The sequence below is a fragment of the Blennius ocellaris genome (genome assembly GCF_963422515.1).
Source record: "Blennius ocellaris genome assembly, chromosome: 10".
NCBI lineage: Eukaryota > Metazoa > Chordata > Actinopteri > Blenniiformes > Blenniidae > Blennius > Blennius ocellaris.
In genome coordinates this window covers 20,150,913-20,216,390 of record NC_137659.1, presented here as the reverse complement: position 1 = coordinate 20,216,390, position 65,478 = coordinate 20,150,913, and the positions used below count along the sequence as shown (strand labels likewise).

At 40.6% G+C, this 65,478-nt stretch overlaps 5 protein-coding genes across 8 annotated transcripts in view; 2 read left to right on the top strand and 3 right to left on the bottom strand.

The window, feature by feature from the left end:
• Positions 1-27,045: 27,045 nt before the first annotated feature.
• Positions 27,046-32,458, bottom strand: irf4a (interferon regulatory factor 4a; the record flags this gene model as incomplete). The annotated part of the gene is made up of 8 exons (XM_080503981.1): positions 27,046-27,195; positions 28,080-28,192; positions 28,689-29,087; positions 29,426-29,500; positions 30,860-31,037; positions 31,126-31,211; positions 31,856-32,042; positions 32,261-32,458. The coding sequence occupies 8 exons, from the start codon at positions 32,456-32,458 to the stop codon at positions 27,046-27,048; spliced, it is 1,386 nt and encodes a 461-aa protein (XP_080360107.1).
• A 1,016-nt stretch (positions 32,459-33,474) lies between these two features.
• Positions 33,475-38,647, bottom strand: dusp22b (dual specificity phosphatase 22b). Of its 2 annotated transcripts, XM_080503864.1 has the most exons (7): positions 38,442-38,647; positions 37,874-37,907; positions 37,718-37,800; positions 36,971-37,020; positions 36,099-36,173; positions 34,012-34,183; positions 33,475-33,909 (listed from the first exon to the last, which is right to left on the bottom strand). In XM_080503864.1, exons 1-7 carry the CDS (start codon positions 38,460-38,462, stop codon positions 33,763-33,765), a joined length of 582 nt encoding a protein of 193 aa, XP_080359990.1. In that variant the 5' UTR covers positions 38,463-38,647; the 3' UTR covers positions 33,475-33,762. The 2 variants fall into 2 exon arrangements, with proteins under 2 accessions (XP_080359990.1, XP_080359991.1); XM_080503865.1 differs by lacking the exon at positions 36,099-36,173.
• Positions 38,648-41,125: 2,478 nt separating this feature from the next.
• ripk1l (receptor (TNFRSF)-interacting serine-threonine kinase 1, like) lies at positions 41,126-50,109 on the top strand. 3 transcript variants are annotated; one of them, XM_080503338.1, is made up of 11 exons: positions 41,126-41,194; positions 41,512-41,690; positions 44,588-44,744; positions 45,066-45,203; positions 45,314-45,542; positions 45,618-45,767; positions 46,396-46,472; positions 46,564-46,648; positions 46,749-47,339; positions 47,436-47,501; positions 48,736-50,109. In XM_080503338.1, exons 2-11 carry the CDS (start codon positions 41,530-41,532, stop codon positions 49,032-49,034), a joined length of 1,953 nt encoding a protein of 650 aa, XP_080359464.1. In that variant the 5' UTR covers positions 41,126-41,194; positions 41,512-41,529; the 3' UTR covers positions 49,035-50,109. The 3 variants fall into 3 exon arrangements, with proteins under 3 accessions (XP_080359464.1, XP_080359462.1, XP_080359463.1); XM_080503336.1 differs by having other exon boundaries at positions 47,436-47,585; XM_080503337.1 differs by lacking the exon at positions 41,126-41,194 and having other exon boundaries at positions 41,416-41,690; positions 47,436-47,585.
• Positions 50,110-51,066: 957 nt separating this feature from the next.
• On the bottom strand, positions 51,067-61,741 carry LOC308135045 (protein Niban 1-like). Its single transcript, XM_080502920.1, has 14 exons — positions 61,628-61,741; positions 59,249-59,379; positions 58,915-59,052; positions 58,701-58,818; positions 57,311-57,472; positions 55,885-56,000; positions 55,677-55,781; positions 54,718-54,880; positions 54,430-54,611; positions 53,750-53,893; positions 53,526-53,633; positions 53,252-53,359; positions 53,052-53,163; positions 51,067-52,803 (listed from the first exon to the last, which is right to left on the bottom strand). Exons 1-14 carry the CDS (start codon positions 61,680-61,682, stop codon positions 51,227-51,229), a joined length of 3,219 nt encoding a protein of 1,072 aa, XP_080359046.1. The 5' UTR covers positions 61,683-61,741; the 3' UTR covers positions 51,067-51,226.
• A 2,006-nt stretch (positions 61,742-63,747) lies between these two features.
• The window catches only part of LOC308135508 (olfactomedin-like protein 2B), a 6,998-nt gene continuing 5,267 nt past the window's right edge, over positions 63,748-65,478 (top strand). Inside the window, exons 1-2 of the mRNA XM_080503536.1 lie at positions 63,748-64,312; positions 65,374-65,478. The exon at positions 65,374-65,478 is cut by the window's right edge and continues 168 nt beyond it. Of these exons, the coding sequence (XP_080359662.1) occupies positions 64,016-64,312; positions 65,374-65,478 (402 nt within the window). The 5' untranslated portion in view covers positions 63,748-64,015. The remainder of the gene's footprint in view (positions 64,313-65,373) is intronic.

Sequence of the window (65,478 nt, the reverse complement as noted above, 5' to 3'; positions counted from 1 at the left end):
GATATTTAACTTAAATGGGCTTGCTGTGTATTTAGGTTTCAACCATTAACTACAAGATCTCTCTGGAGAGCCGAAAAATTATCATTCTGATTGCCCAAATCTACCCAAACCGGATAAACCCTCACAAGGTGGCATTACTCCTTCTACTAATATTATTTCACCTCACAAGTTCCTGTCCTGGGTGCAACTGAGCTCTTTGTGTCTTCTGGTTTGAGCCTTGCCCACATGAATCATGCACGGACCAGCGTTTTCAGCAACTCGTATTCAGCAGTCATTATCAGTAATGTTTATATAGACAACTGATTTATGTGGCTTTATCTAATGGTGCTGATCAGTGAGATGAGGAATGATTCATGAAAAGGGGTGGACCCGAGTCTGTCACGCACCTCGACAGGCTTTAGCTGATTGTTGTGTAAGTTTGTCCTTGGGAGATTCTTGAAAGCCTGATGGCTCAAGTTCAGTCAATCTTTAGGTGCAAAAAAAAAAAACTAACAAAAAAAAAAAAAACGATCTGAAAACAAACAATCAAAACAAAAAAACAAAAAACACACACAGTTGTTGCTATGGCCTTAGGTGAAACGGATTGAGAAATTAATTAACAGCCATGAGTTTGGCGAAACTCGCTTTTTACGTGATGTCTTTAAACGCTGTGTGTGTGGCAATAATCTCTCTGATCTCCAAACCTGGGAAAAGTACAAGCGAGCGAGGATCACATTTCAGTACAGTTTACATTCCCCTCATTGTAGACATACCACACACCAAGACTTCCCTCATAAGAGGAAAAGTCCACTCCTCTGGAGAAAACATTTCTGTGCGATAAAAACACAACTTTTGTAGATTTATCCTCATTTTCATTCGAGCCGTCGTCGTCACAAATTAGGTCCCTGTTAATGGAAGAACCAGCATCTTCTAACTCTTCTGTTTTTCATTATTTACTGAAAAATCGGCCATCATTAGGTGGGAAAAGGCTGAATTCAAAAAAATCTGAAATATGCTGTTTAACTTATGTGACTTCAGTCTGTCAGATGCTATTAGGCAAATCCAGGCTTAAAAAGGATGAGAGGCATCTGGAACGGCGACATTTTTTAAATGGCACTTACAATGACATCCACCGCCTGACAGTCACCTGTGGCTTGTTTAAAAGGTCACGTCGGCAGTCAAGAAGGTGTGGGAAGCTTCTTTCACCGAGTAACAAAAGTGACAGCTGTTTTTATTAGCCAGTGAATGACGCAATGAATATTCTGATGGAAACTCTCCCTTCTCACCGACTTCCCCCCTTTCTCTCTCTCAAAAATCTGTATCCACCCCCCTTTAACTTCTAAAAGTTTAGTGTGACCGCATTTTTGAAGTTTAATGAATTGGGGGGGAAATAAGAGACAGTGGCTGTTTGGGTTGCTCGCCTTTTCAGTGACGGTGCTGTTTAATTTAGGGATTTCTCATTTATTTTCATTTCAACAGTTGCGCACATACAGAAAAAGCTCTGCGATATAAAATGGTGTTGTGCTGCACAATCTGCAAGACTTTGTGTCACTTATCTTATCTTATCTTAAATTGATCTCAGGTATGTTGGCACAAATTCTTCAAACCATAACAAAAAAAATGAACATAAAACAACACATAAAACATAAAAGAAGCAAAAGGAAAGTTACGCAGTCACTTAAAAAAGAAGCGCTATCGTTAACAGGAAGTGGTAACGTTAAAGGTTAAGGCATGCGGTGCACCCATTGGCTGTATCAGACTTACATTGATTTTTAGTAAAAATGGACGTTTGTTCCCTTAGATGCACACGTGGAAAATGACCCCACGGGTTATTCTTCAACATCTTTAAATTGAAAAGTTGTAATATCTTCATATTCCAGGTATTCCTCAAAAAACATGTTTGTGACATGAGGCCATTCGCATTTTTATTTATTTTTTCATACATTTTAAGAAACTGCAGTTTTTGTATCACTACCCCACTCTTGCACAAGTGGGGTCAAAAATGAATTTTCTATGGAACTTAATTCTTAGCAACTCTGACAGTCCCACTTACACATCTGATGTCATTTCACACATCTAATAAAACTTTGACTGTCAATACTGTCCCACTTACACATGTGATGTCAGCAGTCTCACCACCCTGGAGGTCATTTTACCCAGCAACGTACATGTAAGTATTATCTCCATTTATGAACTTCCATGGACAAATTATGATGAGTGGTCAAATTAGTGATCAGATTAGTCTACTTTGTTGTTAGCTAGCAGTATTGTATTTAGGTAGGTAACACAGTATTGTGTTCGCTAACAGTAGCCAACTGTATTGTTAGCTGCATCTATATAATTTATAGTTTTCTGTGCATTCATTGTCCTTTCTAATGTTTTTTTTATATATCTAAAGTAACATGGCTGCTAGGAGACCAGTGAGGATCCCTGTGGACTTTGCCATACAAATGATCCAGGACAGATTGGATGAAGTGCCAATCAGAGGCATTGACTCAGAATGTGACATCTCAGATGTAGAGGACCCAGACTGTTGTCCCCCACTGAACAAGGCCAGTCAGACACAGAGGAGTCCTATGATGAGTCCTCTGAAGAAGAAATGGATATTGTGTCCAACAGAATGAGGTGCTAAGGCTCTTACTGGGCAGAGTTACCTCCCAGCCAGGCTAAAACACCACGGCACAATATTCCAAGTTGTCAGCCAGGGACTTTACCTGGGTTTAGTACTGACTCCCCAATAGATGCAAGGAAGCTGTTCATGTCTGATAATATAATAGAAGAGGTGCTGATGGAAGTGAGAAGAACTGGGATGTACCAGTCTGTATGTTTTTTAGGAGTCCTCTGCATAACCCATCCGTCCTGGATCAGTTGTATGACAAGGTCCACAGGGATCCTCGCTGGCCTCCTAGCAGTCAGGTTACTTTAGATAAACAAATAAAAAGATTAGAAAGGACAATGTTTGAAATGCACAGAAAACTATAAATCATACAACAATACTGTTGGCTACTGTTAGCGAACACAACACAGTGTTATCTACCTAAATACAATACTGTTAGCTAACAACAAAGTGCTAATCTGATCACACATTTGATCACTAATTTGATCACACATCATAATCTGTCAATGAAAAATAAATTCATAAATGGAGAAAATACTTACATGTACACTGCTGGGTAAAAATGACCCCCAGGGTGGTGAGACTGCTGACATCAGGTGTGTAAGTGGGACAGTATTGACAGTCAAAGTTGCATCAGATGTGAGAGATGACATCAGATTTGTAAGTAGGACTGTCAGAGTTGCTAAGAATGAAGTTTCATGGAAGATTTCATAGAAACTGCTTGGGGCCATTTTTGACCCCACTTGTGGAAGAGTGGGGTGGTGATACAAAAGCTGCAATTTCTTAAAATTTATGAAAAAATAAATAAAAATGCAAACGGCCTCATGTCACAAACATGTTTTATGAGGAATACCTGGAATATGAAGCTATTAGAACTCTATATTTTAAAGATTTTGAAGATAACAACCCAGTATATTGCCAAAACGCATTGATTTGAATTGGGGTCATTTTTGACCCCACTTGTGGAAGAGTGTAGGTATTGGTAGGTTGTGCATCCAAGGGTTAATGTGTGTGTGTTTATTAATTAGCTAGAAAACAATTTATGATTTTATATGATAAGAAACCACTTTTTTTAAATCACATTTCCCCTCCATAGTGCCGCCTGTGTTAAGGGAGTGGAATAGCGCATGCTGGGTTCATACCAGGGGGAAAAAATCAACTGAACTTTAGTTCATATTCTTCTAAATACAAGTGTATTTTACTAGTTTGCGGCATCATCTACTTTTTTTCAGTAAAATGAAAAATGTGTCTGTGTCCAGGTACTCAAAGGTGATTTGGCAGACGCACAAAGACTCATGCTATTTAAAGTAGAGAAAGGCGAGTGTTGGGCGAACCTTTTGTTAACCAAACTTATTGTCAGCATGTAATCTTCAGCATAAATCACAGTCCGTTGTGATGACTCACCAGCAGTCATTGCTAAACAGGGAACCTTGAGTTCTGAAGCGCTCCACAAGTGACTGGGTACACCTTTGTCGGGAAACTGGTAGTGGAACAACAGATGAAAGGATGTTTTCTTTGTTACACCCAGTATTTTTCTGGTCCAAGGAGGGAAGGTGGGTTATGGAGAGGTCAAAGGAGAGTTTAGGTGAATTGTGATTTCTATTTCCGTCTCATTTGAAGACCCATCTGTCTGTTTGGGGGTCTGCAGACTGGTGCTTGCCATAGACCCAGACTGTGATGTGACTGAAAAGGTAAATCCAGACAGATCTGGTAAAAAAAAAAAAAAAAAGAAAAGAAAAGAAAAGAAAGAAGAAGATGCAGTTTTGGTTTCAGACAGGGCAGTTGGCCTGTCTGCACCCTGTCTAAACTGCAAATAAACTTGCTCACCTGTGCACCTGTGGGTGTGTTGGTGTTAAAACGAGGTGTGGTAAGGCTCAGAGGTGACACACTATGAGTTTGCAGAAAGTTGAAGTGTTAGGAGTGCACAGTGCCCTTCCTCATAGACTGGTCGCTCATGCCCACACTCGGATTTCCATCTGTAACTGCTTTGACAAAAGGTTTTTTTTCTCTTGTTCACTGAACACCTGCAGCACAATCTATACGTGCATCTGCAAATGATTCCAAATTGTAATTATGTACACATTTTACATCTTTAAATAATCTCTTCATTGACGTTTCATGTGATTCCGCCTCAAACCAAACCACAAGATACACAAACCTGATGAGTAAGAAAAATCTCAGGTTTTGTAAAGGCCCGCTTGTTTCTTCAGCCTGCAGCAGAGCATCACTGGGTTATTCTGTCTTAAAGTGGCGGTGGCCTTTTTCTTAAATGTACAACATTCTAGTCTTCCCAGTAACAAATAATTATACAGCTTTTCAACAATTTCACATGGGTCTCGTTGGTCCAAAAATGTTGTATTCAAATCCAGCTTGTCCTTGATTTCTATCCATTTGAATATTGGATCATAGGAGCTGCATTCAGAATCTGCTGTGTTTGTGTGAGCTGGACTGGTTCCGCCCACACATGCCCATCTTGGAAGGAGGAGAAAGTACTTCCTGTTGTGGTGGCATGTGCCAGAGCAGAGCTGCCTGATTGTGGGAGGAGTCAAAAGGAGGGCCATTGAAAAAAGCCAGTCAGAGAAATGACAGACTCTCTCCACTTCTGGGGCGTCAGTCCCATTTATGGGGACGCATATTTCTATTGGAAAACCATTAGACAGTGAGTTTTGTATAATATTTAAAATGATTAAGATAACTGCTCGTCCTCTGAGGCTCCCTCAGCTGAGCTCTAACAGTTGATAATTATATGTTTAATCCATTCAGATGCATCCTTTTTTATTTTCTTTTTACTTCCACAACTGAAATGCATTGGGGTGTTGGTACAACTGTCTCTTGTGGGACAAGAAGGTTGTGTTCACGTTGGTTTATATGACATTGCATTCATAACACTTCTATGATCAGAGGCCAAGTGCTACTAATTTAAACTATACCTGTTTTGGTCCCGAATTGTTTTCCAGTTAAACTAGAATTGTACATTTACTCATTTGTATGTGCACTAAAGTAGTGGTTAACGCTCTTGTCTCACATTGGGAAAAGACCTGATTCAAGTGTAGGCTTAGGGGCCCTTCTGTTTTCTGGGTAATTGGGTTTCCTCTGACTGTCCAAAAAAAAATGCATTGAAGGTCAGTTGGTGATTATAAATTGCCAAAGAGTTGTAAACATGTGACTGAGTCACTCTCTGTGTTTTTTTTAAATTTCATTTTCAGGGTGTACCTGCCTGTGCACGTAGTCAAGTGGGATTGGTTATAGCTCACCAGGACATTCAGGGAAATCTCAGAAGCTTCAAATTCCTCATTATTTATGTGAACTAAATTAGCCACATACTCCATCAGAACACATGTAACCAGCAAACAAAGATCTCTTTAAAAGTAATGCATTGCTTGCTGCATCATTGTGATTTATGAGAACGTCTCCGTTTGAAAGTGTGAAGCCCATAAACACAATGCAGGGCCAGAGTAAAAGACTCAGGCACGATGAAAGCATTTCCCGTCCTCTGACCTCTCGTCATTCTCAACCCGACGTGTTGTGAACAGAGATCAAAACAAAGGCTTTGTAATCGGATCCTCATTCAGCATCAAACAGCCACTACCAACAAAACAACAAACAGTGAGGTAGTAGGGCACAAAAATAGTTGTGGAAAGGGTCACAGCACAATACCATTGTAATAAGGGAAAAAGACACGGGAGACTAACATGTTGTCTGCTTCTGAGGCTGGACACACCTCTTTGTATCTTATTCTCTTTTTTTCAATCAACTGATCCTTTACATAGGTTTGATCCATTTACAAAATGCTGCACACAGTAATACATAAAGGGTTTTTATTTGGACAAGAAATAAAGGGGATAAACTGTCCTGAACTACAAAAATGTTGATCTCTGAAACACTCGAACAATTGACACAGTCTATCAAGTTACAAAAGAGCCAGAAAGCAAGACTTGGAATAGCTGAAATTCCTCACTGCACAGATGTAAACTGCCTCAACTGAAGTTATATGGAGGACAAAAAAAAACAACTCAGACTCAAGTTAAAGACTTGATTCAAATGGCATTATATGCATGTATGTGTGAGGTATGTTTGTTCATTTCTGACTCATTTTGTCAGAAGACTATAAAATACCCTTTGCATGTGGCTGAATTCAATGTGCATGTGACTGGATGATTACAGTGGGAAAACCAGTGAGCACTCCCTGGGTGTAGGAGGTGGCGATGTCCATTCAAATACTGTAAACACACAGTGACTCACCATGACACATAAGGTCACCTTTAGAAAAACCTTTTGGTTGCTGTGTCTTCCCTTCGTAAGTAACTCATTTAGCTATTGTACGAATGGGTGTTGTTTTTGAACGTATGTTGCCAAAGAATTGGAAGAACAAGAACGGTCCAGCAGGTCATTGTTGACTCTATTGTGGCACTTTAATTATTACTATGTAATTTACACATTGCAAAGAAGTGACAACATCCGTTAAAAGTATTTATAATAACAGAGTTGATCCTTTTGCACATAATAAACCAAGGTGAGGCTTTTCAGCTCATTGCAGCCACACATTTCATACTCGATCAAACCAATGGAAAATCATTTTAAGGACCGATTTTAAGTAGATGCGTAAAAAGTGGTAAGAAGACACAAGTCTTCAGTTGATGATTTAAGTTTATTTGTAGTTTTGTCTTTTTCCCTTGTTTAATTTAGTAAAAAAAATATTTTTTAAACCATCAGGTACAAGTTCATCTCTAATCACACCAAACCCAACATATGCACATGCCACAGGCCCGATTGTCAATGCTTCAACGTGTGTCAGACATGACGTGTACCTGAGGTGAATCGCACGTGTTGTTTTGTGTATATGTGCTCAAGTGTGTGCACGTGTAATTATATTTTTATGTAAGCGCTGTAAATCAGAGCCGTCCCTCGGCATCCTGTGGCTCCGAGCAGAATAATCAAGTTGATTAAAGATGCACTAAAATGGACAGTCTATGCGTTTATAAATGTCACATATTACTTTTTTTTTAATTTTTTTTACCTCTGATCATCCATAGATAGCACTTACTGACTTTACATTTACTTTTAGTTTGTTTTTTGTTTTGTTTTTTGTCTGAGTCCTTCTCACTGTTAAAATGCTTTAAATGCCATTAACTCTGCTTTATCAAAAGATAGTTCTGAATCAAAGGTATTGCATAATATATAAATGACCAAAACATATCTAACCGAAGACAAAGACATGCAAGCAAAGATTAAGCTAAGATCTTCTTTTATTTCCCTCAACAATCATTTGTAACAAAGTCTGTCTCTGGCTCTCATTTCAGGCTTCTTGACTTCCCCTCCTCGTGTCTGATTGCTGCTCCCTGCCCTGATGTCTTTCACCTGTTCCTGACTGTGTGATCGTCTTCACCTGGTGACTTTGGTATATATTGGGCTTTACTTCTGTGTTCTGGTGGTCGGTCCATTCTGTCACATTTAGCTTGGGAGTGGTGAACTGAAAAGGCAGACGCTGAAGTTGAAAGCCAAGGTGTTCATTTCATTTTATTACAAAAGGCAGAACCAAATTTGTTTCTTTTGTCTGGACACACACACAAGCCACCCTATGAATTCACTGAGCCTCCATCTGGGGGCCTCCGAGAGGCTGCGAGGCCCAGAGCAGCTGCTCGACTCCCTCAGAGGGCCAGCTCTGGAAATGGAAATGTATTCACCTTCACCTCAAGAGATCAATCAACCAACACCCAGAAAGGACCTTGACTGACATTTAGCTTGAGCCTGCCACTCATGGCGCCTAAACATAAATTTATGCTTCCTTTTTGGTAAATCCCTGTACGTACAGATAGCTACTTAAACTCTGGAAAGGTTTATTTCACTGAAAACAATTAGTATAAGACAGCTTTGAATTAATTACTCTCTGTGCTGATCAAGAAAATAATGCAAGAAAATACTTTTGTTTTCAAAGTCTACAAGTTTACTTCATGAGTTGGTATAAATGTAAAGTTTTTACTGATATTTTGGAGTTATTCCCTTTTGTCAGTAATCTGATTGGCTTATTACAGTATGTTCATAACTAAAATTTTAACAACCTGTAAAAACTATACACGTGAAATAATTGTATTAATGTGGTGCACAATTTTAATGCCCTTTGAGGGTGCTACTCTATTATTAATTTTGTGACTCACCTAGGAAACAATACTCTCCAGATAAAAATGACACAAACACAAAAAAATTATTATGAAGTGTCACGCTCACCAAAATCACTACATATTTTTTTTTTGTGTAATTGTCTCGACAAAGTCTATTATCACTGTATTTCTACTTGAAGTGAAAGAAAATTCCCATTGCCACATCAAATACACTACTGGCAAACAATATGAGCAGGCATTTGCAAAGAATGTCAATAAACAAATATTTAAAAAAATCTCTGAATATGACTTAAAGTATCAGTTAAAGTCCAATTCATAAGTAAGTCATATTTTTCCAAGTAACATTTATCAATGTAAACTAAATTATTTATTTCATATCTATCTATATCTATATTCACATTACATCATAATTGGCCCAACTGAAAAAAATACCATGAAAGTTATAAACAAGAGATGCTTGGCAGTCCAATAAATATTTTTTCTCAGAGATTTAACAGAAATGATTCTACCAGCGTGTCAAATCGAAAATATAAAGGAGAGTTTGCAACATTTTCACGTAATTCTCACACAAGCAGCACTTCTATAAAGATTGGGCTCAATTTTCTAAGTGTGAATAGAAGGAAACGTTCTGCCATTGGCTTTAAAGAAATATAAGGGAATGTAAATAAAGGGTTAACTCTCAGCGCGATGAAATGAAAAGCGGCATTTCATGAGCTCTAGTGGATGCTTCAACACGGAATAGTATGCGACACACTCATATCATGCAGCAGGTTGTTTTTTCCTTCGCTCCACAAATGTGATGCACGTAATTGTGCAGCATCAGTGTCTACGTAATAACGACTCTTTGGAAACTTTAATCACCACTGTGCAGGAGCGCTGAATGACATTTTATCACTGTTTTTAAACAGTTAAAAACATGCTGCCAAGCAACCACTCGTGGCTCGACTAAAAAGACTCCGTGTTACCTTCTCATTATGACTTTGGCAAAAGGTGAGCGTATTGAACACACCCTCGGAGCATGCAAGGCTATATTTGTACCATGGTTACTATCTTTATGTACAAACTGTGGAAAGTGAAATTCTCTAATAAGGTCTCTTGTTTGGGAATGAATTCTCTCACTTGAGATTTGCATGAGAGGCAGCGAGGATAAATCCAACCTGGAACCAGTTGTGACAGGGGAGCACCTCCACAACAAAAGCAACACTGCTTGAAGTGGAGCTGTCAGTTGGGGCGAGGCCCAAAATCTAAAGAATAAGATGAGAGTCAGCGAGGCACAGTTATACAAACAGTCCTAAGATTCCTGAGTGTTATTCTTCAGGGGATTTTAAAGCTTACCTAATAAGCTAACTGATGAGTAAGACACAAAGTCATGACACAAACTGTGCCGATTGTAAACAGTAATGACTAATGTCTCAATGGAAGGGAGTTCTATGCTGTGGGATCGGTGTTGACATGGGTGACTGCTGTCTGGCACGCGATGTGGGATTAAGGACATAAACAAACCTGCGTCTGGCCTCCGCCCGAGCTTTGCATACCTAACTTTTCTGATACAGGAATGTTCCCACCTGGTCCAGATCAGGACCGGTTCTGTGTATGATCTTGTGAAAGGACTGTGAATTGCTTTTTTCTGACTGCCACTTTTAAAGAACTCAGTCAGCTGTATGAAATAAGCAGAGTTGGCAATGTCAAACTATTACCAGAAATTGCACTTTCGTGTTACAAACATGTTACGTTCCCCCATTGAAAACACAACTCAACCGCTGAGTGAAGATGAGAGAAAGTGTTTGTGGGAGAAAATATCAGGTCAACAAAACAAGATCTTGACTGTGCAGCTTTTGAAAAGGAAAGAACAAAAGGAAACACCTCACCTGGAAATCTACGAAAAGTCCAACTGGGACTAAAGTAGTGTTTTTAACATGAAACAATGTGCATGGTGGGAAATTAAAAGAGTACGCCTAATTTACCTAACCCCCAACCTTCTGTTTTGAACAAGAAAACCAAAGCTGCTTGGCTTCTGGCTGCTCTATCCAATCCTGATGGCGCTTTCGACCCCCACAGGTGGACCGGACAGCGATCAGCCATGAAGACACACCCAAACCTGGCAAGAGAGAGCAAGAGAAAGAAAGAAATTTAAAAAAACAACAAAAAAAACACACACCCATGCTTGGCATGTAACAACAAGTTATTCTAAAAGTAGTTCTATATTTACTTTGGACTTGACTCTGTAACTCTTGTGGTACTTTATTTGTCCCAGTTGAGATGCCAAATGAATGTGCACTGGGCTGTTATGCTGATGCGACACGTTCGCTGAAGCTGAGCTTAAGCTGAAGCTGAGTTTTTAAGTTAAAAGCAATAGTTCGAGGAAGTTTCTCGAAACCAGACGTAAGTGTTTCTTCTGTTCATAACGTTACAAGAGACCCCTGCTCAAAATAATGAGCTAAAACTAATGACAGATAGTATGGACTACATCAATATTTTGAGATTCGTCTTTTCTCTCCCTGTAAACGGTGACACATTTCACATCCTGAACTCAAAATGTTTTTTCACTATTCTGTCTCCAACAGAAGGACTTTTTTGGGGGGGAAATGTTGGGGAAAAAAAGGCTCAATATAGACGAGACAGGTTTCCCGGACTCAAACAGAGAGACACAACCACACATGCACACACTTGAAACTAGGGGGGGGAACGAGACTCACCCATTAACCGAACAAGTCCCGGGGTTGTGGGAGGAAGCCATAGTACCCATGAAAACAAATAGAGGCAAAGAGGAAACTTGCAAATTCAACACAGAAAGGCATGAATTCAAAACTGAACGGGAGGCGAGAGAGTTATTAACCACCAAACCATGCTGCTCTCTTCTTCTTTCCTATTCTCACACTTTGAAAGTGTTGGGCAAACCTAGTTTATCAGTTCAGATCACTTGATTGGGTCAACGCCTTAGTTAATCTTACATTTGTCACTATCAAGTAAATGAGGAGTCATTGCACTTTTTGATACAACGGTGGTAAAACAATCAACCTTTCCTTTTTATTGATGCTATGACGGAAATCGAACAAGTGACACATCCGAATTGGAGTCTTACGTAAAGCGTTGCGGGCCATAATCACCAGCGGTGACCTTGTTTACAAGAGACTAAACTACCAATGTTTGTACTTTGTGTCTGTGCTTCAGTAGATCTTTTGAGTTATCTATCCTGTCATTGAGTCTTGGTTATTTGATGACTCGTATCTTGCAATTGTAAGACAAATATCTCAATTTTTCATTGCAATAATAAAAATGGCTCATTATTTCTTGAAAACGCTACAGGTGAGCATTGAGAGTGAGAATCAAAGCTTCTACTGAGTCAAAACTAAGAGTAATGAAATTCGTTCAATGCAAAGGCTTTGTTTGGTGGGTAAAACTCCATCAAAAGCAATAGTCTTAAATGGAATTTAGAGTGTTTTATATAAAGTCCAGCCAAGCGGTTACATCTGGGGGGTTTTTTCATTGAAAAAAATTATTTCGTATCTGGCTCAAAACTGTCACGCAAGTTGAATAATGAGAGACTTTGCTAATGATTAAGCTGCTGTATTTGTGCTGACATAGTATGACAATAACAATAGTTATCTTGTGTGTGCGTACGTATATGAGCATATGACCCCTCACTTTATTAGTACAGCGTGATCCTATATCAATTAAGTTAAACATTAATTTCCCACTTTTTACTTTAGTTCTGGAGTATATTTCAGAATAGGTGCCTTTTCCCCTTTATTTCCGTAAAGACGTCAGTTACAATACATTGATTTTCTATCTTGTCTATTTTTGCTTAATTAAAAAAGCATGTTGTTGTTTATTACCTTCAAATACATACACGAGATATGACTTTCCAAATCCAAAGTATCACAAACAATCTTATATAATGAACCTGTGTTCTTGTAATAATCACAATGTTTGAGCCTTGCTTATATAAGCTGGTGTAATAAACCACTAGTTTTATGATGCTAAATGTTGTATTGCATTAGCTACTGTGGAAGTGTTTATAGATAAACAATGCCACAAGTATTTCTCAGAACAGCCAGCTCTTGAAAAAAGCTTTGGATGAGCGACGATCGGCTCTTTCAAACTTCACTTTTATCATCGGAAATGGTGGATACATTTCTATATATGAATATGTGTGTATATATATGATACGGCAACAGTTCTCTCTTGTGTCTGTGGTTGCTGTGTGGGTGTCACAGGGGTGGGCGGCAGCGTGAGCAGCTTCTTGTTAACTGTTTTTGCAGCTGAGAGCAGCAGAGAGGCCTTTCCACACCTCTTGACAGCTGTGTTCTGCTCAGTCACGCTATAGAGGCACAGCGGTAGACTCCACCCCTTACTACAGGGCCCTCTAGAGCTGGAGCCTCACTCACAGATGAAGTATTCACCACTTGGACAAATGACAACACGTTATGGCAAAAACCCTGCATGTGTTGTCAGTCAATCTCAGCGGAAAATGGGGTTTAACCTCGCTTACCTGCCTGATTGTTCTTTCAGATGAATTTGTAAATAATGCCTCGCAGGAAAACAAACACATAAAGTCGTAATCGAGACGCAATGTTCTTGTTGCATTTTCTTCTCGCCGTGCTGTGAATGTTGGCGACAATAAAAGTGTCAAGACATTGATGCATTAGTGATCAGCCCTGCATTTGTTGGTTTGATTAATGGCGTGCTACCTGGTCATACCCAAAGCTAACACCCACATGTCCTCACGTGGCGTCATGACTCGCATAATGAATGGCTATTACGGCATGCAGTCATTATGTGGGGTATTCTATTGCTTGTTTTCATAAGCCTGCTTGAAAACGCAAGCGGTAAAATGAAAGGAGAAACAAAACAGCAAGAAGTAGATTATAAACTGCACCTAAAAACTGTTGATTTAATATGAAAGGGAGACAAATATCGAAGTAATGTTACTTAACTGACACAAAAGTATCTGGGTGAACTTCCAAAGATGTACTTTACAGTACAGTAAGAGAGTTGTTTATAACTTAGGCATGTTTAATCTGGATTGTTCCAGCTCCAGGTAATAGGTTTCTTGATAAACAATATATGAGGTTTTTTTCATGCAAAGTGGGCACTTTCATGTCCGTCATAATTCCTTTATATTATGTTAAGACAGAAGTGATCAGGTAATGACTCTGCATAGGTTTCAAGTTTATTGACTTGGATTTAAAATGCTGTTTGCACTGAATTTTCTGGGGTTTTATCAGTGAGCCGCTTACATATAAACATAGAGTTTATTAGCTTTAAAAAAAAAAAAAAAAAAAGCAGTTTAATCAATAACCTCATGGTGGATTTTCACAGATTTCTGCCTTCACTGTTGACATCAATAAGATAACTCAAATAGTGATCATTAGAATAATAATTACATCATGAAAATTGTTTGAGACAAACTTTTATGGTGTAGGTTTTTTTTCCCCCCCCAGAATATGATTTAACTTTAAAGGCTTCTCTGGACATTTACTTTTTGTGTTGGGGATCATTACAATTGGAATTCATCATACATCAAACAAACGATATGATTTGAAATAAGACATAAGTGACAGCATGATGGAATGAGATTAACAGTTGTCAATCTCTCTCTTCCTCTCTTTCTCTGTCAAACACACACACACACACATGCACACACACCCTGATTTATTATTTGTATGCCTGTGAAACATGGTTTTGTGCTGCAGATCAATTTGACAGAGCCCATATGCAATGTTCACATCATTTATAAAATTGTTATTCTAATCAACAGTATTATATCTTTAAAATGAGTTGATCATTTGTTTTTAAATGTTCCAACAGTTTAACAAACCTCTGTACAATCTCCACTACATCGTATATTCTAAAACACAAAACAACTCATTGTTTGTGTGCAGCTGAAGCAGATGTAAGTTTGTGTGGTGCAATTTATTGGTGTCAGATGTGGCCAGGATGCTCATATTAATGATGAAACCTGAACACCTCCTTGTGAAATCTGTTCAGTTCAGTAAACATTTTAATAAAAGACTGCGAGGAAGATACGAGACAGCTCTGTGGGAAAGATAGGAAAACCATTTCAAAAAGGAATGAGCTTTCCGAGCTCGTCCGACTGGTAAGTGGTAGAGGAAGGAGTGCAGTCAGGAGCAGATAAGCTTTGTTTGTGCCACAGAGAAGCAGGCGGGCAACTCCTGGGAGGATCAAAGGTCTGGTTCTGTGTCCAGGCTGAAAAGACACAATGGCACCGCGGCCCAACGTTCATCTGCTCTTTCTCTTCTATTTGGTTATAAAAGCAGAATAAACCTCCAAAGTTTTGAGGATCTACTCTCACTTTCTGCTCCATATAGATATTCAAACTATCCCACTTCTTCCACCTGTGTAGTACCAATATTCAAGCAATTTTCCTAATATCAGTGGAGCACATTACAGAGGAAACCATAACCCCGTTTCACCAACGTATTGATGAAGACACACGTGTATAATGTCATGTAACAATGTTCACACAAGAGTGTTAAAAACATGCCCTCTGCTGGGCACGAAGGGAAGGACAGCGTGTGGGTTTGGGGCAGACAGAAGTCAGTGATTTCTCTCCAACCTGAGCGTGTCAAACTTTTTAAAAATCATAGCAGGATAACTGGGAAATAACGACATTTCTCAAAAGTGTCACTTTATTTTAAGAAGCATCATGAGAATTTCTACATTTGATTCAACATCATTGCATGAGTCTGAACATGTTGAAAGAAATTAAGGAAAATAAGAGCAATTTCAAGTGTTTTCCCTGATTTGCCAAGGTGAGAAATATGAACAACCATGGCTTGTATTTGCGTCTCCTATTTTGTCATTAGATTTTGTCGCATCGAAAAATTGTAATAAATTGACTTGTCATTGTGCTTCATATGATAAATCTCCTGAGAGACGTGATCTTTGATTCCAATGCTGAAGCCTCACTCAGGTCTCGTCTCGGTTCTCAGTGTTGCTAAGAAACTGTGCCATTCTCAATGAAGGAAACAGGAACAACAGTTCTTCGTATTAATGAAATAAAATAAAAATTGGATTTGGAATTTACTTTTTGCGAGGTCACCCTGCAGGCCAGATTAGATCATCTGAGAACATCTGGCTGGCCCGTTTCAGCCCACAGGCCATATGTTTGACACAACTGCTCTAAACTATGGGTGTCACACTTATTTCACTTTTGTAGTCACATATAGCTCAATTTGATTTTTTCATTGGTGTGACCAGCAAAATAATGTCTATAGGTTTGCTCTTTGTTCCAATGCAAAAAGCTGCAAGAACATAATATTATAAAAGTCTTTATTAAGCAAATTAAAAAACAAGTTCACATTTAATAAACAAATATTAAATTTCCACATTATTTTTGCAAAATACAGTCAAATGTCTGAAAACTCATCCTCCATTTGAGGCCCATACTTTCTCATTAATTTTTGTTGTGGTTGTTGTTGTTTGTATGCATTTAAAAATACAACAAACTCAGTTCAACTCAGTTTTGTTTATACAACACCAAACACAGCCGCCTCGTGGCACTTTTACAGAGAGAAACCCAACAATCCCACACGAGCATCGGCGACAGTACAGGGGAAAATCTCCCTGAGAAGAAACCAGACTCAGACGTGGTGGCTTTTCTGCTAAATGACTCAACTTTGTGCTACATTTGGTAAATCTGCTGAAAGATGTGAAACCCTGAAGCCCCGTCTACCACTGAGTTCCACCAGACCTCCGATGGCACAGGGATCATGCAGCCTTGAATACGTCTGTTTTCACTGATTCACTCTCACAGAAACTCTGACGCTTCACTTGCAATAGGGTCACCAGCATGGCTTCGCTGTTGTCTTGTAATAATTTGATCTGCTGTGAATCAAAAGCAATATTTACTATTAAAAGCGTTTAAGCTATGAGGTGTTTTAGGTTTTCTAATAGTAATTCGTAAGTAAGAGTAAAGGCCTATACTTTGAAAATAACAATATACCTGCTGTCAGATCAATAAACATACAGGCTCTCGTTGTGATTCAAATACTATAAATAGTGAATATGAGTCTGACAGCAATCAACCACTCCTTCCGTTTGAGCCGGTAGAGAAAAGAAACATAGAATTTCAAGGACTCAACCAAGATAAAGAAGTAGAATGTTTAATTGGAAGTGCATCCTGTGCAGGAATGTGGCTAAACAATATCTATTCATCTGGGAATGTCACAGTCCTGCAGCACATCCTGAATTTTAATTCACTTAGATTGTTTTTTCTAATAATTTTTTTTATTTTATGTGGTATGTTTGAAATCATGCAGGAAAAAATTGAAAACGTCTCCATTGAACACAGAATCAAAGCTGAAATCACATACATATACACATGCATATTTTTTGTTTAGTTGCCTTAAAATGGTACAATTATCTACTAATTATCCTATTTTCCTGCTTATATTTCATTATACAATTATGGTGATTACTCATAAAGGCCAAAAAAAGAAATTGTTTTATGTATTGAGTGATTTTGTTTTTCTTTTAATATTGAGTCTCATATTTTATACTGAAAGCATTCGTTGATAAATTCAAGTGTCGTCTTCTCTCTCAAGCACAATGTATGTTTTAATTGATCCCATCTTTGAGGAGCCTTGTCTGGACATCTTGCTGCATGTAGTCGCTCTGAGACTCCGTCACAACTCAGACAAGATTGGGTGAAGCAACATTACAACCTCAGTCCGGCAGACAAGAGCTCCATTCATTTTCTATTGACCGACTGGCTCATCGCTAATCTTTATTATCACACAGCAAATGAATATTTTCTGCCTAAATACACTGCGATGTTGTTCCCACTGATGTTCAGCAGCGCTGTTTAATCCGGCACCGGGGTGTTTCCCTGCTGTACCAGTCTGCGGCGTGTTGTTCTAACCTGGGTTGTTAAAACCACCGAGCTGCTGTTAGAAATACATTCCCCAGAGGGCTCGCAGAGGTCTTAACATTAAACCAGGACAGAAAGCTTTAAGTCTCATTTAATGGAAGGTCAATATTAGTGTGAAGTTTGCACTATGTCCTTTTTACACCTTCGAGAATGTAATTGTTGTGTGTAAAAATGACTCACTCTTATCAATGTGAAATCCAGTCATTGAAAAGCCTTGCAACTATTTTGGAAGGTAGTTGTGTTACTGTGTTAGTTACTGAAAATTATAAGTAATTAGAAACTGACACAAATGCATAGTTTATGCATTATCAGCACTTTGTGGTTCAGTCTGATGGATGGGACAATAATATATAGGATCTTTTCTGAGTCCATCAGGGAATTTCAAGCTTGGCAAATGTAACAACAGAAAAACATCACATCTGCACAAGCAGACAATATCTAGAAGCAGCCTGAAGGTTACAGAAATTGATCTAATGTGACAGGATGAACCAGCAGAGGATGAATGAGATGGAGAGCCGCAACGCTGACCCCCGTCCATTGTCTCATTCGAGAGACACGTTTGCATTCGTGAGCTGAGACTTCCCTCGTTGGGCAACATTAAACATTTCAGAGGGTTATTTGAGTTTTTAAATTGTGTGAAGAAGTTGAAGTCATAACATCTGACTTTCGGCATTTTTCCACCAGCATTTTCACTCGAGTGAAAAATGGTATCGCCGCCTCTGCAGAAACTGGTCCAAGCCATCCCCTGCAGCCGATCTGACCATGTAGAAAATAGGGGACAGAATTGTCTTCGAATACACATTTTATGAATCAGTTACTCTCACGAGATGTTGGTTGAATTTCTTTTTTGAGTGATGGCTCAGAGTTTTTAGTGGAGTTTTTGAAATGACTACCCAGTGTCTGTGAGTGTGTTTACATTGGGGTTCTGCAGCGCCGAGTCCAGGCAGGGGAGGATCTGCTGAGCCCTGTGTTTATACTGTCTGTTTCCTGCGTGGCTGTTTGGGAGCCTGTGAGGAAAGAGACGCTGCAGTCGGAGACCAATCAAACATAAACACAGAACAATGGACGATGAACGGAAGAGGATTTGCTCAGAAGACACTGTTTTGGGTAGCATTGGGAATCACGCGCCACAAAGCAGCGCCGAAGACTTCTAATTATGACAGAAGCATGTGTCTACACATCATTCTTGTGAAGTTAAAGTCGTTACACTACATTTAGTTTTATTTGGAAATAGTTGTTGAGCTTCTGTCTCATTCTCGCTCCATACCCGTTTGCTTTAGCATTAGCATCCGGAGAAACTGTTGTCTCAATAAACTCCTGGTTACTAATAGAGGAGAACCTCATGGATCCTGAACTGACTCTTAGCTAAGAATTTGGAGAAAACTCTGTAACTACGGACTACTAAATTAGAAACACAGCTTTAGCATGAGCATTACCTTGTTAATCCTGAACTCAGTCATTCTTGCAACAACATTAGAAATACACTCCACGGTGGTATAATAACATTAACATTATCCACAAAAACAAAGAGCTTTCTGCTCTTGAGAGAAAGTTGCAAGTTCACCGGTTTTGTTGCTATTTCTTCTTATTAACTCTGAAATGTGTTTCTTCCCAGAAAGCACTAAACTCTAGACATTAGACTTAATGAGTGAATCACTTGTTGGACTGACTGAATCTTTGTTAAAGCGGGGCTTGCACAGTTCAGTGCGGCACAATATCTGGTTTTGTGAAGCTCCTCTGCGTGTGAAGGAAAAACGATTACTCAGCAGCCTTCAGCGGCACTTTATCTAAATGAGCTTTGACTTTCCGGTTGAAGTACAGTTATTAAGAAATGTGCTCTCCATTACAACCATATTGGGAGTGAAAGTGACTTCCATGATGCAGTTCTTTGACTCTCTGGGGTAATTACACTAAGCTGTGTTTATGTTAACTAATAGGTCCAGTGATGTTTGCCGACTGACCATAGCTAAAGCAGTGGCCAGAGGGCATATTAACCCGGCTGTGTGAGGGCCCTGCAGTGCACATCAGACACAGGCATTATCAAATGAACCCCGGGGCTCTATCAAAGCACCATCTTCCCTCAGAAAAGACGTTTCCTATCAAAATAAGGTCCCAGCGGCCTGCCTTTCACAACTGGACTGCATCTCCTGGGTGGTCTCGGGGCTTAGCTGCATAATAACGGTGCCTAGCTGTTCCAAGAAGATGAGAAATACAGTGAGAATGCCTCATTTCAGCCTGATAGCAATCACCTTGCACATAACCCCGATAAGGCAAGCTGATATGGAGCTTGGCTTCTCAAAATGAAGCACCTGAAATGTTTGAGAGGCCGAGACACGAGGGCCAAACAGAATCTTCTGTATTACAGAGATTACAGTGATTTTATAGGTCTACATATCAAATCCTTTGCATTCGTTCCATGCCCATATCTGAGGTTTGTGGAAGCTGATGTGAGTTGGAAGTGAGCGCAGCAGATCTGGAGGAGGAACGTAGAAAACAGCCATAAGTGGAGCGCTGAACATTGTGTTTGCTGCCACTGTCCCATGTCTCTGACCTGGACCTGGATGTGGACTCGGCTCAGGAGCGGAGAATTGAGAGGGGAGGTGTGGTCTCTCTTCTTGTCTACCCCATTTCCTGCCTTCAACACAAGCTCTAATTGGAAATTTGGGTGGCCTTGTTTATTTACATGGTTGAAATGCAGCGAGGTTGTATTTATATTTTCATGGCGCGTTCTCAGCAGTGCTGCATTACAGTCTTCCCCCGAGATCTCTGTGGGAGATGGAGAAGAGGGTAGAGTTGTAGGATTGTCGCCCGGTGTGTGTGTGTGTGCGTGTGTGTGTGTGTGTGTGTGTGTGTGTGTGTGTGTGTGCGTGTGTGTGTGTGTGTGTGTGTGTGTGTGTGTGTGTGTGTGTGTGTGTGTGTGTGCGCGCGCACACGCTCAATAAGGAAGAGTGATAGAGGTTGTATGAGGTCTACTATGATCGAAGATGAATTTCTACTTAATCTGTCTGTAAAATCTGTTTGTATCTCTGCAAGCCTTACTTATTTCTATTACATTTTCGCGTAGGTTAAATCATAAGGTAGAAAACAATGAAATACAATCAATTGATTACACTCTGTCATAAAAACACTGTGTGTAATAATATCGTTGAAACAAAATGTGTTCAATTCTGAAGGCGATGCAATATAAAAGTTTGTCTTTCACAAACATATCCAGTCTTCATTCAAATTCACATGGCAGAGAGAAAAAATGCATTTTGTCTGTACTCAGCCAGATGAAAGGCTGCAAAAAGATCCATAAAGATGAGAAAAAGAAAGTGCATGAAATGTTGCAGCCAGGGCTTCTGTCTTATCATTAAAGCAGTGGAATAATGGCAACATATGAGCTATAGTTTCAGAAAATACACACGTAGGCCGCTTTATCTAAAGGTCATTTAGTTACTGTAAGTACACACGGACAGAAATGATCCTCAGATGAGTCGTGTCAGAGTGGTGGCAGCATGTGTTTATATTTTCAGACCAGGTCTGCTGAGTGGCCAAAGGCACGACTTTCTAGTCAAGCCGTGGCTACAGAGAGCCTGGACCTGACTCTGGAACGAGTAAACACATGAGCCGCACACACACACACACACACACACACACACACACACACACACACACACACACACACACACACACACACACACACACACACACACACACACACACACACACACACACACACACACACACACACACACACACACACACAGGGCTCTCTCCTTTGCCCTGCCCGTCAGCTGGAGACCACACACCCAGACCACACAGAGTCTGAGAACAGCTCGACTCACTCTCACGCAATAAGGCCTCGGAGCTGTCACTTTGACCACCTCTGTCAACACCGATAGTGTGTGTGTGTGTGTGTGTGTGTGTGTGTGTGTGTGTGTGTGTGTGTGTGTGTGTGTGTGTGTGTGTGTGTGTGTGTGTGTGTGTGTGTGTGTGTGTGTATCTGTCTGTCACTGGACGTACAAAACAAAAGTGTTTCTGTTTGGAGAAACAAAAGAAGGAGAACGTCACAGTCTTGTTCACGCATAAATGATCTTAACAGCAAATCAAAAAAGAAAAAAAACAATTAGCTCATAGGTTCATGAGTGGATGTATGCTTGTTATAGACGGAGGTCTGTACAGTTACATCTCTTGGAAATTACATGAGATCAAAAGCTTTCTTGACACCTTGATAGCTGTTGTCCAACTATAAAGGTTTGTGGTCATTATAGCTGATAATTCCACTTTCGCTTCCTCTGTTCAGACAACATGCAGCCAGCCATCACTCCCTGCTGGACATTTGGTCAAACTACACCTCACTTGTGTGCAAGCCATGTAAAGCAAAACCTGCTTTTTGGAGTTTAGAAAACCTGATTTTGCTGTTTGCTGAATCTATGAATAATATATACCGGTAAAGTAACATCCTTGATTTCTAGAGCTGCTGTAAGCTGGCAGCCAAGCCCTTCACATCAGTGCCAGCTCGTCCACCGTATTGTTCTGCTTATCAACTGTTATCTGTTTGCACTCAAGTCCAAAGTCATCTAACAATTGTTTCCCATCCCTTGGCTGCTCCTTATCCGACAACTGTTATTGCTTTCCTGCCATCATGAAGTGTTGGGTTCAGTGTATTGTTGTCTGATAAACACAGACATCTGAAAACTGCTCATACAGAGTAATTGTGCTGATAGAAGCAAGTGATGCCAGTGGTTCTCAGACCACACATTCATATAGCAATGGAGGCAGCTGCAATGCAAGGTAGTCAGTCCATCCATCAGGACCATATGAATTTCCTCAAGGGCACTTTGACATATTGGGATTGAAACAGCAATTGTAGTAGTAATAATAATAATAATAATAATAATAATAATGATGATGATGATGATGAATGGGCAGGATAACAAATAGTTATGCACTACCAAACCAGCAAACAGACAGAGTATTTGCTCCCGTCATGACGGTTTTGTAAAAACACATCCTCAATAATGCGTGGCTATGTGATGACAGCATGACTGTGTCAGTTTGAGGGGGTCTAAAATGGCAACAAGGGACACTGAGGTCAGCACCTTCCTAACCTCAGAGACAAGCAGGACTGGCCCGAGTCAGCAGGGGTTAAACAGGACTGTCATCAAATCCCAGGCAGGGGTCCGACCCCAAACACAGCAGGGGTCAATGACTGAGTTCAGTGTAGGAAAACCTTTCGCCTGATCACAGGTCAGGCTTAATGGTAAACTGTCCTTTATGCCGGCTGACACCTACAATTACTGCATGGACATTTTAATTGACAGGCTCTGTGTTTCAAGGCAGTGACTTTAGTTTATATTTCACCAAAGAGCAGAGAGCAATTGAAAAAGATTCCATTTTATCATTTAAATGCATGTTTTTATCAAAGAAATGTGTATTCAATATAAAATCAAAAATACGGATACGACTGTACATCAATTTTGCAAAGTCAAATCTATGACGATGATTCATAATAGTAGTAGTATTAATGTCCATACTGAAAGCTGTAAAAACCACACTCACATTTCAGAGAGAAATAAAAGATATACAAATTACAATTTCTCCGTATGCAGTCCTGATATCTTAAATTTTCTGGCTATTCAGAGATTTTATTTTATTTTTTAACTTTCTGGTTATACAGTCAGAAAGCCATTTTTGAGCAAAACCTGTTGTTTTTATTTCCGTTTTTTTTTTTTTGTTTCTTAAAAATGACAGTGAAAACTGCCAAGTTTTTATGCTCTGTCCTACCGATGCACATATATCTGGGCATAAATGATTTGATAAAAGTTCCTATGTATCATCTGAGTTAGAGACCATTGTCATTATTTATGTGGAGTAAGTTGACAGAATCCATTCTTGTGCATGTCGCCTGTGAGCAACAAGAACCAGCAGATGTCAGCAAAACATTTTCAAGCAAACCTTCACAATCCTAACAAGTCGCTCTACAACATACGTCTGAATAAAAGCTCTCATAAGATGCAGTAAACGTGAAATATGAAAACGTTTATTAACATAAAATGAGATTACATTCAGCAGTTTGTGTGACTTCAGCCAAGTTTTTAATCACAGCGTTGTTTTGCTGTTTGGGTAAAATAAAGTGAGGATGAATGCCGTCATATATGCAGTTCATTTTTCAAGACTAAGCTAACTGACATCTCGTTTCAGTAACATATTCTGTAAGTCTCTTAAGTAATGCTTCTATTTCTATTTTTATTGTCTTAGCACAGGGCCAGTGAGTGCTGGAGACGACCCCACCTGTCTATGGATGGTCAGCAGTTCACAGACAACCACTCGCACTCAAATTCACAACCATTTTTGAAAGTTGGAACCGGAAGCACATGTTTTTGGACCATGAGAATGAGGCCATGCATGCTCAGGGAGAACATGCACCACTCGTCTGCACAGACGACCCGGAGGATGTGAGGCGAGACGGACCAATCACTTCACCAGCTTGCAGCTCGATTCCTGCAACAGTGCTGATAACAGAACAGGCTCATGACGTGACGGATGTAAGCCGTGAGAGTTCTTTTTTAAACATTTTGTCTCACTGCCAGCCTCACCGGTCACACTCACCGCTGAGTCAACGTGGAAGCAACAGAGCTTTGGAGAAAGTTTTGCAGTTGATGTGATGTTCGTCAGGTTTCATTTTCTCTGTAAAACCCTTTCGGGACATGAGCTGAATTAAACTGTCTACTCGAGCTGAACGTGATGAGCGCTGAGCAAAACATTTGGACTAACGGCTAACATAGGCGGAAAAACTGAAGTCTGACTACAAATGATGTGGCTTCCTGCAGAGGGGGAAACACCATGGTAAATGTGTGAATGTGTGTGTATTTTTTCTTCTTTCCTCCCTCTTTGCTCTAAGCCAATATCAATCTTCTAATAATTTCTTTTTCAGATTTTCGAGGCTGAAAGGTGAAGTAAGAACAATTAATTCAAAACGAGTTTATTTGAAGAATAAATCAGATAAAAGGCAGTTTTATACATTAAACAGTTGACATTTTGTGATTTCCTCTGACTTGCTTTTACTGTAACTCGTGTCTGTGAGTCACATGTCTTTTATAGTCCCCAAATGTCAATGTTCCTGATAGCAGTGATATAGTGTGACACACGCACACACACACACACACACACACACACACACACACACACACACACACACACACACACACACATACGAGCAGGTGGAGAATTTACTTGATCGATTCTGAGTCACTGCAGAGAATCAGAGGCGCTTTGAGGGGAAAAAGGATTTTATGGTTCATGAAAAAAAAAAAAAAGAGGAAAAGTATTCTGGCCTGTGATTTTGGTCATAGTTTTGAAGCCAATGTGAAAGTGCTGTGGTTTACGTGTGAAGGAAGTAAAATGCAGACATTGAAACTCTGGACCACAGATTTTAAAAAACAAAACAAAACATGAGGGAGCCTTTATACTCCTCTCACTTTGGCATTAAGATTTAGGATCGAAACTGAAGAAATAAACCCATCATACTCTGCATCGTGCAACTCCTAAAATGCAGAAATGCATGATATTCATATTCAGGTAGATGAATCCTTGTACTCAGCATGCGGGCTAAATAAAGCATCTCGGGGATGGGAATAAGGGAAGTACTCCCAGTGTGAACTGGGAAACAACCCACAAAAGGTAGTTTTTCTTCCTGTTTGTGAGGCCACGAGTTTCAGGTGAAGAGGAACAGGTACATTTGCAAGTAACAGGATGAGTCTGATTTTCCAGTCAACATGTTTTAGTCCACTGCAGTCACACATGAACAACAAAATCCGTGACTGGGGCCCCATGTGACACACAGAGTGGTGATAAAACACTTTAAAAGAGGTGTGCGGTTAAAAACTAAATGTAGCAAAGTTTCTGATTCAACACGTTTAAGACATATAAAAGTAAACACATACAAGTTCTGAAATGTAAATAATTAACCCTTTTACAGTTGATCTCACCTATCTAGTTGGACCTTTACACTAGTGTTCCCTTACTCAGAGAACTGACTTCCAAAGATGATTTCACATTTATAAAACACTGAATAACCCAAAATACACTTGACCGATTATTTGGTTATGAACCATCCAGACTTCCAGATCAATCCTCCAATCACTGTTTTAAGAACTAAACATACAGAAGCTGCCTTTTATAATTGATGTGCAGCACTATATGTTATTCTTATATCTTTTACTCCTATTTTTATTTTATTTTATTTTTAATTATTAAAATCTGAACTCTTTCACTTTTTTTTGAATGTTTTGATTTGCTCTGTATTTTTGGGGGGGGTGTACACTTTGCAATTGTGCTGCAACATGATGGTAAACTAAAAATGTAAAGTTGTGAATGATCTCACCACAGAAAGGTTTAACAGCTTCATCATAAGTAGGTTTTTGTGTTCCATACAAATGATTTTAATTGGTAGTAACAGCCTAAATCCAACTGTTTGTTTTGTTTTGTTTTTGTCAGCACCACCTTTCTGGCATTTTATTACCTCTGTGTCAAGCTTGTGTGCTTAAATGTCAAATAAACAAATTCTGAATTCAAGAAAATGGTCAAATGTCTTACTTTTAAAATATCGTATCATAAATAGTATTTAAATATAGAAATTTGCAAATAATCACATTCACTTTTTATTTACATTTTACACTTTGTTCCAGCATTTTGGGGATTGTGTAACATAACAGTACATTGGCATGCATGTAGAAAAGACATGTAGTCTATATGTCAATATTCATAGCAGGCATAATTACTGATCAAGTAACATATTTGAAGGAAATCTGGTCATTTTAAAAGCCAACTAATCCGTTAAAAACTGATTTTTGTAAATGCATACATTACTGTTACAGCATTAATCACGATGTGTCTTGCCATACCAAAACAAAGAATATTGTCCACGGTGCCACACAAGCGTGTAGGTGCAAGGACCCTATTGCCTCCCTGTGAATAATTACAATTCATTCACACACTGTTTCATCCCCCCCCCTCAATATATCAGTGTTTGTCTCGTAGGGGCAATTCTTCCTGTGCACCTGTGCTACTACTTCCTGTCTCAGTTGCCCTGTGCTCCCCTCATCCTCCCCCTGCACCCTCAAACCGCATCCTTCATACTGTCACAATAATATTCACAGAGCGCGCGAGAGAGAGCGAGAGAGAGAGAGAGAGAGAGCGAGAGAGAAAAAAACCCTACTAAACTTCATCCTCAGGCACAGACTCAAAGAAGACGACGCATAGGTGTGCTGGTGAAGAACACCACCCCAGGTCTTCCCCATTTAGCAAAACCCCTCAGCATCAGTTTCTACCACTTACTGTAAATATGACAGCAGTCACAGTTTCAAACAAAAAAAAAAAAAAAAAAAAGGTCTAACTTTCACATTTGTGCCCTCCTGACCTGCACGTGCACACATGTGCTCGTGTGCACGTCACTCGTGGGTATGCTGCAGAGGTCTCTGGGAGAGATAGTCAATGGTTGGAGCGGCGCTCTGGTCGTGGATGTGATCGTAGGCCCGCAGGTAGTGGCCATTGTTCTGCTGGTAAAAGTAGACCAGCTTCTTGGCAAAGATTGGCTCCACCTACAACAAATCAATGCCAGTGTGTCATCTTCTCGTGCTCCATGAGGGCAGAGAACACAAGTTTCAAAAAATAAATAAAGAGATAAATAAATAAAGTGTCCAAAAGTAACATTTATTTGTTAAAAACGCAACGATTTTGAACTCAATGTTTTAAAGAACATTGAGTTCGCAAAGGCAATGCAGATAACTTCAAATTGTCAAACGCTTCGGTTTGCATTGTCATAACTGTAACAGCTGTGGCTGCTGTATATACATTGCCAGAGCATTAACTTGCAGAGTCCAGAACATTTAGAGTGTACTTTGTGAATTCCACTGTGGATGTTTTACTTGTATTGTAAAATAATTGGAATTGATGTGTTTTGTCCAGTCTGTTGGTGAAGCAGCACTGATCACTATGAGGGACGGTTTTAAAAATAGCCGTTTTCCACCTTGACCAGTAAAAATACTTCAATACATACGAGAACAAGGTGAGTATATCACACCTTTCTCCTAAAGGAAATCCTTGCAAATACAAAACATAATTCAACTACTAAGAACTGAGAACTTAGTGTATATTTTTGCAAATGTTGAGGTCAAATCTCACAGTTGACAGTGTCAGTGTTCAGATTTAAGACAAAGCCATCCCTTGTAAGATGTTTAATGTTTTTCAGTGGGTCTCCGCTACTCCAGACACACTCTTACAAGTATTGTTTTCTCAGCAAATAAACTGTAATCCTGCAGTGTTCCTGGTGTTACAAAGTGCATCGCAGGTTGTTAAAGAAGGACCATTGAAAATAAACACCACATCCACCTTGATTACTGTAGCTGAATATTTAACGCCATACTGTTACCAGTTAAATAGTTTATTCTCGAAGGAATGAGGGTAAATTTAGCTGTAAGCCTACCTGTGCTGTGATCAATTTCTTGGGCCTCTGTGGGTCAGGATACTCATCTCCAAAACATAACACCACCTGGTGTCTCGGTAAAGGTCGCCCGTTATGGACAAACTCCTGAAGCCCTGGCAGAGGAAAAGCAGGAACATATTAAGGAAGAGGTGCATTAACAAATGATTAATGATGCCGTAAATAAATAATAACAATTAAAAAAAACAATTTTGCTGCAATGGCATTTTCCTTCATCATGATGAGTTTTTCTGGAAACTACAGATGAGAATGACGGAAACTGAAAGTAATAAAATGGCACAGAAAACATGATCAAGTCATGCGGTGTGGTGGACCACAGGAGGTAGGTGGGGACTTCACACACTTTGGCCCCCCTGCTGGGAACGTGAGTGGTTTTCTCTGAGCTACCTAAACACTCACAGGGACTTACCCAGCACAAGGACCTGTCGCCTCCCCTTTACCATTGATATCTCCATCATCACAGCCAAGATGACTCAATGTGAGCATGAATGCAAATCCATAACAGAAATGCATGCATTTCTGCAGGTTTTTGTCAGAACAGAGGAGGGGGGAAAAAAACCTGAATCCACGACAATGTATTATAAATCTCACCGATGAGGAATTGCTGGGTGTCGAAAAGTTTGCACGGTTGCTCCTTCTCCAGCTTGTTGGGTTTATCGGCGTAGGGAGCCAGTGGACCCTCCCAGTATACTCGTCCCTGGCACAGACGCTTGGCGTACAGCCCATCGGGCATCATCCAAAGAAGAACCCCCTTCTCCAGTATGTTGGGCAGCATGTCAGCTCCCTGCCTCTGAGACTCGGGGTACGGCGATGGGAAGAGGATGACTTCTGCGCCGCTGTGAAACCTGTCCTCTGGGGATGGGGAGGAAGAGGAGGAAGAGGATGGAGAGGAGGAGGACGAGGAGGTGATTCGGCATCCTTCGGGGCTGGTGGTGGTCACTTCTTTTACCAAAGACTCTCTGTAGAACAGGGATACGTGAAGGCTAAAATCTGGAAGAAAGAGTCAAAGTTCAGCGTTATTCGTCAGAAACATTATGCTACATTATTATAAATGGTAAGAATGATGGTGCTTGTATTTTTTTTTAATCCTTCCGTTTTTTTAATCCATGATCATGTGATGTTCTTTAAAAAAAAAAGTTGCAATCACAACTAAGTGTTCAACTGTTGAGTCTCAGAATGAGGAAGTAAGTGTTGTCTGAGGAGTTCTGACTTTTTTTTTTTATCACTATGCAAATACATTTAAAATGGCATATTTAAAAAAAAACAGGCATGCGAGATAACGACAGCTTGTTTGTGTACTCATCTAGGTGTGACAACTGCTTATTTACCTGTTATAGCATTCTCAACGGGATACATGGGTGGTTGAGACTCTGAAAAGTAGGTGTGGAAGGAGAGCTGAAAACCTGAATTAAAGAGAAAAATAGGTGCAAAAAAAATGTAGGAAAAAAATATCATCAGTATTGCATCCAATGACTTACCAGCTATTAATAATGTTCTTCGTATTTGAGAAGGTTAAAAATAAATAGATAAATAAATATTGAAATTGAAAGGAAGCTGATAGACTAGGGTTGTTTAATGAAGCCAACTGTTGGTCAAAACTTTCTCTTGTAAAATACCTGGAAATTGTATTTTGATTTAAAGTTTATCATCTCATCAATTGCATTAAGACAGAATCAAAAGAGACAAGTGATTTAAACTGACATACGTAAACTGGTATAATTTATAATCAAACAAGCGACTTTCTGAACAAGAAATGTTTATGCATATTGTATTTCTCACTTATTATGCCATATATGACATATTGTATTGAGGTTTGGGGAAATACATATAGAACACATATAGACCCTATCATTAAACTCCAGAAAAGAATTATTAGAATAATAAATAAAGCTTCCTATCGAGAAAACACTAAACTATTCATAGAAGCTATTCATGGATACGTTATACTTAAAAACATTATAAATAATATTTCGAGTGAAGAATAAAAGTCTTACCACAGCTATTCAATTTTGTTTTTAAATTAAGAGAAAACAATTATAATTCAAGAGGATTATCTGTGTTTGAAAGAGAGAGTGCGAAACTCAATGTTAAATATAGATGTGTTTCCTTTCTGGGAGTCATTTCATGGAATGGACTTAGTGACGACTTAAAAGAAGCATGATGAAACAGTAAAATAAATACGATAAAACTAATGTGGAAAAAACAGATACATTCAAACAGATATGAGTGAAATTCATAAAAAAATTGGCTGAGAAAAAAAAGGATAATATGATAAATATTCAATTAAAATTGGGGAGAAATGATGAATAAACAGCATGGCTACGTTCTGTATTGATAAACTATGCAGAAGAGAAAAACTTTAAACGAAAGATTAAAATATAGAACAACTCGTGCTGCACTCAGATTCTGTCTGAGATCAAATGAGTATTTCACCAACATGTTCATATTCATGACCACAGTTGTTGCAGAGCTTTGTTTGAAGCCAAAACACTATCAAATCTCTGAAGAAGATTTAGTTACACTTTACAAACATGATGAGTCATGCTTGACCTATATAAGGCTGTATTTATTGAGCAACTGCCCTTCAGTCGGAGCATTTTAGTCTGTTGTTCAAACCCAGATTTAAAAATAAAAGTTTAGTAGCAGTGGCTCTAACACAATGCATTCTAGCCATCGGCTCAGTGTGTGACAACATAACCAAATTCATGCAGTGCGCAGTTTTCTAATCTGCACATTGTGAAGAATACACGTTTGAATCTCACCATTTTCTGTGTGGGTCCCGGGCCAGGCCCGGCTCATCGATGACGGGTAGTGGCACTGACCATACTGCAGCTCCGCATGTGAGCCGTGGTGATGTGCACTAGGAAGAGCCTGTGGCTCTGCTGGTGTGTGGTAGTCTCTCCAGTCCCTTCTCTCCTGTGGAACCATGAATCCAGATACCTGACAAAGGGAGCAAGAGGATGATCACACACTGAACAAGTCAGTGCACCGAGGACATTTTGTTTCGAAGCCACAAAATCCTCCGTACCTGGTTGTGCAGTGGCGGATACGAAGGGATATAGTTATGGGCATTTAGATGCGACGGTGTCTCATCCATACTGTTCAACTTCATTCCTGAGCATGTGGGGAAAGTACAGATGCATTTATCCACAATGTTTTCCATGCAAACACTCCAGTAACCAAAAATATGTTTTTGTACTCTGCATACCCAATTGTTTGCAGAAGGTTTACAGCTCAAATGTTTAGTTCTCATCTATGTTCGTGCTATTTTCATCTAAATAGGAGCGGTGGCTGCAACCAATGAAGTACTTTGTCTAAATCAGTTTGAGTTTCAAGCATTCAGCACAGAAAGCAAAAAAAAAAAGAAGAAGAAAACTCTGGTGTGACAAAAATGTGTTTAATGGAAAAGACTTAGTTATGCAAGGCTGGAGGCTGTCTGGTTGTGTTATGTGCACCCTACACTTGGTAACTGAAGCCCTCTAAAAAAAGCACTACGGCCTTTTTGGTACATGCGTGGCTTCCTTTGTGCTTCCTGCTTCATCAGAACTGCTGCGGTGCTACATGTGCATGTGAAAATTACAAATAGTCTTTGAACAGCGCTTCGCAGCAGCATGTGAATGAAGCAGTATTCCGTTTATGTATGTGGACTGTGGCTATGGATTTAAAGACATCATATATTTATGAAAAAAAATCCGCCCATTAACCATTTTATTCTTAACATTTGTTGCACATGGAAAATACACTTTTCTCTCACTGACCTTTTTTTGCTTCCTCTGGAATGATCCTGTAGACTTTGTATGGCTCTGAGATGTCCAGTTGACTTCTTTCGACGAGTTCATCGAAGTCGTTGCTCTTATTGAGAGCACAGCGTAGCCTGGTTTTCCATGTGGGGGGATCAGGTTTGTCCACACCTTCCTTGTGTTTTCCCTTGAACATGGCCCATGCCTGAAACCGCCATCAAATTCGTATAAAAACATTTTTAACAGTTCCTCTTCAGTTATGCCAAAAATAGTGTGGAGTTTACTGCTATACACATTATTTATAACTCTTCATGTTCACTGTTCTCAAGACCAGGTCCAGTCAATACAGACTGAATGGATAAACTGATGGGCTGTACATTGCATTTAAGTTTATTACGAGTAGAGAGATTGAGCTGGTTTGACCTTGAACAGTGCAGCATCCTCATCTCTGTTATAGTCTTGTTTTCCAGCGTGTTTCCATGGGATACGAAATATTGTTTTCTCGTCGTTTTCCCAGACCAGGCCGGGATATCTGCCACTGTCAATCTGGTCAATCAGCCACTGTCTCAGTTTGCCGTTGCCGCAACTGACCGACAGGCCACTCTCCTCATCCAGGTTCATCTTTTCTTAATGACAGAATGAACATTGCAGAACGTCAGACACAGCAATATGCAGTTTTCACATTAGTAAGCCTTGACTCAAAAAGGTCACCAACTAAAAGTGAACTAATCTAAAACAAGTTGATATGAATTAAGTTGACAGGCTTTAAATCAGACATTCTACACAAACTGAAACACAAAGTTGACTTTGAAAGTTTTAATTAAAAAGCTATGCTCAACATGTTAATTTCACAGTAATCTCTCCTGCTTACCTTTGACTGTGCAGCCCACCGTCCGGTGCTGAAATCAGTTTAGTAACTCTTGAGGTCTCACTCTTAAACCTTATCACATCTTGATGCAGGGAGGAGCCACCGGGGCTCTCAGAAGCTCAGAGGCGCTGCAAACAAGACAGGCACTCATTTCTGTGAAACTCTGCGCCCACGTATGGCACTGCAGTGGGGAATCCCTTCAGTGAAACCCTGAGCAGGCATGGGACGAAATGGAACAATCCTACCTGTAACCATCACTAAAAATATCCCCCCTACATGGTTTTTTTTTGTTGTTTTTTTGTTTTTCTCAAAAGTCAGCCGCACAAACTTATTTCCACCGAAAGACAGATAAATTGAAGAAAAAACATCTACAAACTTACATGTTATTGTAGGAAAATATTAAATTCAGTGCATAACAATCCAATCCAAGACAAAGACACACGGTTTATTTGAAAATATTGTGCATTTCTAAAGTACTGCCCTCCAGTGGTTACCAATACACACCTGAGTGTTACTAATTTTCAGAGGACTTTGTGCCACAGCTCACCATGACATCGACTGTATATATTTCCATGTTTCACAGGGTGTGTGGACAATTGTGTAGAGTGCCATAAGAGTGTGATCTTTTTGTGTTCAATACCACCGTGCGTGACGGCCCTCGCATGTGAGACAAACAGGAAGAGAACCAGGAAATAAAGCTATACACAGAGTGCTGAATGCGTCTTATCACCTCCAATAAGACAGGGACCCTCATGCTTCACTTGACTGCTTTTATTCAAACAAATTGAAATCATACTGACACAGTGGAAAAATGCAATTTATCACGTTCATACATATAAAAAAGTAAATATCACAACAAACAATAACAACATACAAAACATGAATATGACCTGTACATAGTAATCGTCTCCTCCAGCTTTAATGTCCATTAAGACTTAGAGAATTGCTTCATTTGAGGTGAACATCCATACAGAAGTCCAGAATGCTTCCTGCCGTTTCTCTCTCCCTCTCGTCATCCTGCAGGCGGAGCTGCAAAACACCTCCAGAACAGGAGTGATCAGATCCCCCCTGGAGGGGTCGACGTCGACGTGCGTTTGTCTACCTCCTGACCGCCAACTTTGGATGCTCTGGCAAGGAGGACACGCACATCGGCCTCGTCGTTAAAGGGGTTGTCCTTATATTCCTGCCGTATCCATTCCCTGAACTACGAGGGGGAGGAAAAAGAACAGATCGTGAACAATTTTACAAAATGCCAAGTAAAAAAAGAAAGAAAAAAACAGTCACAGCTCGTTTCCCCAAAACAAACCTCCTCAGCTAGGGTGGTCTCGAACTCCTGGAGTTGCCGCTGGAAGCCTAAGTTGGGTCCAGCGCAGGGTCGGACCGCCTTCACAGCAGCCAGCGCCTCCTGCCAGCCCAGTCCGGTCACCGTCATGATGTAAGCCACGACCAGGGTGACGCTGCGGGACACGCCTGCCAAACTGAGCCCCAAAAGAACAATAAGTGAGATTAACTTCACCAATAAACCACAAATGTATATTTTGTGAATATGCACACAGGGATCATATTCAAGCTCATCACAGAACAAACCATCAAGCCCAAGAAAAGATGACTTATAGTACGTTATTATCCTCATTTTCCAACTGAACCTCTTGATATTAGTGGATTTTGATTTTAGACATGGACATGATCGTCTTATTTACTTCCATCGTATCTTCAGACCCTGTGTAGGTTTGTGTCGCCGTTTAAAAAGAATATATACGAAAACACTGCCTTGTTTATCCTGATTTCTTAATTTCAGCCGTTTAAGGTTTACATTGGTCGTCGTTGAAATTTCATTGTGATCGTTGGCGAGTTTGTACAAAACCTTACTGCATTCACATGAGGAGGGGAGAATAAGAACTTGCTTGATGCAGCACAATTGAACAATGTTCAAGCTCAACTTATAAACTGACTCATGTGATTTAGAGAATGAGATAATAACTTGTAAAAGAAAATGTAGGCCAAGTCGAAATGAGAACTAAAACAAATTGCATAAAATGAATCTTGTTAATTAAAAAGAGGACTCATTACTTTTAGATCCATCAAGTTTGTTGGAAAAATTTAATTGTCATGCAATTTTGTATGTTTGAATGTATGAGTGCATGCAAGTTCATAGGCAAGTGCAAACAATGATCAACCATAACATTATGACCAGCTGACTAGAACCGAGTAGGTGTACCCATTTTTCTGCGAACACTGCGGTGCTCTGTGTATTTGGACAGCAATGACAGCTGCAGTCTTTTGGATCGGCCCGTCCTTCAATCGCCACATGCATTAATAGACAATCTTCCCGTCACCAGCTCAGCAGTTTCCTTCCCCGGACCACTATTGACGGACGCCGACCGCTGCAGACTAGAAACACCCCACAGGAGCTGAAGTTTTGAAGACGCTTGGAACCAGACAACACAATTTGGCCCTTCTAAACACATATTTATACTTGGCCATTTTTTTTTCTGCTTTAACACAATCAACTTGGATGAGAAAATGCTCACTTGATATATCATATATCCTCCCTACTAACGGGTATCATGATAATGAGTCAATCTGTTATTGAGTGTAAGCCAGTGGTCATAATGTAATGGCCGATCAGTGTCAACATGCAGAATGTGTATGCTGCAAAAGGAAAGTGAGCTGAAATGTCCAATTTAGAATATATATATATATATATAGTAAAAATATAAATATATCCTATTTTAATTCATCATACATTGAAAAAAATTTGATGAGTAAGCTGATTGTCGCTTACTGGAAAATATGAGAGGTTTGTTACCAGGATACTAGAAAAGAGTGATGATGGACTCAAAGAGAGCTTAGAGGTTGAAAACGGATCAGAAACAACAGTTGTTGCACTATAAAATGGTGAAACTCAAGTGTGAACATGGACTCAAAACAGCATATATCGGAATGAACCCTGACCTTTGCAATGAAATAGAGAAACAGGGCCACTTTAGTCAACGTGGATCTTATAAATAGCCTGCTGCATCTCTGAGAAGCCCCCCTGTCTTACCAAATATAACCTCACACTGTGAACACAAGGTCAGAAGCCTCACTACACAAACACAATGTGGCCAGGCTTGTTACTGTACTCCGTTATAGGAAGTTCAATTATAGACCTCCTCTTATCATTTATTCCGCTCTGCGCAGACGTTACACATGAGTTCACATGTGCTTCTGTGTGGTGACTTCACCTTTTTTATCTTTTATTATTTTTTGGTGCACATAAACTGAACATTCCGGTTCACTTTCTGACATATGTGGGAGTAAATCTATCAGGTATTCAACCGACACCTCTGGTTTCAATGAGAAACTTGAATCTGAGCTTCCAAGTGAAGACACAAGAAATGTTGCTCTCACCAGTGAACGAGGCAGCCTTCTCCCTTCAGGCGGGACTCGTGCATGAACATTATGCTCTGTTTAAAGTGCTGAGTCCTGTAGAAAACCACATGAGAACAGATCACTTGCTGCTACTAAAGCTCACAACCGTGTGCTCTTTATTCTATTTGACTTATAATTACAGCAAACCGATTGTATGCAAGTTCAAAAAGATTGTTTTTTTTAAACGCGTCGCTTTCTTTTTTTTTTTGCACACGGTGCGTGTGTGTAACGTTCTTCATCCTGGATGAATCCGGATCAGGGTGTGCTCGTGTCAGGTGTGAAAGACTCAAGTGTCACATTTCACTTGCGTTAGGAAAAGGCCAGTGGGGGTGATGGCTGTACACTGACGTGCATGTGTGTGTGTTACATGTCAAAACATGTCTGTATAAATCGTCGGAGTCGTTTAAGAGATCAATATGAGGACATTTAGTCTTTGGAGACTTGTTTTTAGATACACTAGGTAAAAGTACAGCATTAAAAAAAAAAAAGTCACAATTTATACTGCGGCACTGATTTTTAGTTACAGATTGCTTGAAAAATGAGTTAATAGTGGAGAATTCTGACAGATGTGTGGCCATGTAATTGCAAGAGTTTGAACACATCAAGTATGCATACCCCCGCCCCCAAAAAACCACCCTTGCAACAAAGAGCTGAATACAGCTGCACCACTGCGCTGGAGTAGGAGAATACAATCACAGTTGATGTCGAGCGTTTGAAAGCGTATCATTTACACGTTAGCCTGAAGAAAATGAACCTCTGACGCCCACGCAGCACAGCCCCCACTGGATATGGAGCTCTCTCGCTTTGCCTCAGCCTCTCTTTTGTTCGGCGCTGCACATTGTGGTACTTACAGGTTTTGTGTGGGCAGGTCAGCTGCCGAAATGCAGAGATAGGTCATCTCCTGGTGGACAAAGCACACCTGTCATTGATTAGCAGTCACTTGATCCCATGCAAACGCCACAAATCATCAAACAACAGGAGCTCACGATCACGCGATGACAGACTTGACAAAGTGTTGTGTTACTGTTGCAAGCCACAGACTGTGAGCGAGAGACAGGAGGAGATATTACACTTTCCTGCAATCAAACACAACTGAGACAAAAGCCCCTTTTGTCATTTCAGACGATAAAGGAACAGCAGAACTAAATCAATAACCAGGAAAAAGAAGAAAGAAAAAGTATCATGATGGAGAGAGACTGCACAGTCCACATTGGTTAAAGCAAGAACAACCACCTACTCTTGAAACCCACGCAGCACAACTCGGCACACTGACCAAGCCAACTGTTGTTGACTGGCATTTTTGTTTTTCCATGATGCTCCAAGAATCACATGAGTAAGATTCTCTCCCTCCTGGAGGTTTGCTCACTCCGGAGGCCTGACGACTGTTTGCTCGGGAAGCTGCAGGATCAGGCAGCACAAGCGTGCACTTCTTCCCGAACAACCTGACAAACCGGTCTGTGTCAGAGCTCAGGTCATGTGCAAATGTGCCAAAGCACCGCAAGAGCGTTCAGATGGGCAGTCATCACCGGCTTCGATTGCATTACAGCTCGAGTCAGGATTTACTGAGCCGCTGAGGGGGGAATGGGAGAGCTTCTTACCTGGAGGATCGGAGCTGCACTGTCATGAATGGACAGGATGTGTGTAATGTTGTTTCTCGCAAGCTGTTCCCTGTCTCTTGCATCTGAGGCAAACAAACAAAACCATGAGTAAGTGCAGGAACAGGACAAGAAGAAACCGTTCATCCTTTGACGCACCTTTGAAATTTCCCAAGTACAAATCAGGCAGGACCTGCAAGGACAGAAGGCAACAAGACACAGTCACCATGTATCAATAATGACGAGGTGATCGTTATCATTCAAGAACAAACTGCTTCATGAGGGTAAAACACAAGTCTGAAGAGGTGATCACAAAACAAAATTGATCAGAAGGTCAAAAAACTACTACGTTATCTCAAATTGTACAACATTTCTGAAAAATAAAAAAAAGGCACAAAAAAATCTGTTTTCTTTTTTCTCTCTTTTTTTCGAGGTGGACAAATCATGTCAGTTTAAATTTATGAAAATGCTCCACATATTTACTTCCTGGTGTTGCAAAACCAATGTGAAAGCACGACATGGTAAATATATATTAAATATATATACATATACGTCTTTGTGTGTGTGTGTGTGTGTGTGTGTGTGTGTGTGTGTGTGTGTGTGTGTGTGTGTGTGTGTGTGTGTGTGTGTGTGTGTGTGTGTGAAAACTAAAAAGCTCCCTATCCCTGAAAACACTGAGCGACACTGAGCGGCACTCACGTGCACGCAGAGCTCGTGGAAAGCTCACCTTGTTGATGCCATTCCCCATCCTGAAGGACGCCGTCTGAAAGGCAACACTTCAAGGAAATGTCGCTCTGTATCCTCGCTGTTTCCAAATGCTCATCCAGCGTCTTTATAGCTCCCGAAACCCGTCGCAGCACCGGTGGCAGAACCAGCCGGAGCACGGAGAGAGAGAGAGAGCGCGAGAGAGAGGGGGGGACCGGCGTGTGCTGCTGCCCACGGTGCCTTCTGGGAAATGTAGTCTTCAAAATCCATTCTCTCAAACTTTTGGGATTAAATACGTCACAGATGTGCGAGTAAAAATATGGAAAATGCAGACCCGTCAGGTCCTCAGGAAGAGGTTCACTAAGTGTCCCTCGAGTCAGAAGAAACAAGATGAAGTGGATTTTAGTTCCTACCTTCTCACCTGTAGAACAAACTTCCTGAACACCTGAGGGCTGCGGACACGCACTTCTTTTAAATCAGGCGTTAAAACATTATTTGCCCATTAAACCATCTATGTTACTTATTTTATTCCTGTTATTTTAATGAAGCTTTTATTTAATTTATTCACCTTTCTGAATCGCCTTGTTTTGTGTTTAAAGGTTAATTGCTTATTCTTTTAATGCATTCCCTTCATTTCCTTGTAAAGTACTGTGAATTGCCTTGTATCTTAGGTCTTGGTCCTGACTCGGTCCAAGGTTACGGGGCTTTGACTACAACACTCCCTCTCACTGCTCACTGGTTTCGCAGCTCAGGTGTAAAGTGTGGTTTGTGTTAGATCTGCTACTAAATCACTAAATTAGAAAAGAAAAAAAACCTCCTTTTACTAAAATGACTAAAATGACAAAAAAAGATCATGGAGTCTTTAAGATTTTCCTTTGTAATTTTTACTCAATTACTCATGCATTTGGGATTTTTTTTGTTTTTTTTGCAAGAAATAGAACTAAGATGTTGGTGAGTTGTAACTTTTCTCCAGGTACTCTACAACTAAGCATTTGAGGTGAATTGCTGAGTGGGTGATGGATGGATGGATGGATCAAAAGCACCAGCAGAGGAAGAAGTCACTGTAATTACCCCTTTCTAGCCAAAAGCCTATACTATTTAATTTGTTTGGCACCACAATCGTCAAACCCCCACCGTCTGCAAAGTCTCTGCTAGTAGAAGACAAACCAGTGTGGTTCTGATGCGGGGCCAATCACCAGCAGAGAATCTTTACTACAGAGAAAAGACACCTGGCAGGCCTGAACTAATTGTCATGATAACATCAACAGGAAGAGCTGCTACCCACTGGCCCACATTGACAGCAGGTTCACACCACAGGCAGGCATCTCTTGGCTAAACTTCCTCATGATGTGTTGTTCTGGTTTGCATGACCACCAGAGTACAACATGTGGAAGTTGTGCAGAGTAAAGAGGCCTACAACAAATTAAATCAGTCTACACGACCTGTTATTGCGTGAGAGTACTGAAATGGTTAAAGGTCGCTCCTCAGGTTGAATAATAAGATTAACAGTGACTATTATCCATCTGAATTGATTGACGATACCCCAAAATGTGTTTTTCTCATGGCTGAATAGCTGGAATAATTTACTATTCAAAATTAAGTTAAGTGAATGAATGTGCAGTTTACTTGATCATTATCATGTAGGTTAACCTTGAAAAAATAGCAGATTAAGTCCTTTTCTTTCGTTTGCTTGTATTAGTGCAATATTTGTGTTCTTTGTCATATACAGTTTGAAAGATTTCTATATAACTGTAAATTTATTAGCAACAAATAGTTGTTGTTTTTTTTGGGGGGGGGTACCTAAAGACAACAATTAACTGTAAACCGAGACGACAAAAACGGGGATGAACGTGACGGTGCTTTGTTGTGGCTTCAGTGTGCAAAAGGAGGAATTCATAGTGTGGGTGTCCAAAATGCAGGCCTACATGTCAGTCAACGTTGTGACTGACGACAATTCAGGTGCTTTCCCGTGCTCTAGTTTCACTCAAATTCTTGATTATAGGACTCTTTTTTTTTATGTTTCTATTGGTCAGAAAGTTATGCAGGCTGGGATTTTATGTGCTGTTATGGATTGCGACAAGTAAAGTCTCCACTGCTGCCTGCAGTGGAGATTTAGTTTCATTATGTTGTCAATGTACATTGTCACTTCTCCAGGAAGGAGGGGTCGCAAAGCAAGCAATAGAATCATGTCAAGTGGACTCGGACAGTGAGGAACATGTCCCCGTCCTCGCCTCTTAATATTTTACTTGGTATCACCAAATTTAAATTACTGTGCAAAGATTTTAGGCAATACCGACGAATGCACGCTGCCTTTTTTGACTACGCTGCCCAAAAATATAAGGGTCATTCACAACTGGCTACAGAGAGATCACAAAAATCCAATACTTTTTCGAGTCAAATCCCTAAAGTTTCACTGTTATGGGTCACTTTCAAACAGTAATAGTCGCTTTTGACCAGTAGGTGGCGGCAAAGCCATGTTTGAAGAAAAGTTGAGAGTAGAAATCTGACTCTTTGAAAAAAAAAAAAAAAAAAGCCACAACAACAAAAAAGAGAGACTAAATTTGCATAAACGGCATCTTGGGATTATTATCCTGTTAATCATTGTGTTTCATGTATCATCTGTGTTAGACGGAGTTCGACTAGCCGTCCTGCGTTGCGTCTTTCTGTGATCGCTTGGTCAGCCTGATTGTAGTCTTTCTGCGTTGTTTCACTTCGTGGAGGAAATCCAGGAAACACACTCAAACTGCACTTTGTGGCTCTCTTCGCTCTCTTTTGGTAGGAGTTCCGACACGGTTCTGGTTATTGCGGAGAGAAAGGGAAGTTTAGCGTTGTTGTTTTCTCTTTCTTTTTGCGGGGAAGGTTGTGGGATTGAGTATGAAAACTTTAAAAGTCCGTTTTGTTGCGGGAGACTTGAGTTTATTTGAGCAGTTCGCTCACTTCATCACTGTTTTCATTGTCACGCATGTTTGATTCCGCTTCATGCCGTCAGTTGATCGTTTCTGTTTTATATAGTGTGTTGAATAAATACATCGGCATTATTAAAGCGGTCATATTTGACGCTGCGTTCGCTTCTTGTTGCTTCCATGTTGTAGTCGTGCCTCCGGACGGGGATGGCCACTGCGCCTCAGTCCTCACTTCACATGAGATCCACGGATCTGATCATCAGGGAGCCTCTGGACTACGGAGGGTTTGGAGAAGTTTACCTCTGCTACCATGTCACGCTGGGCCAGGTGGTGTTGAAGACGATGTATACGGGCCCTCTGCGAAACGAGTAAGTCTCCAGTGTCTGGACTGTCCTGGGGAGGGGAGGGGGGGTTTCCCCTTTGCGTAACTTGAATCATGTGTCCTGCTTCACTGTGGAGACAACGAGCAGGGAAATCACTGAAAAACCTTGTATTAAGAATCACATTTACGCTTTCGATTGTCTCGCATTTCTTTCCACATTAAAGACATAACCAAAGATACTAATTAAGATTACTCAGAGGTTATTAGATAAGCTTCATTAGTCATCATTTTTCAATGCAGGAGCCGGTCACAGTTAACTGTGGGTGAAGGCAGGATGCACCCTGGACACATTAATCACAGAGAGACAGACACACACTGACATTCACCCCCTCGGGGCAGTTTATGGTCACCTAAATGCAAGGCTTTTATACCGTAAACCAACACACACATGGGAAGAACATGCAAACTCCACACAGAGAAGCCTGGTCCCTACATGAACCCACAACCTTCTTACTGTGAAGGGAGCACCACCACCCCCTGCTTTATTATGCCTGCAATAAAATCTCTTTTTAACGATCAATGGTATAAAAATAACAAAACTATCCTGTTATTTTATTCTATTTTCTATTTATTCTATTTTCTATTTTATTCTATTCTATTTTTGTGTATATACTTACCTATTTATGTATGTCGGCTCCAGGGTAGACGGCAAAATAAGAATTTCATTCACTGAAACCTGGCTTTTACTGGTGATATGACAATAAAACACCTTGAACCTTGAACCTTGAACCTTGAGATCGCAGTAATAATAACAACGATAACAACAACAACAATAACTAGTTACATGTAACGCCTTTATATATATAATTATTTGCAAATGCTTAAGAAGGAGATTCAAACATTCAATGACATCAGTTCAATATAAAAAAATCAACTTTGAAAGAAAGAACAGAACATTTTAAAGTACCTAGTAGCCCTTAATAGCTCAATAACAGCACAATGACAGCTGTTTTCCCCAAGTCTCAAACATGTTCGTTTATTAATGTTCTAAAACAACAACAACAACAACAACTCCTGTTTAAAAAAAAAAGCCAGCTTCAACAAAATATATCTTCTTTTCAATTTAATAATGTAAAGAATACAAACACAATCTCACAAAAATACTAGTTTGATGAACATGAACTATCTGTACTTCAATCAGTAAATGGGGACTTTCTTTTCAGTTCCTCTGAAAATAAGCGCTCGTGCTTTATCACTTCGCGGTCAGATCGGACAGAATGCTGCCGTGATGCCTTGTGTGTGACTGTGTGTGAGTGAGCCGCACACCGGCGGTGTTCTGCGAAAAAGCACAATTTAAATTACACCCAAAAACAGGACGTGAAAAAGCAAACATGTCCGGACAAAAGGGGACATTCCGTCACACAAGTGATGGATGCTTCGTCGTGGCGTGGAGGCGATTTGTCTGGATGATCCCTGGTTGCTCTAAGAGCACATTTCACTTGATCTGCATTGGAGGAACTGCTCCAAACTTGTCGAGAGCAGTCGCTTTGCTGACTTAATCAAACACCGTGGCTCTGCAGCTGCAGGAGATGACACAGGAGCTCAATTCGTCACTGACAGCTTCTCCATTTCTCCACTGGGTCTCCGATAAAGTACGTCACCAAAATTCATCGCAAACGAGGACTTTGCAGCGCCGCACAGTTCTTCATTGATGATACACTTCTGACGCTGCGTCTGAGTGATCTGCTCAATCCCACCATGTCATATTCAATTTAATCTCGATTTTTAAAGGTACTATTTGCATCTCGTACTTTTCACAAGACACTCGAGACTCATGTTAGTCGGGCCTGTAAAGAACTTTAGAATACACACAGCCTGAAAAGCCCTTGAACCTTTCTGTATATTTTTTTGCCATTTTAAATGCACCAGTATATTAGTTCAGAGTTAGGTGTTGTAGCTTTAATTATTTTAATGATTGACACATCTATTTTTTTTGTGTAGAATTTCATTACTTTTTATCAATGCATTCTCTACAAAGAACAGACTGAAAAAGACTCACATTTCTTCGTCAACTCACTTCCCTCTTTTCAGGGAAAACAGGAAGGTTTGCCTTTTAAAAACGGGATGTAGCATCAACGTCCGCTTTTCTGATCTGAGGCTCTGACACATTTTCTTATGTTGCTCATGTGGGATTTTTCAGCAACTGATACATTGATTGTGTTAATTTTTTTTTTTCATTGAGACGCAACAACAGCAAATGTGTATGTGTTGCGTTTTTATTAATATGCAATAATAATGTATCATACAAGATACCATAAAATAAGATTTCATTCAGTCATCCCTTTATGTGTATATTGTACCAAATGTTGGCGCACACAGAATCAGTTAGTTAATGAAGCTAAATATTGGGTCGTCACTGTGCTATACAACTGATACCATCATTAACATACTCACACTACCCCGGTTTCATCCCACAGTCCAAAAACATGCATGCGAGGTTAATTTGTGACCCTAAAGTGCGCCTAGATGTGAATGTGCGTTTGGTTGTCTGCCGCTATGAGAAGTTGCTCCCTTGTTCGAATGCTTTGGTATTTACATGGACAAGAAATCAGAATGGAATAAGAAGGCAGAGGCCATTCTCAAGACTTTCTGAAAGTTGTCCGATTGAATTCAATTGTTTGCCTCCATAAGCTTTGTTCTGATTCATCAGCACGGTGAAGGGCCAGCGCTTTGCCTGCCTTCAGGTTGTAGAAAACCAATGTGCACAATGAAAATCAACATTCTGGCACATCTTACAATCTAAAGCAGGCCTGGAAAATTCTTCATCGTTTATTTTTGTAAGGTTCTTGACGATATGTTAGTGAGTTGTCCTTAGAGAGCAGAGTACTTTTAGATCGCTTTATTTCAAGGTGTACTGATGCAATGTTTCCCAATGCTTTGCAGGGACAGCAAGCGGTCTCTGCTGGAGGAGGGCAGCATCATGGCGAGCCTGAACCACGAGCGCGTGGTCAAGTTGTTGGGTGTGATTATGGAGGACAGAGACTGCTCTCTCGTCATGGAGCTCATCCCCAGAGGGAACCTGCTGATCATGCTGGAAACGGTCAGCACGATGAACATGTGTTGTGATCACTGAAGGGAAAAAAAGTAGTTTCTCCTTTTTGGAAAATAGAACAAAACTCCTTATAGAAAGGCCGTCATCTGGACTCAAACTGAGGACATTGTCTCTGTGAGGCCAGCTTGCGAACCACAAGTTTCATTCATCATCCAAATTTATTCGACCCCCTGCACAGATGGCAGTATAGACGATGTGTCCATGATGTACTTTTCATCCTCTGTGTGTGCTCTTGGAATGATTTTAACATTCATAGTTTTAAGTTGAATTAATTGCATTATTAATCTATTTTACTCTCCCCGCTTCCAGGTCAATGTGCCACTTTCCATCAAGGGAAGACTCATTTTAGAGATTTTGGAAGGGATGATGTATCTCACCGAAAGACTCGTCATACACAAAGACATCAAGCCAGAAAACATCTTAGTGGATAAGGACTTTCACATAAAGGTACATGACACGCTTAGACCAATGATTCATGTGAGAAGATCATTGTGTATTATTTCATGTATTTTGAGTTACTCCTAGTGTGTGTGTGTTGTGTGTGTGTGTGTGTGTAGATAGCAGACCTCGGCCTGGCCACCTGCCAGGCATGGAGCAAGCTCACGAGGGAGGAATCTCGCCGGAAGAGTCGTGGGCGATCCGCCGGAGCACGGGGCGCCGGCACGCTCAGCTACATGGCCCCCGAGCACCTGGAGAGCATCCACACCGCCTCCTCCGAGAAGTCTGACGTTTACAGCTTCGCTATTGTGCTGTGGGTCGTCCTCACAGGGCAAGAGCCGTATGCAAGTAAGATTATTAAGGACTGACTGAATCCGAAGTAAAGCGCGCAGACGTTTGAATGGAATGTGTTGTAATGACCAGATGCGAGAAGTGAAGACCACATCAGCCAGTGTGTTCGTAACGGTGACCGCCCAGCAGAGGACCTCATTCCCAACGACACGCCTGCTGAGATGATCAACCTCATGAAGAAATGCTGGCATGACGATCCCCTGCAACGGCCGACATTCAAAGGTACACCTGTTAGTGTGTATTTTGAAGTTGCAAATTGGTCTTGCGATCAGGCAGCGCAGTGTCCCTGTTGGAGTTCTCTCTCTCTGTGACTTGACAAAGCTTCTATATAATCCACGATCCAGTTATTCAGTAGCTGACGTGATTAAATTCATTTTGATTTCATCGATTCAGTTGAAACTGTTTATTGGTTATTTAGAAGCTCATCTGGAAATAATATGTTTGCATTAGTTTAATATCAGTTGTGAAACTTACATGAGCTGATGTCAGATTTTTTTTGCCGTAGCAAATTGTAGAGTTATTTTTTTGAACACTTTTTTTGTTCTAACATTAATTACTTTTTTTAGCCAGTGTTAAAACTGGAACTACTGTTGTTGAGGTCAGTTCCTTAATTACTATTACTTTCTGTCATCAATGCATTTTGCCCCCAGCAAAATGCTGGGCATAGGATTTTCTTTTTTCAATGTTGCTCTTCTTTGGCGCCCCCCTGTGGTCGGATGCCCACACTTAAAAATAACTCACAGTTGTATATTTTCCATGCGTTCAGATGGTGAATTTCAAGCAGAAAATTTCAATTGTGATAGTTTGTCCTCCTCTCATCACTTTGCTCTTTTTTTTACCTCTCTTGCAGAGTGCTATGATAATTTCCTTCCTTTCTACAAGGAAAAACTTGAGCCACGGATAGAGGAAGATTTGCTTCGATTGAAGGTAAGAGCAACTCTTGTATACCAATCAGACAAGACATTCTAAAAGAGCAGATTGTTACACCCCATATCATCCTGCTCTTACGTTTATGCAGAAAATGTATGAAGGTCCAGACGACCTGGTTGAGAAGATGAAATCTTTGTCAATGACCAATGGAAGTTTTCCAGCAAGTGGACACGGTTGGTAAAAGTCATTAAAAGCAAAAGCTCTTAAAATCTTGGAAGAATCTTTTGAAAGAGGTCAAGTCTTTTTGCTCCATTTTCTCCCTTGACCTTGCAGATTCCCCGGCTCCTTTAGTGAGCTCAGACAGATGTTTATGCGCCCCGGTTGAAGCCAGCATTGAGGACCTACACAACATCCAGTATGAGCAACCGGACGGGTGCATCCAGATGGATGCAAGACCGGAACCCGTCGAGGAGAAACTGCGTCGTGAGGTTCATTACCACAACTGTGGCAGCTATAACAGTGAAAGTCAGCCCGAAGCTGCCAACTGCTGCCCCGCCGGCCTCTCAAATCCTTTGATGCCAAACCACCTCAGAGCGTCAGTGCCGATATTGAGGCAACCGGAACAGGAGAGATCGTCTGTGCACTCCTGGACGAAAGCCGAGCCGGTGCAGGCCAGCAGCATGGACGTGCCCTGGTATCGCCCCCCAGCCGGCAGTTATGAGTCCATGAACTCTTCGATTCCTTCCCAGATGCCGATGTCGACCAGCACGCCTTCTTTCTCACAGTTGAACCAGCAGCACCCCCACTCCCACCTGGACCGCCAGCAGTCCTTGCCGGCTTTTCCCGTGTCTGACACGTCAGCGCCAGACCACACTCTGGGGCGTCTTTTCAACTCTTCGAAAGGTGGCTCACCGCAGGATCCAGGTACACACGAACATATCAGCTTTGACATCTGGCTGCCTGAGGTGTTTGCGTATTTGACTGCCGTGATTTCCTGTGTTTGTTTTGTGGTCGTTGCAGGACCTCTTTACATCCGAAATGCCAGCGGGATCCAGATTGGGAGCAATAACACGATGAGTATCAGAGGTTATGAGTCCCCCATTAGTTCATTATCTGAGCCTGCTAACGACTCCGCTAACTCTCCCATCAAAGAAGCCATTAGGAAATATGGTAAACCATAACATTTTTTCTCACTCCACAGACACCCCTGTGTGTTTCTTCTCTATTTGTGCACTCAAGGTTTTCAAAATGTGATCACAGAGTGTCCATGGTCATTCTAATTATGCATTAGTGTATTTATACTAAATATAATGCCAGTGCCACATTACAGTTTACCACTTTACACGGCCATAATCACTGTCAACTATTGTTCCTATATAGCTTTAGGTTGGCCTGTTGAGTTGCATTTACGTTTTGTTTCTCACCACTAAACACACAGTGGTTCCATTTTTGAGGATTGGAAAGTGTTTTATGTTCTGCCTCATTAGGCTTTAAGGTCTCTTGGACTGATATCTAAATGTTTTTTTTATATCGTGTCAATTTGCTTACAATAACACATCAAGTTTCCTTTTTATCAAAGGTTATTTGCACTCTTTTTGGGGGCTGGGGAATTAAACAAGAGGAAAATATCAACGAATAACTTCATACAGTCCAGATTAATGTTTACTGTTTATTTAAATGCCACATTTCTACAATCCTCCTCTTCTCACTGTCTTTACTGGAAGATAATTGTGTGTCCTGGCATGGTATTATTGTCCTCTTGCGTATCAGTCCCCCTATAGAGCCACATGGAAAAGAAAGCAGTTTGTTGCATGGTTATTGTGAGTCACTGTTCCACATGTGCACCAGTCTTGATTTCCTCTGCTTGTTTTGTCTGGTGATGGTTCTTCGAAGCTCATTGAACTTTACTTGAACAAAGTAATATTTGGAGTAACACTCAGCAAATTCTGTATTAATCTTCCTTTTAAGGGTTTGCAGGGTGAAAAGGGTTAACTCTGTCTGTCACGAGCTCGAGCACAAACGTTATAATTAAACAATTTTACGTCGTGCTTCATGTTCACTGAGGAATGTCATCACTGAGTGGAAAATATTGACTAAATGTACCGAAGGTACAAAACTCGACGAAGAATCACCGACTCAGTTTCTCACTAATCAATTAACCCAAAAACCTTCACACGCTCCAAGTTATCTCATGGAATGACGCAGTAGTTACCATCATTACAAGAGTTGCTGTGCTTTAACAAACTGTGCTCGTACTGGAAACTCTTCCCCCTTTGAATGATTCTGTTGTCCTGAGATATTCCCTTGTTGCTTGATTCAGAGGACCACGCTGTGACCGAGGTCCACCTGGACCTGCTTCGGGACAACATCGGTGTCAAATGGAAGCGCTGTGCGCGGCGCCTCGGCCTGAGCAGCGTGGAAATAGAGACCATAGAGCACGACTACTGCCGGGACGGCCTGCCGGAGATGGTGCATCAGATGCTGGAGCGCTGGAAGATGAAAGAAGGGAGCATCGGATGCACCATCGGGAAGCTTTATCAAGCCATAGAGGGAAACATAAAGGTTGACGTCATCCAGAAAATACTGGACACCTGCGCCTCCCCGTCCACCCCGTCTTAAACTTTCTCTCTCCCACTCCCTCATAACCACATTTCTGAGCTATTGGTAGAGCCTCGGCTGTAAAGAGGAGAGCAAAGATCTTTCATGACACTGCTGCAACAAAGCAACGGAGCTCAATTCAACACGTTCCTGTGGCTCGAATTACTCAGTTTCCATGAACTCATGATCGCTGCACACCTTTTCCTGTCAAGCTCGTCTCCCTGAGCTGTCGTTTTTAACATCGTCAAGATTTCTCTAGTTATGAAATGAACAATGAAGACAATGTTTGAATCCATGTTTGCCGTTTGAAAGTATTTTATTGGAAAGATAATCGAGATTTAGTTTTTGGAAGTCATCTTGTGGGAAGTTTGTGCATAATAACTGTTAAAAAAAAAAAAAAAAAACTTGCATTAAGGGATTTTAAAGACCCCGGGTTTCTATGTGACGTTTATCTGTGAACTCATTCTTGTTTTGTTTTTTTCTTTCGGTTTGCGTCAGCCATTTGAAAAAATATATACGAGGGTATTCAAATGTGTTTTTCTGTACTTCCATATTCTGTATCTAATACAAATGATTAAATGTTGAAACGCCGTGAATATTGTTTCCCCTCTGAGTTCATATCTCACCATGTGGTGAGGTGAAACTGTCTACTGAAAATCTCAATCAGGAACACGCTCCTCTACTTTGAGGTATTTTTACTGCTGATCCATGGATATAAATAAATAAACTATAAATCGGACATTGTTTCAGCGTAATTGAAGACTGACATGGAGCAGGAGAGATGAGCCTGAAAGAATAGGAAATTGCCATTATGACATTTTGTATTAATTGTGGGGGGAAAAAATTATTATACTTTTTTTTTTTTACATTTAAGACTGATTTGAATATGTCCTCTTATAAGTTTCTTTTTTTTTTTTTTTTAATTCACAGTAAAACCACAACCCTTTATGATTTCATCCGTATTTGCTTATTACAAATGTGGAGACTTGCTGTTGTACTAATGTGCTGCTTTCTGGACATTTTTGAATGACTGTCTACTTTAGGACATACGTTAATCCTTTGTCCATAAATGTACCTGAAGTAAAGTTAAACTGGAGCAACACTTCTATGATCCGACCTGTTTCCTTGTATTGGGCGCACAGCATAATTTTTCTGTCAAATAGCCGTCACTCCTTTATATGAAGGTAAATGAAAGCTGGTTTAGTTCATGATGGTGTTCATTTTTAAATCTCAGCTCTATTTTAACAAGGCAACTGTCGTAGTGCCATTCATTCAAACCAGAGCGATTCCAGTGGTGAATTAGAAGATGTGAATTGAAATGCCAGTTGTGCCTTTGGCAATGAATACAGAATGCTCTTTCATTCTCTAAGGAAGGGATGAATGAAGGGGTGCTGTTGGAAAAATACAGACTTTTGTTTGTTCTCATTTGCACATCAGAAATTGTTAACATCTAAAAACTTCTGCTGCTTCTGAAGTACATTTTGCAATAGGATTGTGCTAAATACAACGCATTGTATGCTGAGTTATTGTGGTTGTGTTTTCACCTGCTGAATACTCACCAACAGTTTCTAAAATGTTGAAGGGTGTCCAAACAAATGTTTTCTCACCCATATATGGGACAACTCAGCATTTTGCAAAGAAATGGACTGAGAGGCTGACAAATTGTGTTCAGTTGTAAATACACTACATTAAGTTCAGGCCAACCTCGTAATGTTTTTATCACCTATTAAAGCAGCAGCTTCAGCTTGAAAGTTCCATTTTAAAATGCTCTCCAAGTTTACCATCAGCTCAGCTTTTCTACTTGGAAACGCCGTCGTTTGACAGGAAATGGTTAGATCACAGTGTGTGCTCAACCGATAAATCCCACGTATCGTTGCATACCAAGTGGTTCAGACAAATCACCTTCTATGCATGTTTGCATCATCTTTATAAAGCCAGAAAGATAATAATGTGGAGTTTCGGTTTGTCAGTGTCCAACAAAATTGAATAAAAACATCCCATGTGAAGCATATTTATTAGGTGAATTGTTCAATGTTGACACAAATGTACCATGTACGCATCTTTTTATGCTTTATTGCAGAAAACACATGTTTGGTATTATGAGATAGAAAAACGTTCTCTCTTTTGTACGTTCAGTTCCATTTGATAAAAAACTGAGATATGTTGGATTTAAGTGACGGAGAGCGAGACCTTCTCAGTGTGCGCTCTGGCTGTTAGGATGGGGATGTGATTATTTCCTCCACCTCGGTGATCTCAGTCACAAGTCCTCTAATAACAGCCACACTGTCCGGCTGCAGCTCAGAATCACACTCGTGTCGTGGTCCTGTTGACGGAGGACTGTGGAGAACCTCCACCTTTTCCTTCTCTTCCTCTACCTGATTTGGCTTCTCTGCATCTTTTTCTTCTCCCACATCTTCTTTCTGCGCCCCGTTCATATCATCATATGGTTCCCCGGCCTCTCTCGGGGTGGTTAACGCAATGGTGCTCTCTGCTGGTGAGCCAGAGGATCTGTAGCCTTCATCGAGAGCCTCGCTTTCTATTTGAGCCACGTCTCTCTCCACCCTTGTCTTCTCTTCTTTCTCAGCTTCCTCCCTCTCCCCGTCTATCATCTCCTTTCCAGACATTTCCGCAACCTCTTTATCTTTCTCCTTATTCATCTTCTCCATCACCCAATTGTTTTTCATTTCTCCGGTCAAATAAACAGCTCTGTCAGTCCTCTCCTTCACTGTCGTCTGAGTAACAGCAGCTTGTGTGGAGCTGCCGCAAATCGCCTCCGTCAGTGAGCCCAGGCTGATCACAGAACTATCCGTGCCAGGTGATGGAGGCTGGATGGAAACAGCTCCCAATGAGAGTTCATCTGATGCGGAGCGATGGAGGGAGATACAGTTTTCTGGCATTGCAGGCTGATCACATCCAGCCTGGGCATTGGGATCGTCTGATGACAGCAGAAGAGATGGCTCTGGGGAGCCTGTGATTTCAACCTCCGTGTCTGCAACCGTACAGGCATCATCTGTGGCAGCCGATTCAGAATTGGAAGACTCAGCCGCTTCTGTCTCTGCTGATTGATCACCAGCTCCCACCTGAACTCCCTCACCTGTTTTCTTGATGCCTGGTGCCTCTCTGCTTTCACATTCACCACACTGATCTATTGCGACCGTCATAGGGGATGGGGGCGCTGCACTCTGCTCAGACGAAACCAAGATCTCAGAGGGTGCAGTGAGATTCTGTCCAGCTTGGACATCTTCAGGTTGTGGTGAAACCAGCGCAGAGGGCTCAGGAGCGTCTGTGGTTGCAGCTTCCAGGTCAGCAGGCGGGTTGGAAGCATTGACATCATGTGTAACAGCAGCCTCACAGCTGGTATATTCGGCTGCCGCCGTTGCTTTTGAAGGTTCATCAGTGCCGATCTGGACCTCTTCACTTGTTTGCTTGGTGGATGAAGCCTCTGGGCTTTCAGGTTCCTCAAACTGATGTGGAACAAGAATCACAGGAGGGTGAAGCACTGTGCCAGGTTTTGGAAGATCAGGGGCGCTTTGGTCAGATTTAGCATCAATGCCAAGCTTTGGCTCAAGCTGAGGGCCAATATCAGCTGCTTGGACTCCATCATCCAGCACAGCAGCAGCCTGATGACTGACACTGGTCCCTGCTGAGGAGGCGTCTCGAGCTTGAATGGCTGGGCTGCCTGGTGCAGAGCGAGGGGGAGTCGGGTCCAGCAGGCTGTACTGACTTAGAGTCAGATCTGAGGTGTACAAATGGAGATTGCTGCTTTTCTTACTGGCAGCATCTTGGACCGCTGATGGAGAGGAAACAGCAAGGTTAACATATCTGCTCGGGAGGACGACAATACAAGGCGCTGTTATCAGGCCACACGCCTGTAACCGATATCGACACATGCGTTATGTCACACTGAGAGTTTGGTATCAAATCCTCAAAACCAACGACGAGACAAATGAAGGAAGAGTACCTTGTGTGTGATCATGTGAGATAGAAATCGGTATGAGGGAAGAAATCACAGAATAAAAGCTACTGCAGCATGATTACCTTTCTTTATGTCCTCACTGAGGATGTTTCGCAGAGCATCGTCGTAGATGTTTTGCACCAGAATAAAGCTGCTGTAGTCAGAGAAAATGTGCTGCTCGAACTGCTGCAGCTCCTGAATGGAAGCCAAAGAAAATCAGCCGCTGTTTAACGTAATGAAATACGATGCGGAACAAAGTGCAGCAGCAGCATGTCGAACATACAGTTTTCCACTTGTTGTCCATCCTTCTGGTGAGGCAGGGCAGGGTGATCTCCAGCAGAGCCTCCCCGTAGAGCCTCCTCTGAACCACCATGCTGTCATAATCCAGCTGCTGCTCAGACACACACAGTAGTTTTAATAGTTTTTAGTTTAGTTGTTTTGGCTAATAGACATAGTCATCAGTCGTGATTGTATGACCTTCCAGTACCTTAGCTAAGATTATATATTCACCCGTGATTGACATTGATGTTACAATGGATTTTCTTTTACTTATTTACCTTCAGCACTCTTTTTTTAGCTCGCTCCATCTTCACGGGGCCCTGAGAAGACTGTTTGGCCGATGACTGCAGATACTTCTCTAAAGTGTACACAGCACTATCCAGCAGCTGCAGCACAAACACAGGTGGTTCTGTTCTTTTACTTCTTTTTTTCTTTTTCTTTTTTTTTGGGTGGGGGGGGGGGTTAAAATAAATGCCGTTTGACTGAAGATCTTCCTTCATACCTTCTGTATCTCCAGATGTGCAGAGTGAAGCAGCCTCTGACTGCTGTTCAATCCAAAACGCTGCTTCAAATCCACCTTCTCTGAGAACCTGTCCACCTGCTTGTAGCACTCATCCAGACTGATGGAGCTCAGGCTGGACCAGGCCTGAAGGAAGCACACACACATGTAGAATTTATCCAAATGACTACGTTTTTCCTGCTGTCTTTTGCTAGAAGATACAGACTCCTCAAACCCACAACAAAAACACTAAAACGTGGCTTCCAACAGCAAGCAAGCAAAATAGACCATCATGTACAGTTATTTCATTAATTTACTCTAGAGCAGTGGTGACAGTATGTGAGCTTCATCTTGTGCTACATAGATGGAAGTCTTTTTTTAATGACATTCAGTTGATATTGTTAAAATATTACAAAACCAAGAATAAAAACACGCACGCATATACATTTATATGGCAAATATGTATTATTTTTTGTCTCAATATTTGTCATGCATGTGTATTTGCTGCTAAAAGAAAACACACTTCCGAGAGTCAAAAGTGTATATTCTAAGCAACAAATAGCATCTGTATTCACGAGGTCATGAACAAAACACTGCTGGTAATCTTCATGCTCTCCCTGATGTATTTATTAGACTTTAAGCACCTGTTATGATGCTCCACTCTGTCAAAAGGCTCATCTTACCGTCTGTAGCGTCTCTGCTCCTCCATTTGAGTTTGAAAAGGCTGAGCCCATCCGAGAGTGCAGTGCGTCTCGCATCCCCAGAACCCCTGCACTCACATGTTCTGAGAGCACCTCCAGGATGGACGACACGTAGGGTGAAACAGACTCACTGCACACTTTCTGTGCTTCCTCACATATACAGTCTGGAAAACATTCAACCATTTGGTCAAAAAAAAGCACATTTTATTGGGTTTGCGTTTAAGAAAAAGCTCAGGATTTATGTTCGTGTTGACAGTCAGCTGATTGTACCTCTGATTTTCTGCTCCAGGAAGCGGTGAGAGGAGGTGATCTGGTCCAGATTGGATCTGATCAGAGTCTGATTGGACGATGCTGTTTGACGACACTCGTCCCTCAGAGCCTCCAGACTCGTGTTCAGCTGTTCCAGCACCAGCATGTAGGTGGCCTGCACTGTCTGTGTGGGCACAAATACGTGATAATATAATTATCGTAGAGCCGCGAGTTTAATCAAAACATGCAAGAACAAAAAGTGTTCTGGCACTGCAAGGCTCTCAAGCACAGTATTGTATGCCTTAGGTGCCACACAGGACAAGGGGAGAAAAAAAATTATATAGATGAAAACTCATCTGAAATTAGTAGCTGACTATATATATTAGAATCGTGAAGAGAAAAAGAATACTTAATTTGAATAAAGTATTTTTGCCTTGTGCTGGTCTCACTTTTTAGCAGCTATTTGCCTCTATATTTACATCTTGTCTCTATTGATGTGTGTTTTTTGATGCTGGGCAGACCTTTTGAACGTTTTTGCTGCGTAATAAGTATGTATTTCTGTACTACACCATTGTGCTTTGCAGTGAAACTACGTATATTTCAAAGTATCTTGTTCTTTCAATCCTTGAAATATGAGTTGATTCAGCTTAAAGTTGAGATTGTTGACATAGTTCCCTTCCCTCTGGTGTCCCTCCTGTTGAATTTTCTTATTATATCCAGAAGTATAGGAAGAAAACTATGCACAATTGCTGAGCTACTACTTGGTTTAATAACAATAATAATACATTTTATTTTAAGTTGCTTTTATCTTAAGAGATTTCTAAGTGAAATGCACCGTGGAAAAATCGCTAAATACATTCAAATTAAAGTGAAGGTGTCTCATCCAAATATGTACAGTTAATTCACACATGCAAATGAATTAAGTGTGCACTTGCAAATGTCATCAATCACATGAATACCAGTGTGTATTTTAAACTCACTGCTAGCCACAGTCGTATTCTTTCAGTCTTCTTGCCTTTCACTCGGGACTGAAGCTGACTCTGCAACCATGGCAACACCTCCTCCATCACCTGCGAGGCCAGCACCTAAAAAAAAAATAGATATATACGAGTCTAGTGATTATGCAGCACATGGATCCAGAGCCACAGAGAGGTGAGGAAAGTAGATCAGGTGTTTGTCTTTGCTGACCTGTCCCTCGGTGCCCAGAAGTATTTCCCAGGATTCATAGCATCCTTTGTCCTGCCGGTACAATCGCAGAGCCCGAATGAACGCTTGGCTCTCATATGACGAATCACTCCAGGGGACTGAAAAATTTATTTAAATAGAAGTCAAAGGGAGTTTGGTGGAAATCATGTGTTTTAGAGGATGTTTTTTTGGTACAAAAATCTCTCAAACTATTAAAAAGTAAATAAAAACACAACAGTCAATTAAGGTTTTGACTCACTTTTGTGAAAACTAAGTAAAGAAGCAGTGTCTGGAAGGAAGGTTGTGATTATTGGGATTGTTGCATTCAAGGGTTTACTTTTCATATCTTCAACTTTTCTTTAATTAATCTAATTTCTATGTCTTCTATCCAGTTCTCACAGGGTGTTTGAATTTCATCCCATAATTATTTGATTTCCGAATTTTGAGGAACAGAGAGCTGCACTCGTGCTCATGCAGAGTGTTTCTCATCATCACCAGCACTATCGGTATGAATCACTTGGATGTGGCTCAGAAATTAACTGGCATGAAATCATTTCCTGTCTGATTTCGCCACCGAGGGAGAGACTCGTCCTCAAACGTTGGTAAATGGAAACAATACACAGAGCTCCCATCTGAGTTCCTCAACAGCAACTCATTAGTTTCTACAAAGTCTTAAGATCATAATAGACCATAGTATAATTTGTTAACAAACCTGAACATATAGTTGAGTTTATCTATTGCTTTATAATCAATATCAATATTTTTTTAAGCACAATCAGCAAATTGTTTCACATGTTTTGACCAGTTGTGTTTATAAAAAAATCAACATGAATAAAGTGGAGTGAAATGTTGAGATCAGGGAAAGAAGAAACTAATAAGTCACTTAAATAGTGTTAAGAGTCTCACTGTTTCTTTTTATGTCCTGGTGGCGAGCTGTGTGTTGTTTCAGATGGGACATGATGCTTTTGCAACCTTGATGCTCGAAGTATCGTGCCATTTGGTTGTAGACTAGAAAACCACGCAGGAAGTCAGCAGAAATATTATTTTTAGCGGTCTCCCTGGCAACGGCCACAACATGGGGGACCGAAGAAGCGGCAGCCACTGAAAGATTTTTACACTTTGATCTGACACAATTCTAATTGTAAGGCTCTATCAATGTACATTATATTACTATCAAGGACCATTGTCCAACTTGGTATAATTCACAGCCCTCATTGCTTTGCTTCACCAGTTCAATTTAAAGTTTTTTTGTTTTTTTTTATTTGCCCCTGACATGTAAATGACGACTTTTGGGGGAATAAAACATATTTCATGCCCTTTCAAATGTTAATCAGTCTAATCTGCTTCTCATGAAGCTTGTCAAATACATGCAGAACACATTATTTAAGTTTATTATGGAAACGTGTGTGTGTGTTTGTTGGACTTTCACCAAGGTTCCGGTGCCGAATGCAGGTCTTGAGGGCTGATAGCAGGCGGTCTCGTTCCTCCTCGTTTTGAAACAGGAAGCAGGTGTGTCCTCTGTAAGGGAGGTGCAGATGCACAGCGAACACATCTGGAGACGACACACCTGGAGAGGAGTCCTCTTTCACTCCTGAACACAAACATGTCGACCAACAAAGACATTATTGATCCAGCTGGGATAGGCTGAAATAGGAACGCTCACAACAACCTAATAGCAACAATATCTTTGCATCTATGAGTGCATTTCATGCAACAAAGACATAAGACGTGTTAAAAAAAATAAAAAACCTCTTACACCTTTCTTCAACATGATAAAGATCATCTATATTGGTTTTGAGAGCGTATTTTTAATCTCCAAAAATGATGATCTGGTTGCCAGTGGGTCACACGTGACCCTGGGCTCCCTTCTTTGTGGCCTGTGAGGTTTGTTGCAGCAAGAAGGCCAATCCACCACATTCTGACCATATACAGGGGGAAGTGCTGCCCAACTGGTTAGAGAAGAAGACAAGGGAATGGAAGTTTGCAGGTTTGAATCCCACAGCGGACGGATCACCACTGTGGCTCTCTGGACTGCTGTCATGTGGCCGCCCACCACATCTTACAAATAGCATGGGAAAAAGGAATTTATCCAAGGAGATTAATGAAGCTAAAGCTAAATGGATCATAAGGCGGAAATAATAGAATACATGTATTTTGATTAAATAAGAATAAGTAGTCAAATGAGTAGCTCTAATTTGACTCTCTAGTAGACAGGATGAAACATGTAGCCCTCACTATGAGGTCCACGTCACCACTTTAAAGCAGGACATCCACAGTTTGCAAGACTCTTTCTGGCAGCATAAAATGAGAAGTTAATCTTACTTCCCTCCATATTTCCTGAGATTTCTCTGTCCTGGTCGAGTTGAGTAAATGCTCTGAAACTAGACTTTTTGTTTTTCAAAGGGAGTCATGGAAGGAACCGATTGCAAAAGATTTTGGATGACAGGTTTCTTTTCTTTTTAGAATTGCACAATTCCCCTTTTTGAATTTCAATTATTTATTTATTTTTTATATCCCACAGCTTTAAAATGTGAAAAATAAAGCCCTGCTGTGGATTATTCTGTCAAACTTGGATTCAATTCAGTAAACAAGTATGCATGCGGCCCAATCTTATAAAAACAAACGAGACGTGTAATTTAATCCATTTCCTAGAACCTCTGTGGCTCTCAAAGAATAATGTGACTGTAGCCCAGATTGGGTTACTCCCCTTAATATTCTATATTCCAAACTACACACACTAAGCCAGTCTCAATCTGGACAGATAATCCCTTACACAATATTATGAGCTGATAAAATGCACGTGTTTGTGTTTGCATCACCATTGAGGACCCCAGCACAGGTTTTCTCCAGGTGAGCTCTGGACTCTTCCTCTGTGGTGAAAACACTGGCTCCTGCTGGCTGGAAAACCATCTTGGCTGCACAGCCGCGACTGAACGCCTTCAATCAGAGAGACGAAACAACAAGGAACAGTTGCCAACACAATAATATGAAGCAGATTGACGTGTTTCATGCATGAATGTGTGTGAATTGTACCTCCAGGTTATCATGTATCTCCACTTTGTAGTCCCTCCTCAGGACGGCATATCTCTCCTTACATTTCTTCCCCTGCTCATCCCAGCAGGAGAACTGAACACTGCTTTGGTAGAGCACCTCCTCTGGAGGGTACTGAGGCTACAGACACACACACACACACACACACACACACACACACACACACACACACACACACACACACACACACACACACACACACACACACACACACACACACACACACACACACACACACGCACGCATCAGTGCTGTCAGAGTAACTCTTGTGTCGATTGTTGTGTTTGATGAATGAACTGGTGAATTCAACTCTTACCCTGTGCATCAGCAACAAGCCCCGCCCCTCCTTTTTAGGCTCCACCTCCTGTTGCAGGTGTGCAAAGTAGGCGACTGCATACTGCTGATGGTAAAACACACTGAACCTCTGGAGAGAGCTTTCAACAAGTCCTGGAAGAGCAAACAAACAAGTATAAGTTTCCCTTACATTATCTATGATGCATAGAAAACAATTACATTTACAGGTACAGGTCACCTTTGGCTCGCAGAACACAACAAACTGCAATACTTGGCGTATTCTGAGACCTTTCTGTCAGAAGTTGCACTCACCTCTGCAGCAATCCAGCAGAGTGAGCTGCTGTGTCACTACTGACATCCTGTGAGCTGGAGGAACATTTGTCCCTATGGTTTCATGTTGAATTACATCATAATAACTCAAACTAATTATGTTGATGGGATTATCGGCTGAATCACATTTCAAAGATTCATGAAATAGATGGTTCGATGATTTGAAAATTAACTCAATTTTAAGGGTGAACGAATTCATATCTTCAGGAAAACAATCAATTAAACTTTTAGCAAGTGTAAAACCATTTATTAAAAAAAATATCCTCTTACTCCCAGTGTTATATGATCGTATTTAAAGAACGACACATGGGTGGCCTGTGTAGCAGCCTTTGTTGTAAATAACTTACCACATTGTAGGACTGAATGAGAGTCTATCAGCTCTTATGGAAATACAGTGAGGAATAGTTCATATTTAGAATATTTTTCACCTATCACTCAGTGTAATATGTGCAATTGTGGTCAGTTTTAAACTTTTCCTACAAAATTCATTATAACAAAATGGCATGCCACAATGTCAATATGCTACTTTCTTGACTTGAAAAGGTGTAGGGTAGAATTGGACTATTGAAAAAACCTTCAGACGGAATTTTAGTACGTGCTCTAACAAGAGTTTAGAGCACGTTAGAGTTGAAACATGAAATATATAATGCAGTTAATATTTCTGATAAAATTAGATTTTGCATGAAATTTAAATTAAATTAAAGCTCTGAACCAGCAAAAGTACAGTTTTGCACTGCGTTTGAGGTGGTAGATCAATCATAAAAACTGAAAAGACTTTAAATGGGAAATCTGAATCCATCAGGTCAATAATGTTTTGTTTTCCCCCAGTCCCATATAATGTATTATAAGTATTATAAATCTACATATGATGATGTTTCAGTGCAGTGTAAGTAAAGAGGTGATCATGACATGAGTCACACAGTTTGTGGGACTGTAATGTACTTAAACTTTTCCCAAAGTTCACACTCAATTATGTGTTTAATGTCAGTTGCTCTGGTATGTCTACAATTTGGATCGCCATAGTAGATAATGTCACAATCTGCTGTTTATTACTTTGTTTACAGTGTGTGGTCAGTATCTCATATTCTAGGAGCGGGTCTCAGCCCTGCCTGACTTTCATCTTACATACGAACCGAGTGAGAAAGAGCGAGATCAGACAAACCATGATAATATAATGGTTGGAAATGGCTGTAATTGCATTCTTGTTTGCAGAGGACATTAGTGACCAGATGTGACAGTGCTGATAGCATGCATAGGAATGCACACATGGGGAAATAGGCAACAGGTTTCTCACAAGGTTTGGTATCTTTCATTGAAGCCGAGTGGATTTTTGTGAAACTTCAAATTATTATTGCATTCCCGGCGCTACTTCCAAATTAAAGTCATCTTGTGGCTTCGTCGTTGTGGCGAGAACCATACAGGTCTGGTTCAGGGGAACCTTGTTGCATGTCACACCCTTCCATATGTTTCCTGTTAACCTCTTTAGTCAAAACCACCTGATAAACACAAGTACACATTCATGTTGCCTCAGAAACGACGACCCAACAACACATCACAGTCTCTAAAATGATCCTACGTGTTCATATGACGTTCTCTTATAACAACCTTTAAGTCTATTTTTCATCTCATCCAATGTAGGTACATGTCAATAACCTTTAGACGAGTCAGGTAAAACAAATGACCATATGTTTAGCATCCTAATATTCTTAAGAAAAGTTAACATCTACGGAATTCAAAGTCCAATCCAATTAGCCTGAATAAAATAATCTGCATAAGAAATATGTTCTGAAATGGAAAAACCTTTTCTGCTGAGGCCCAATATAAATGATTGTTTGTGTATAATTTATATTTCCTTCTTCACCCACTCCTGCAACCTAGTGCTCTGTCTGTCACTCCAACCATTGTCCTAAATAAATACAAGCAGAAATATTGTATGATTTCACCATATGTATTTATGTTTCTCTGCACATCCACTTTACTCTCCACTCATAGTCCTGATAGAGAGTAAAGACCAAATTGTAGAATAATTATATAAACAATAACAAAAGAAAAATAAAATGTTGTTGGTTACCTTTGATGTGGCTGATTTTGGTCTCATCCAACAAGCCAGAGGAAGATGCCCCCATAGTGTATCTTCTTCTTCCTCTCAAATGCTTTCAGAAAAAGCTAATTCAATCTACCAACATCAACTAAAAAGTTGCAGAGAGACAGTCAACTAGATGAGCTTCTCTCATATGTCAAGAGGTGGGTTGTTTTTTTTTTTGTTTTTTTTTGCTGAGCTCATTTCCTCTGTTGTGGTTGAGTCTCTGCGCGGGGCGGGAAATATGTTGAAATGTGTGGAGTCCTCTCACTATTGCGACGTCGTACATGTGCCACAACCCCTCTGATAGCGCCATCTGCTGGTTAACACTGAGATGAAACAACTATTTCCCTGATTTACTTTGCTGTGAGCCCACTCCCAATTGTGATTAGATTATGTCAAGGTGATTGATGTCAATAATTTATTAAATTTAAAACCATTCAAAAGCTCTTGTCTGAAATACATTTGAACAAGTGATAGATTTCATATTATCACATAGATTTTTCATTAGTCTACTGATCCCAGTGAGGAGCCAGATGTTGAATATGTAGCCAGTTGGACTCACAGTATGTTTGTGATAGAAAATGTTGCCTATGGAGACTGAAGGTGGCTGGTTAAGAGAGAAGGGAAATACTGTATCTCTGAAAAGTATTTCTGTCAGACCTCATAAGAGCATTTTCTGATCTTTCTGTTCTGTTCTAGTCTTGTTCTACACTTTATTTATTTTGAGTCAGTAGATCATACTGCATCTTCTTGTGATGCTATAAAATGCACATTTTCAGGGATGTGTTTTCATAACATTTTGCACATTATTGTGGTCAACTATTGGTGTAACCGTATTGATATTTTCTGTGACATAAATGTTAAACTCATTGAATATTTTGGTGTTTTCTCTTCACACTGGACTCAAGCGTACCAGACAGGTCAGCCTTGGTATTCCTTTCAGTGTTTAAAGATAAAGAGCTTGTGACGTGTTGAACTTCTGTTTCTCCTGTATTCTCTATTTCCTGATGTCTGCTTTCAGAAACTGAGTGGAGTTGCTTCTAAATAGAAGTTGCTTAGAATGTATTTTATAGAACATCCTAAACCATTTTGAGAACAATCAAAACAAAACAGCTTAATTGTGTTGAGTACATTAAGGCATAATGTTTTAGTACTGTTGTAACTTAACGTTTTCAAAAGATGAACCCAAAACATTTCTAGAATGTTTGTAAAGAACGTTATCCAGCGTCATTCTGGGAACTTAAAGAAAACTTCCCACTCATAACGTTCTTGAGAAAATTAGGGCAAAATGTTCTACCAATGTTGTTACTTAACATTTTAAGGAGGTTTTCACCAAACGTTTTCAGAATGCTTTTAGAGAATGTTATTCTAGATCATTCTGAAAATGTAAAGAAAACTTCTCGCTGAAAACATTTCGAGAACATTCTTGGAACAAATAATTTGTCGCTGGGTGCATTCCCTTTATAAGGTAAAGGATGGCACTGTATCCATGAACTGCAAGATGAATAAATTAATGAAAATTAAAAATTAAACGATCTTTTCCTGCTCAAGTAGTCTACATATTCAAGAGAGGTGTAAGATGCAGCCTTCGTTATTCGTTTATTACTTTTGGCTGCATACCACCACCCAAACTTTTCAGCAAAAACGTTTCTAGATTCAGTCCCCAAACACTTTTCCTCTCACTATTTATCACATGTCCTGTATATTAATATTCTACATATATATGCATATTTCATTCATGGGGGTTTGGCGGCTAGTTTTCTTAGAATCAGTTTTTGTCCTTTCTGCAGACGTCATAATCTTAACATTGAAATTGTCTGCAAAAGTAAGTTGTTCAGTTTTGTTTTCAAAATGTACCCTTATGATCTGAAATCTCATGTCCTCAGCTTCACCTTTTGAAATGGAGCGCAAGTTTAAATATTGAACCAATGAGAAGTCCCGTCTGTTCTTGGGCAATGATACCGTGGATGTGATTGGCTGGAAAACTTAGACGTCCAACCTTACTTTCATCTCTCTCTCTCTCTCTCTCTCTCTCTCTCTCTCTCTCTCTCTCTCTCTCTCTCTCTCTCGTCCTTATTTCTCTGCTGTGACACGTTGCAGGACAGCCAGCTTAAGTTCATCTAAAATGTGACACTTCAGAAAAATGCCTTTAAACTCCTTTTAACAACATCAGATTCCTCGAGCGCACAAGTTCTTTCCTTCTTTTTAGTCCAAAGACTCACTGACCTCAGTTGAACATCCTGGAAAAGCTTGATGCCCTCCTGGATACAGCTGCCAGGCTCCGCGACTTCAATTTGCTAAAAGCAGTCGGTACACACTGTGCTGTCCATTGTTCTGTGTGTGTGTTTGTGTGTGTGTTTGTGTGTGTGTGGAGACATGTGGCGCAAAGTGTCACTGCTGATCCTCTGCTGCGCTTTACGCGCACGCGGCGCGCTGGAGGCGAACGGGAGCGCGGACTCCTTGTTGGAGAAGATGCTGCTGGATGAAAAGGAGAAGCTGGATACTTTGTCCTCTGCCAAGGATGCGAGCAGCGCGGGTCAGGTCGACAACGGTCAGCGGGGCGAGGGGCAGCTGGCACCGGGCAGGGACGCGCCTGCTGCGGGGACGGCTCCGAAAACTACCGCCGCACCGTTGGAGGATGAGCAGGACAACCAGGAGAATATAATCAGTCAGGTCCGTGTGTAATATATGCGTTGATGCGAGTTTATATCAAAGTTGAAAATGATGCTTCCCCCCCCCCTCAAACTTGCTCTTTTATGTCAATTTTTTTGCAATACAAACGACACTTGTCACTATAAGCATGTGAAAACGTATAAGTATTATGGTGTATGCTTGCAGTACAAAGGGATTTAAAAGTATTGGGCTCTATGTGCAGATTTCATGGAGACCAAAGCATCGGTTGTCTGTTTCCCCAGGATTCCTCCCACCCTCTAAAAATATTCTCTCGGGGTTGACGTATGACTCTAAATGACCCTAGGTGTGAATGTGTGATGTGGCCCATCTCTCTGTGATGGATAAATGGATGGAAAGAATTCCTTGTGATCATAACTCCCTCTGCAGGACGCTGCATTTGATCCCATTTGCCAATAAGCTTGTGTCAGACCAAATCGCTAGGGTTACTAAAATCAACTCAGCAAAACTTTCCATCACCGCCATCAAGCTTGTAAATTGAAAGCACATGTAAGTTTAACATTTGTGTTGCATTTTAGCTGCAAACCTTAGATCTCTGTTTTCCAATATGAATTTTGGTGATTGTTATTGTCATAGTAACTCAGACAAGTAGGTCAATATTCCTACTTTTTTTTTTTTTCCTTTTAAGAAAGTCCAAACCCACAGATTGTCAATTTAAAATGATAATGTAAATAACATGGCAAATGAACCCCGGGATGTTTGTATCCTTTTGGTGGTTGGTTATGTAATAGCCTCAAAACTTTTCCAAACTGTAAGTGCTCCAATCCAAACCAAAAGAAAGCGCCTGTTTGTAAAAGCTTGCAGCTATCTCCCTCCCAGTCTGCCCACCACCGCTGCAGCTGCATATGGTCACACACACACACACTGCAGCCCCTTTCATCAGTATCAGTTGATGAGTTTCTGCTTGTTTCACTCTGTGCATCAACTCAGAATGTCAAATATCCCTTTAAAGGAGAGATAAGTGAAATATTCATCTAATGTTGCCATTCTCCTGAACTGTCTGGAACTTCAAAATATACTGATTTCAGTATACTCTTCTTCAGTTGCTGGGCGATTACGACAAAGTGAAGACAGTCTCATCGGGGTCCGACTGTGTGTGTCGCTGTGTTGTCAGACCAATCAAGCGGTCTGACTGCAGCCGTATCCAT

Bases quoted from the DNA above. Each gene is read 5' to 3' on its own strand.
- ripk1l (XM_080503336.1), top strand. From the start codon at position 41,530: ATGGCCACTGCGCCTCAGTCCTCACTTCACATGAGATCCACGGATCTG. The intron at 45,768-46,395 runs GTACACCTGTTA...CCTCTCTTGCAG, and splicing joins GCAACGGCCGACATTCAAAG to AGTGCTATGATAATTTCCTT. The intron at 46,649-46,748 runs GTTGGTAAAAGT...TTGACCTTGCAG, and splicing joins TTTTCCAGCAAGTGGACACG to ATTCCCCGGCTCCTTTAGTG.
- LOC308135045 (XM_080502920.1), bottom strand. From the start codon at position 61,682: ATGGGGGCATCTTCCTCTGGCTTGTTGGATGAGACCAAAATCAGCCAC. The intron at 54,612-54,717 runs GTACAATCAGCT...AATGTTTTCCAG, and splicing joins CCTGGAGCAGAAAATCAGAG to ACTGTATATGTGAGGAAGCA. The intron at 53,164-53,251 runs GTATGTTCGACA...GCTTCCATTCAG, and splicing joins TGGACAACAAGTGGAAAACT to GAGCTGCAGCAGTTCGAGCA.
- dusp22b (XM_080503864.1), bottom strand. From the start codon at position 38,462: ATGGGGAATGGCATCAACAAG. The intron at 37,801-37,873 runs GTGCGTCAAAGG...TGTTTGCCTCAG, and splicing joins GTACTTGGGAAATTTCAAAG to ATGCAAGAGACAGGGAACAG. The intron at 34,184-36,098 runs GTGAGAGCAACA...TTTGGGGCTCAG, and splicing joins GAAGGCTGCCTCGTTCACTG to TTTGGCAGGCGTGTCCCGCA.